General features: G+C 44.2%; 1 protein-coding gene across 3 annotated transcripts; it reads left to right on the plus strand.

Moving 5' to 3' along the window:
- The first annotated feature begins 5,871 nt into the window (after positions 1 to 5,871).
- On the plus strand, positions 5,872 to 58,087 carry LOC141089143 (Y+L amino acid transporter 2-like). 3 transcript variants are annotated; one of them, XM_073575465.1, is made up of 10 exons: positions 5,872 to 6,020; positions 13,551 to 14,094; positions 17,383 to 17,508; positions 27,744 to 27,888; positions 29,086 to 29,209; positions 29,462 to 29,565; positions 30,375 to 30,471; positions 48,273 to 48,422; positions 50,089 to 50,272; positions 57,507 to 58,087. In XM_073575465.1, the coding sequence occupies exons 2-10, from the start codon at positions 13,590 to 13,592 to the stop codon at positions 57,599 to 57,601; spliced, it is 1,530 nt and encodes a 509-aa protein (XP_073431566.1). In that variant the 5' UTR covers positions 5,872 to 6,020; positions 13,551 to 13,589; the 3' UTR covers positions 57,602 to 58,087. The 3 variants fall into 3 exon arrangements, with proteins under 3 accessions (XP_073431566.1, XP_073431567.1, XP_073431568.1); XM_073575466.1 differs by lacking the exon at positions 5,872 to 6,020 and adding an exon at positions 7,751 to 10,506; XM_073575467.1 differs by lacking the exon at positions 5,872 to 6,020 and adding an exon at positions 10,938 to 11,070.
- The last annotated feature ends 14,002 nt before the right edge of the window (positions 58,088 to 72,089 follow it).

The raw sequence follows: 72,089 nt of genomic DNA on the forward strand, positions 1-72,089 counted from the left end.
GCCCAGTAGACTGGTGGACAGGTACTCAAAAATGGTACATTTTCTTCTTCTGCTCCACAAATGTTCGATCTTCTGCATTCGCAGCCTTCTTCACTACGTTGGGGGTAATTTATTAATACTGTTGTGTCAGCATTATGCCTTGTGTTGCACATTAGCCTATCTTCTTTCCCAATAAGCCTCACCCTTTTCATCAATACCACAGTTTTCTTGCAGTCCAAGATCTAGAATGTGTTTCATACATAAGATAATTCTATTCTGGTGCAGGTCCTAAAAATTTTTTGGTAAAAATTAGAAAAATAATGTATTATTTATATAGCGCCAACATATCCATGCGCACGTCTGCGTTTCCATAGGATGTAATGTGTTATTTTGTCGCATTACGTGCGCACGCGTGCGCATGCGTTTTTTTGAGACAGGTCGGACGGACCAAAAATGAAACAGGTTGCGTCCGGCGTGCCTGGGCGCACACCACAAAAAAACGCATGTGCACGAAAACGCATATGAACACGTGCAAACGCTAGAGCATGCGCCCCCATGTTAAAGATAGGGGATCAGGACGCATGCGCATGTACGCGCACGATGCGCTGCGTTAAAAAACGCTAGTGTGAAACCAGCCTAAGTCTTTCAAAGTGGCAGCCATTACAGCAGCTCTGGCTAATAGATGATGGTCTGCGGCACTGACAAGGTGCATCTTTCAATCAGTCGGAGCACTATTATTTTCACTAGAGCTCCCAGCCGTTGATAATAGAGCAGGGTTCCTACTGGGGAGCGTAGGGATAATATTGGGGAGCGCAGGGTTCCTATTGGGGAGCGTAGGGATAATATTGGGGAGCGCAGGGTTCCTATTGGGGAGCGCAGGGATAATATTGGAGAGCGCAGGGTTCCTATTGGGGAGCGTAGGGATAATATTGGGGAGCGCAGGGTTCCTATTGGGGAGCGTAGGGATAATATTGGGGAGCGCAGGGTTCCTATTGGGGAGCGCAGGGATAATATTGGGGAGCGCAGGGTTCCTATTGGGGAGCGTAGGGATAATATTGGGGAGCGCAGGGTTCCTATTGGGGAGCGCAGGGATAATATTGGAGAGCGCAGGGTTCCTATTGGGTCAGATAGGAAACATGGCGGGATAAAGACTTGGGTGAATCATGGGGGAAAGTAAATGACAACTTGCTCATACTAGTGGAGGACAGGCTGCACACAATACAGGACATTCAGTCCAGGCCAACAATGTAAAGCTCCTCTCCGTCTTCCTGTGGTTGCTAGGACAGCCCTGTTTACTCAGCACACCATTATTAATTCATTGACCATCCCACAAACAATGCCTTTCTACCCGGCAGAAGTCCCTTTTTCTTCGTTACATCCTCCCTATGATGAGAAACTTCTTGTTTTTCGTTCTATATGAGGAACAGGACTTCCCACTTCTGACTTGTAAATATGACGACAGCTCCCAAAGAGGAATGTAGAAGCTGAGAACAGGTAGGGTCGGTCATCCCTGTGTGCCGTGCAATGTGAGAACAGACCTATTATTCCTGTGCTCCATTTACCACTTATTCTGAGACTGTCTAGGGTACATGGCGCATTGCAAATAATGGCAGTGGTGTCGCACTGCGGTTTGGGTCGCATAATAATAATAATAATAAATTTTATTTCTATAGCGCCGACATATTCCGCAGCACTTTACATTTCAGAGGGGATTTGTACAGACAATAGACATTACAGCATAACAATAATCACATAGATTATAACAGATACCAAGAGGAGTGAGGGCCCTGCTCGCAAGCTTACAATCTATGAGGAAAAATGTAGACACGAAAGGTGGGTGGTAACAATTGCCCTGATTGTTTGGACCAGCCATAATGTTAAGTGTGTAACAGTACAGACACAGAGGGCTAATGGATGCATAAAGCATGTGGGAACATGATGTGGGGAACCTGGTTATGGTAAAACTTTTGGCTGTGCCACACAGGGATAGAATAGGTTAATGTGTTGAGGCGGTAGGCCATTCTGAATAAATGCGTTTTCATGGCACGCTTAAAATTGTTGGGATTGGGAACTAATCGTATTGACCTGGGAAGTGCATTACATAGAATTGGCGCAGCACGTGTGCAGTCTTGGAGACGGGAGTGGGAGGTTCTGATTATTGAGGATGCTAACCTCAGGTCATCAGCAGAACGGAGGGCGTGGGTAGGGTGGTATACTGAAACAAGGGAGGAGATGTAGGGTGGTGCTGAGCCATGGAGGGCTTTGTGGGTGAGGGTAATAAGTTTGTACAGGATTCTAGCGTGGATGGGTAGCCAGTGTAATGACTGGCACAAGGTAAAGGCATTGGTGTAACGATTGGTGAGGAATATGATCCTGGCTGCAGCATTCAAGACAGATTGGAGGGGGGAGAGTTTGGTAAGAGGGAGACAGATTAAAAGAGAGTTACAATAGTCCAGACGAGAATGAATAAGAAAAACAGTAAGAGTTTTTGCGGAATCAAAAGTAAGAAAAGGCAGAATTCTAGAAATGTTTTTGAGGTGCAGATAACAAGAGCGAGCCAGTGATCGGATGTGGGGAGCAAAGGAAAGCTCGGAATCAAGTATGACCCCAAGACAGCGGGCATGTTGCTGGGGAGTAATAGTGGAACCACACACAGAAATGGCAATGTCGGGTATAGTTACATTAGTAGAGGGAGGAAACACAAGGTGTTCAGTCTTTGACAGGTTTAGTTTCACAGTTTCAGATATAGTGATGATGTTAGACACAGTGTTTAGACAATCGCTGGTGTTTTCTAACAAGGCAGGCGTGATATCAGGAGAAGAAGTGTATAATTGGGTGTCATCAGCATAGAGATGGTACTGGAAACCAAATCTACTGATTGTTTGACCAATAGGGGCAGTATACAAAGAGAAGAGAAGGGGGCCTAGGACTGATCCTTGAGGAACCCCAACAGTAAGGGGAAGGTGAGAGGAGGAGGAACCAGCAAAAGATACAGTAAAGGGCCAGTCACACTAAGCGAGATCGGTAGCGATATCGCTTAAGCGTCACCGATTTTGTGACGCAGCAGCGATATTTCTAGCGATATCGCTATGTGTGATACTTACCTCTGACCGGCTCCCCCGCTGGCTATCGCTGATCGCGCGAGAATGTCCTGAGCCATTTCTCGTCGGCCGCTTCCTGCTGGCGCCAACGAGCGACACGTGGACGCGGGCGGGAGGACGTCTTCATCGCCGCGACTGACAGGTAAGTAACGACCGCCGACCGCTGCTGCATCGCTGGTGAGATCTGCCTGTTTGGCAGCTAACTAGTGACCATTTAACGATGCACCAGCGATCCTGACCGGGTCGTATCGTTGTCGGGATCGCTGGTGCATCGCTAAATGTGACGGTACCCTAAAGGAGCGGTCAGAGAGATAGGAGGAGAACCAGGAGAGAATGGTGTCCTTGAGGCCAATGGAGTGGAGCATAGTGAGGAGGAGCTGATGATCCACATGCTGCAGAGAGATCCAAGAGAATTAGCATGGAGTAATGACCATTTGATTTAGCTGTTAGTAGATCATTAGAGACTTTAGTGAGGGCAGTTTCAGTAGATTGTAAAGAGCGGAAACCGGATTGGAGAGGGTCGAGAAGAGAGTTATCATGCGGCTTTGCCACCATAGACTTTAATGTGAGTCACTTGCAACCATTCTGTGATTTGGCTGTTCCTTTCCACACAAATCGAAGCTCTGTCACAGTCATACAATTGTCTGCACAACTTCACACTTGTGTGACACATATCAGCGTGTTCCCGTGTAGTCTTTGGACTATGAACCGTCCTTGTTTTAATCCATAAAGGGGCACTAAAGTCGCCCGTACATGTCAGACAGAAATGATGGTGCATATAGATGTGCCAATTTCAACCATCAATGCACCTTAACAAGGTCTCATCGACCATACACAAGCTGATTGGCGCTAGTTTACTGATCTGCTTATCTGGGAAGATGAACAATAATGGAGACAGAATGATAATCAGTACGACTGTTCTGTCCCCATAAAATATCATGTTTCCAGCAGCATGTTTCTTTTGCTAGCATAAACCGATCTGATCACCAGACAAATGAGCGTGGATGACATTGGCGGCTCTTCTGATGTTATAGGATAAGTGCAACTTTCATCACATTTATAGTCATAAAGTCCCATTTACAGATCGATCGTCAATGAGCACCCACAGGTTGTAATATGGGTAAGGGTGCAATCACCTTGCGTTCTTGCTCAGTGGTCCCATCAAAACTTGCGTCCGAACCCCCAGAGAAACAGGATTCAGGCATATGCGCCGATGGGGCCATAGACTATGGTCCGACAGAGTCAGTTTCTGCTCTGATGTGCATTATTTTCAGGAGGCTTATGCGCCCAAATTTTGCTGGGTGTTTGGACGCAAGCCCTGACGGAACCACTGAACGTGGACAAGGCCGCAGTGTGAACCTGGCTTAACCACCTAGTGACCACCAATACGTCTTTTTACTGACCTCACATATCAGACAATAGTAACCCCGACTGGTGAAAATGCAGCAGCTGTGACGGTACACTATAGCTGCACCTTCCAATATCAGCCTTTATTGGTTTTTGTCACCAACCATAGATTTTAAACCCCTTAGATGCTGCTGTCACTATGGTTAACAAAGTGTGGAGGCTCCCTCTGTAACCCTATCGGCACCCGGAGGTCATGATTGTGTGGTCCTGATGTTTGTCATGGCAATTCACGGCCAAATAAAGGCCTTGGGGTCTGCCGGCTGTAGTAGCCTGTTCAGAAGCTAGCAACTTTTAGGTGATAGAAATAACATTTTTCCTTCCTGTCATGTGACTTTGTATTAATTCCTGAACAGCATATGAATTTTTAATAAACTACCTGACAGCAGTTTTGAATACGTTGAAGGGGTTGAATAGGTCTCTAAAAAGTACTTTTTGGAAATTTCATTGAAAAAAAATCAATAATTGCTGCTACAATTTTAAACCTTCTAACATCCTAACAAAATAAAGGGATGTTGTAAAAATGGTGCTGATGTAAAGCCGACATGAGGGAAATGTTATTTAATGACTATTTTATGTGGTAGGAATCTCTGGATTGAAGGTATAATTATTCAAAGTTTGAAAATCGCTATTTTTTTAGGATTTTTTGACAAATTTCTGATATTTTTTTTATAAATAAATGCATAAAATATTGATAAATCAACCACTAATATAAAGTACAATGTGACACGAGAAAACATTCTCAAAACCAATGCGATCTGTGGAAGTGTTCTAGAATTATGACCACATAAAGTGACACTGGTCAGGTTGGAAGAATTTGGCCCGGTCACTAAGGGGTTGAGACCTGTAGACAGAGGCTGGAAACAATAGACAATGCAATCACCCATTGTGTACACACTTTACTGTAGGGTTTCCACAGAACCATTGCATGCTCTCCCCGTGTTTGTGGGGGGAGACATACTGACAGGGAACATAGCTTGTGAGTCCCAATGGGGACAGTGATGTCAGTAAGGAATATACATGTATATATAGTGCCAGCCTCCTGGGCCCCGGGACAAGGGCAGGGTAATGGCCAGAATGTGTGTGGCAGCGTTACTCTCCATCCAGGAGGCTATGGAGCCGCATTCTCCGGGAGATTTACCAGTAATACAGACTCCCGAGATAAGCGGCTTTCCCAGGCTGGGAGGGGGCAGCCCACTAGCGGGAAACCCTCCGCCCCGGTCACTCTGCAGGGTGCGGGGCTCCCGGGGGTCGTTCTGAAGCAGCTCCCCCCAGCACGGCCACTTTCCTCCTCACCTTCCTCTCCTGAGTGCTCCCTGCCCCCCCGCTGCCTCCATCCTCCTCCCCCCGCTGATAAGAAATGCTTTCTCCACAACTCTCAGAATTCGCTGAGTGATCTTGTCTTCTTTCGAAATCCTGTTGTTTCTGTACCTTGCACCCTCCTCCCGGCCCTCAGCTAAACGGGCAGTGCTCCTGTGCGCTGCCTCTTCAGTGTCAGCAGCGGCAGCCGAGGGCAGCAGAAGGCTTCCAGGAGCAGTGAGTGTGAGCCGACCCCGTCAGGACTAGCCGTACACCTCAGGGTAGACATACACCCACTAGTGTACCCACTATATCCCCCCACACACCTTACATCACAGACCTATCCCTCAGCTAACACCTACACCCACTAGTGTACCAACTATATCCCCCTCAGGTTAGACATACACCCACTAGTGTACCCACTATATCCCCCCACACACCTTACATCACAGACCTATCCCTCAGGTTACACCTACACCCACTAGTGTACCAACTATATCCCCCTCAGGTTAGACATACACCCACTAGTGTACCCACTATATCCCCCCACACACCTTACATCACAGACCTATCACTCAGGTTACACTTACACCCACTAGTGTACCCACTATATCCCCCCACACACCTTACATCACAGACCTATCCCTCAGGTTACACCTACACCCACTAGTGTACCAACTATATCCCCCTCAGGTTAGACATACACCCACTAGTGTACCCACTATATCCCCCCACACACCTTACATCACAGACCTATCCCTCAGGTTACACTTACACCCACTAGTGTACCCACTATATCCCCCCACACACCTTACATCACAGACCTATCCCTCAGCTAACACCTACACCCACTAGTGTACCCACTATATCCCCCCACACACCTTACATCACAGACCTATCCCTCAGGTTACACATACACCCACTAGTGTACCCACTATATCCCCCCACACACCTTACATCACAGACCTATCCCTCAGGTTACACATACACCCACTAGTGTACCCACTATATCCCCCCACACACCTTACATCACAGACCTATCCCTCAGCTAACACATACACCCACTAGTGTACCAACTATATCCCCCTCAGGTTAGACATACACCCACTAGTGTACCCACTATATCCCCCCACACACCTTACATCACAGGTTACACATACACCCACTAGTGTACCCACTATATCCCCCCACACACCTTACATCACAGGTTACACATACACCCACTAGTGTACCCACTATATCCCCCACACACCTTACATCACAGACCTATCCCTCAACTAACACCTACACCCACTAGTGTACCCACTATATCCCCCCACACACCTTACATCACAGACCTATCCCTCAGCTAACACATACACCCACTAGTGTACCAACTATATCCCCCTCAGGTTAGACATACACCCACTAGTGTACCCACTATATCCCCCCACACACCTTACATCACAGGTTACACATACACCCACTAGTGTACCCACTATATCCCCCCACACACCTTACATCACAGGTTACACATACACCCACTAGTGTACCCACTATATCCCCCCACACACCTTACATCACAGACCTATCCCTCAGCTAACACCTACACCCACTAGTGTACCCACTATATCCCCCCACACACCTTACATCACAGACCTATCCCTCAGCTAACACATACACCCACTAGTGTACCAACTATATCCCCCTCAGGTTAGACATACACCCACTAGTGTACCCACTATATCCCCCCACACACCTTACATCACAGGTTACACATACACCCACTAGTGTACCCACTATATCCCCCCACACACCTTACATCACAGGTTACACATACACCCACTAGTGTACCCACTATATCCCCCCACACACCTTACATCACAGACCTATCCCTCAGCTAACACCTACACCCACTAGTGTACCCACCATATCCCCCTCAGGTTAGACATACACCCACTAGTGTACCCACTATATCCCCCCACACATCTTACATCACAGACCTATCCCTCAGGTTACACCTACACCCACTAGTGTACCAACTATATCCCCCTCAGGTTAGACATACACCCACTAGTGTACCCACTATATCCCCCACACACCTTACATCACAGACCTATCCCTCAGGTTACACCTACACCCACTAGTGTACCCACTATGTCCCCCCACATCTTACATCTCTAGACCTATCCCTGAGGTTACATCTACACCCACTAGTGTACCCACAATATCCCCCACACCTTACATCACTATACCTATCCCTCAGGTTACACATACACCCACTAGTGTACCCACTATATCCCCCCACACACCTTACATCACAGACCTATCCCTCAGCTAACACCTACACCCACTAGTGTACCCACCATATCCCCCTCAGGTTAGACATACACCCACTAGTGTACCCACTATATCCCCCCACACACCTTACATCACAGACCTATCCCTCAGCTAACACCTACACCCACTAGTGTACCCACCATATCCCCCTCAGGTTAGACATACATCCAACTAGTGTACCCACTATATCCCCCCACACACCTTACATCACTACACCAATCCCTCAGGTTACACCTACACCCACTAGTGTACCCACCATATCCCCCCACACCTTACATCACAAGACCTATCCCTCAGGTTACACCTACACCCACTAGTGTACCCACCATATCCCCCCACACCTTACATCACAAGAGCTATCCCTCAGGTTACACCTACACCCACTAGTGTACCCACTATATCCCCCCACACCTTACATCACAAGAGCTATCCCTCAGGTTACACCTACACCCACTAGTGTACCCACTATATCCCCCCACACCTTACATCACTAGACCTATCCCTCAGGTTACACATACACCCACTAGTGTACCAACCATATCCCCCCACACCTTACATCACTACACCAATCCCTCAGGTTACACCTACACCCACTAGTGTACCCACCATATCCCCCCACACCTTACATCACTACACCAATCCCTCAGGTTACACCTACACCCACTAGTGTACCCACCATATCCCCCCACACCTTACATCACCAGAGCTATCCCTCAGGTTACACCTACACCCACTAGTGTACCCACTATATCCCCCCACACCTTACATCACTAGACCTATCCCTCAGGTTACACATACACCCACTAGTGTACCCACCATATCCCCCCACACCTTACATCACTAGACCTATCTCTCAGGTTACACCTACACCCACTAGTGTACCCACCATATCCCCCCACATCTTACATCACTAGACCTATCCCTCAGGTTACACCTACACCCACTAGTGTACCCACCATATCCCCCCACATCTTACATCACTAGACCTATCCCTCAGATTACACCTACACCCACTAGTGTACCCACCATATCCCCCCACACCTTACATCACTAGACCTATCCCTCAGGTTACATCTACACCCATTAGTGTACCCACCATATCCCCCCACACCTTACATCACAAGACCTATCCCTCAGGTTACACCTACACCCACTAGTGTACCCACCATATCCCCCCACACCTTACATCACTACACCAATCCCTCAGGTTACACCTACACCCACTAGTGTACCCACCATATCCCCCCACACCTTACATCACTACACCAATCCCTCAGGTTACACATACACCCACTAGTGTACCCACCATATCCCCCCACACCTTACATCACTACACCAATCCCTCAGGTTACACCTACACCCACTAGTGTACCCACCATATCCCCCCACACCTTACATCACAAGAGCTATCCCTCAGGTTACACCTACACCCACTAGTGTACCCACTATATCCCCCCACACCTTACATCACTAGACCTATCCCTCAGGTTACACATACACCCACTAGTGTACCCACCATATCCCCCCACACCTTACATCACTAGACCTATCTCTCAGGTTACACCTACACCCACTAGTGTACCCACCATATCCCCCCACATCTTACATCACTAGACCTATCCCTCAGGTTACACCTACACCCACTAGTGTACCCACCATATCCCCCCACATCTTACATCACTAGACCTATCCCTCAGATTACACCTACACCCACTAGTGTACCCACCATATCCCCCCACACCTTACATCACTAGACCTATCCCTCAGGTTACATCTACACCCATTAGTGTACCCACCATATCCCCCCACACCTTACATCACAAGACCTATCCCTCAGGTTACACATACACCCACTAGTGTACCCACCATTTCCCCCCACACCTTACATCACTACACCTATCTCTCAGGTTACACCTACACCCACTAGTGTACCCACCTTATCACCCCACACCTTATATCACAGTCCTAGCCCACAGGTTACACATACACCCACTAGTGTACCCACCATATCCCCCCACACCTTACATCACTACACCTACCCATCTGCACCCACATCACATAACTGTGCATTTGCCCCTCAGGTTTCACCTATACCCACTACTGTCCCCACCATACCCCTCCACCATCACTACATAGTCACTGTGCTCCTGTCACACATATATTGGTCAGTGTACCCACCACCATCTCCACTCACCCTGTTGTCACGGCTTACAGTCTGGTCCCCACAGACCCTCAACCTTCTGCTGATGACTGGACCTATCCCACTGGCCGTGTCACCTCAGCGTTACCAAGACCACTCAGTAGCCCCCGATTATTGCCACGACTCTGAAGACGTTCACACCATGCTGTTTTTACTGTTGCGGTTCCTGTTCTCGGAGCGTGCTGAATATTCCCCAGCTGGTCGGTCAGTATACACCAGAGATGGCAGGTTTGCTCCAGAATAGCAGCATGTGTAGCTCATGGTTACTGGGTCTCTGGGACCCCATCACTATGGTGGGAGCTGTGAGTGCAGGTTAGATCAGGACCCTCCATTATGGAGATGGTAGAATTGTGGCTGTAATCTCAAGCGACTCGTGGAGTCTCCATGATCATTAATAAGGCTTTTATTGAGCTCAAGACTTTAGATCGAGGATGTGGTGATTGGTGGATGCCGAGCGCCCCCAGAATGGCAGGGTGTGTGGCAATTGGCCGTGATCAGTGCCGGGGTCACAGCTGGCTGCGGTTGTTTATACCTCTGGGAACACTTTTCAGGACTTTGCTCCCATAGGCCGGGCATTAATAACTAACTTCCTAGAATAAGTAAACTTGTCACTTACTTAAAGGTGAAGCTGATGCCTCAGGCTTATTTTCTCAGGCATGCACAAAACACATGAGACTGACAACGTGAAAGCTCTGGCACTTTCATGTGGATATTATGGAATGGTTGACAGCTGCCATGGCAACGATGACCATCAGAGCCAACTATAAGGTGACTGACGGTGACGGGACTGGCTTCTTCACCCAAGCGGTTCTTGTCACTCTTCCCATTTTGTGGTGTTTTTGTGGTGCTTGTTTTAGCTCTTGTAAGGCTCATATACAAGGCTCAGACAAATGCAGCTTGTTTCAAGAGTGGAAAATAATCAGGGTGTAAAAGAGTGAGAGAAGGGGATCTGACGGGCATAGCAAAGACCAGGCTGCCTGGGCATGTGCCTTGGGTGCTAGGTGCCAGAGGAAGATGCTGAGAAGTCACTCTGCCTTGACCAAAGATTTCATTTGCAGCATTGACTTTTGTCAGCGAGAATAATCTTTGCTCCAGATAAGGAAAGCCTAGCTTTCCTCTAGGTTCCAGAAGCTTAAATGGATATTCCCATCTCCAATATCTTATCCCAATATGTAGGAGCTGTAATAATATTAATCTTAGCAAATATCTTCAATTAGAAATGTAGTATAGTTCTTCTGATAAGCTATGTTGCTTACTATTTTGCAGTAGCTTAGTTATCCATGGTTACAACCACTAACAACCTGTCACTATATGAGTGGTTGTAACCATGGATACCTAAGCTACTACAACATAGTAAGCAACATAGCTTATCAGAAGAACTATACTACATTTCTAATTGGAGGTATTTGCTAACATTAATATTATTACACCTCCTACATATTAGGATAGGATCTTGGAGATTATTATTTATTTATTATGTTTGCTTCTATAGCACCATCATGTCCCTCAGCACTTTACATAAATTATCATTACTGTCTCCATTGGGGCTCATTATCTAGATTCCCTATCAGTATGTCTTTGGAGTGTAGGAGGAAACCCACTCACACACAGGGAGAGAATACAAACTCCTTGCAGATCTTGCCCTTGGTGGGATTTGAACCCAGGATCCAAGCACTGACAGAGCAACAGTGCTAACCACTGAGCCACCGTGCAGATGGGAATACCCCTTAAAGCTCCCACCAATGCCAAGAACAAGGGGCTTCGGATCAGTACACAGCCATTCTTGAGTGTAGAGGTCCCTATTCACATACTATTCACATACTATTCTTATTTCAAGACCTATTGATTAAAATGAACTTTGTTTGTGGGGGAAACTCCATTAACTTGTCAGATGATCTCATACCTTAGGTGGATGCCACTTGTAGGTCCTGTTTGGCTAATACCTGTAAAAACTATTTAAAATTACCAGAAATGTTAAAATACATACAGCTAATATAACTGATCTCTTATTTTTTGTTATTATATCATACAGGTCAGGTATGGGTCCTTGGCTTTCTGGGCATTGCAGATAACAGTCTGCCGTTGGTCTGCCCTGGGTGGACAGGAATAATACCTATACATGTAGCAAGTCCTGGAATTTGGGTCTTTGGGCAATTATAAAATGTGCAGACACATGTTGGCATAAAGTGGCATACCTCACCCGTTAGCTCCAATTTGTAAATGAAGATATACAATATATACTCCATGGTATAAGACTTTTTTAATAATCCACTGTACAAGAATGCCACAATAAAAAATGATATACAGAAGTATACCACTCGGCAGATGCTAAGAAGGGTCTCTCTTGTGCTTTGTGGGGGGAAGGAGCCCTGTGCTATGCATGTATTAGACTTTCTGCTGGGGACTTTTCTCACTGCATATGCCATACTTCGGGCTGAGACATGGTCATCACAGAGTCTTAGGTGACTGCACTCCGTGGAAGCTGAATGCAGGAGTACCCTTAATTGCATTTTAACCCCAAAGTAATACATAGTGTATAATAAAGGTACATATAGAAATACTGCAGGAATGGAGAAAGGTGGAACTTGATGATCCTAGGTCTTTTTTCAACCTATGTAAATATGCTTGTAGGCTAGAAAAAGTATGTTTAAAAATTGGATCCCATCAGCCTGACTCCAAAGGTCTAAGAAACGTAAACTTCCCTTTTCTTTTTATGTCATTAGACAGTGTTTGGTTTACTAGCTCAAAAATATATTCCACCATGTTTTTTGTTGACCGTTTTTATCACTTTTTGCTATTTTGTATTATGTCAACGGACTACCTGTAATGACAAACACAGCATTGTTATAAAAATACATCATGGCCAGGTGCTCAGTAATGTGATATAAAAGGAACAAGAATATTGTGTACATTGCTACTATGATGATTTTATCTACAATAGGTTTTATTTGGCCAGATTTGGTATTTTCGGGTACTCTTCCGATGTAACTAAGTCTTCGGCTTTGGACTTCTTTGGTGCTGCATGGGTTCTGCGTCTTGAAAACTGAAAGATTCGGGAACAATTACTAACCCTATCTAATGTATAAATAGCCTAAACTAGAGAATCATCTGAAAACGACCGAATCCCTGAGTGTACCTGACTGCTTGTTTTCCGAGTTTACAACATGTAGCAGTGGTCAGTCCTCCGCTGTAACGTTTTGATGTGTATGGCTTTTTAGCTCACCCTCTGACCTCTCCTATTCTCCTAGCTGGACATGCTGTTGTGCTGCTGACTCTTTCATTCCACCATGGGTATCTCCACTAAATACACATCAGCTGCCACCGAGGAGCCAACTCCGAACGGAAAAAATGGAACTGCAACCAACTCCAGCTCTCAGGAATCCATGAAACTCAAGAAGGAGATCTCATTGATAAATGGGGTTTGTCTAATTGTGGGCAATATGATTGGCTCTGGGATTTTTGTGTCGCCAAAGGGGGTCTTGATTTATAGCGCTTCATATGGTCTTTCACTTGTGATCTGGGCGGTTGGAGGAGTGTTTTCGATATTTGGTGCGTTATGTTATGCAGAATTAGGCACCACTATTACCAAGTCAGGAGCGAGCTATGCCTACATCCTGGAGGCCTTTGGTGGCTTTATAGCCTTTATTAGGCTATGGACTTCTCTGCTAATCATTGAGCCTACGAGCCAAGCTGTTATTGCCATTACCTTCGCCAACTACATGGTGCAACCCATCTTCCCATCCTGTGAGTCTCCCTACTCTGCAAACAGACTCATAGCAGCGACGTGCATAGGTAAGAAGACAATGACGTCACGTTTTGGACATGATGCGATATTAACATGTATTTGGCTCACAGAATGTCTGTATGTACTGTGTATGTAGCTGGGTATAGAAATGAAATCCACATAAAGTGTGTAACTTGTGTAAATACATGGGATTACTTATCTTGTAATCCCAGAGCTGAATCCCAGAGCTGCATTCACAATTCTGCATGTTGCTATTGGATACGGACCCGTAGACGATCTACACTTACGAGAATACTACGAAGGGCTGCTGTATGACTGCAGCTCAGAAACCATCAGGAATGCAAATGAACTATTATTCCAGATCAGAACATGACCATAAGAGCAGAGTCAGACGGCCGTATAATTCGTGGGAGAATCGCATCGCAGTGCATGGACTGGCCCGGCACCTCTCCTGACCTGAGCAAGACAGCGTGATGGATTACTATGCGGCTGTCAAGCTCAGGTCAGGAGAGGTGCCGACAGCCAGTACAGGTTTTACGGTGCGATTCTCGCAGGAGAAATACGGCAGTGTGTCTCTGCCCTAAAAGATAATGTCCCACTTTGTCATGATAAAGGTGGACTTCCGCTTACTCTTTGTTGTACGGTCCCGCATTCTCACTGCATCAAACAGTTCCAGCAAAGTGGATGGGATTTATAGAGCTCTCCTGCCCACGGTGCTTCTTTTTTCACTCAGTGTAAATCCGCAACATGTCAATTTCTCTTGCGGGTACGCGGAGTCTTATGTGCAGATTTTTCCTATTGATTTTCATTAGATGCAGAAAATCCACAGCTAAAAAAAGCACACACGTGTTTTTACTGCTTTTCATAGCCAAATACCAGAAGTATAAAAAAAAACAAATCAGCTTTATTTAAAACATGATATACAAAAAGAGACAAAATAAACAGCGTCAAAAACGCGTCAAAAACACACTCAAAAATGCAATGAAAAAAATGCAATACCAAAAAGTTGTCAAACATTCCCATGAAGAGCGTTTGGTGAGTTTTTGATGTTGACAATTTTCTGCAGCGTTTCTTTGGTTGCTTGCGTTTCTTTTTTTTGCGTTTTGGAGTATGTTTTTTTTTTTTACATTGTGTTTTGATGCTGTGGTTTTTCCTCTATTTTTGGTGTGTCATGTTTTAAATTAAGTGGCATTGCGTTTGATACTTCTTGTTATTTGTCTTTCATGCAGTTAGGTATATGCGTTTTTTTTGTGGATTTTCCGCATCTAGTGTAATTCTGTGGGTAAAATCTGCACATAACACTCGGCGTACCCGCAAGAGAAATTGTCATGTTGTCGTCGATGTGAAACACGCACTGCAGGTCAGTTTACACTGAGTGAATAAAAAGCACAGTGGGCGAGAGATTCCTATAAATCCCGTTCACTTTACTAGAACTAGAAGGCTTTATGTTTTGGTGCAGCGAAAATGCGCAGCTTCAAAAACTCAGGATAAACTCATTGCAGGAACTCAAGGGGTGTTCCCATCTCCAAAATAACATCCCAATATGTAGTAGGTGGAATAATAATAATAGCAAATACCTCCAGTTAGAAATGTAGTATAGTTCTCCTGATTTGCTATGTCGCTTACCCCATGTGCAGGGCATTGCAGTAACTTAGTTATCCATGGTTACAACTACTAACAGCTGTCTTACTGGCACTGTATTACTGCTTGTAACCATGGATACCTAAGCTACTGCAATGCCCTGCACATGGGGTAAGCGGAGTAGCTTACCAGAAGAACTATTCTACATTTCTAATTGTAGGTATTTGCTAATATTATTATTATTACACCTACTACATATTGGGATAGGATCCTGGAGATGGGAACACCCCTTTAACCTAAGAGAACCATCATGTCGTGTGTTAAAGTCATGTGCCGGACCCATATGGAAGTGAAACTCTGATTGCTGAGTGATGATATTCGGAAATGGGAAGGCGCGTTCTGCGTGTCTGCCTGATGTGCAGTGCTGAGTATTTGCTTAGCAGTCCTTCTCTCATTTCAGTGTTCCCATCTGCTGGGCTTCCCTTATTTTTGTCTTTTGAAATGCGAGGTCCCTGGTCTGTGTGTAACAGGATGTGGGTGGAAAGTGGTACACAAGGAAGTGCGGCAGTGGGTCTTTTGCTGACAGCAGCAGGACGGTCTCATGACTGCCGGGGACAATACATCCCCACTGATGTCACAAAAGCGGCCAAATCTCTGTCTACAAAGAGAAGTTCAGGCGGCCCATGACTAATGTGCGCTATCGCTGCCTGGCGGGGGAGAAATAGACCAGATTGCAGGGCTGGGCTCTGGAATTGTTCTCCCGGACCTGTACTTACATGACATGTCGAATCCCAATATGTTTTACCTGAGGAGCGGCTTGAGCCCACTCAGCCTCCTCTGTGAAGGAGTCATGTTCAGGGTTGCTATCCTGAGTTTTGTTTTTTTCTGGACAGCTTATCCAAAAATCACAGCCAGCTAATATTATACAAACTCATTGGAAAACGCAATGAATCATACCAATTATTAACGATATATGTGTGAAATCACTGGAAATTCCTGTGAATGTTTCACACTTTCCGGCCTGTGCACAGATGGGAATACTCGGCCCGGCCAGTGACCCCACCGACTGCGACATCAGCCCGAGAAATCAATCACAGTAACCATCCGTTTTTGGTGATAGTCTCTGATTTTTTCATGGATTTTTCAGGCATTTATGGACAGTTGGTAGCCCAGATATTGTAATTTACTTTCTATGTACACATCCCTCTCTAGTAACTTGTATTACTAGTGCTAGTGCCTAGCTTTCAGTCAACGTAGTAACATAGGGCAGCACTGGCACTGCAAAACATATGGGGCCTATATACCCATGTCTCCCAAAAGCAGAATTGAATTTTTCGAGTTATGTTCCCTGCTATGTATTGTTGAATATTGTATCTCAATCATGTCCAGCTATTACTATAGATATATTAGCTGTCATATTAATACGCCTTTGACTGAAAGGGCACAAAAAGGTCTCCATTGGAATATCAAACATCCATGAATGTTACCATTGGACATCAGTGTACACCAATTACATCAAATGAAAGTTCCAGCACGACCATGTCTGTCTGTAGAGCTGAAGGACAATCCCTTTAACTGTCAATGGAGGCTCTACAGCATTTGATCATTTTGGGTTCCGGGATCTTACTACTAACTTGTTGAATGTTAAATGTCATCTGGATGACCTACCATGAATTAGTTAGAAGTATTACAGTATACATTTTAGTTCATTGCTCCATATGAAAACATAACTCACTTTTTTTGCCTCCTCCTAGCGCTCCTCACCTTTGTGAACTGTGCTTATGTAAAATGGGGTACACGCGTCCAGGATGTCTTCACTTATGCCAAAGTAGTGGCCCTCATCGCTGTCATCATTGCTGGAATTGTGAAAATCTGCAAAGGTAAGTTATAGGGGAAATGACTATGCACCTTGGTTGCACATCTCTACAATTAGCGTTATGAATTAAAGGTACTCTGTCGCCAATAGAGATGAGTGGATCGATTCATAGGATTCCAGTCCAGGATCCAGGTCAATAGTACCTGGCAGCTAGACAGGATGCCTACGAATCTCTTACCGTACGGCGCCCCCGACGCGCCATTTGATTTTTCAGGGCTGGTGAGACACCATCTGTGCAACAAGACAATGTGTACAGGAAGCTGCCAATCAGTGGTGTGGGTAGTATTATAAAGGGCTTAGCATTCATAGTACTGATCTATGTACAGCAGAGAAAACAAGGAGACTAGCAAAACTGCATAAAGCAATCCAGTAAGTGATACATCACTGGAATCAGGGTCTCTGCCCCTATATCATACTTCTCTCAGATTACAAAGCAAAAATCTGCTGGCAGATACCCTTTAAGCTGGCCATACATTTTAGAGGTACACTTCTTTGGCTTGTAGTTTTTCCTCCTAATATACGCCCGATTCAGCCAAACGTGCCTATGTTGTGAGTCGGGAAAGGAAATTAGAAGCCGCCAGGCACCTCTAAAGATTATCTTTCTTGAGAACAAAATAATTGGGTGTATTAAATCCTCTATATCTGACCCTGCTTTTACCCACCATCTGCCATCGGGCACCACCATATACATTAGATGGCCGAATAAGGTGGGCTAGGCCATCATTCATCTAATGTCTATGGACACTTATATTGAAATGGATTGTTATCAACATACACAGGAAGGAAGGCCATTATCTCGCAATGTGTGCTATCATCTTCCATTAGGGTACTTTTGTGCAAATTGCCTATCTTCTCATGGTCGAACTTGACTCACACAGTTTGAAGGTCGTAAGATTATATAGCAATAACAACTGTATAACATAAGTGAGATACGGTCAGAATGTCCCTGAATATGGACGTCACATTACATTAATTACACAGCCACTGAATACTGTTTGGCACTGTGAACTAATACCCAATATGATAGAACTAAAGTCAGCAGTTATATAGTTCACATAAACTGCATAGTGCTGGTTACAGATCAGCGTTGCTTCTGCCCCATATATACATCCACACTAGTCTGAAACCAGAAAATTAACTGGTAGCAGGTAGTTGCTAATTATCTGCCTGTTCTGCACAGGAACGATCTCACCCGGCAATTCCTCTGCTTCATTTCTCCTGTTGTCATCAGAGCAGCTCTTCCTCTTCTAGTCTGCTCTGTCAACAGAGCATCACTGCAGATGTAATGCTGATTGACAGCTTGATCCCTGCAGTTCGGCAGCGGGGAGCAGGAATTCAATCAGCATGACATCAGCAGAGATACCCATTCAACTGAGCAGAGCATAAGAGAAGACACTGCTCTTTCAATGTGACCTCATCGAAAGCTGGGGAATCGCCAGCAGGAGCGTTACTTGAGCAGTGTGAGCCGGCAGTGATCAGCATTGGGCAAAACAGGCCAGTAGCTATCAACTACCTGCCTGATGGTTCTTGGCCCCATATCAAAAATAATAAGAGTCCCCAATAACTTCCTTAACCCCTTCACGACCTATGACGTATAGGTACGTCATAGATCGTATCCGCGGACTCCACGCGGGCTTAGTGCTGGAGCCCACATGTTCTCCGGAACATGTCAGCTGATTTTGCAGTTTGACATGTGCCCCTAACAGCCATGATCGGATTGATCTCTGACAGCGGCATTTAACATGCTCGAGCCGGAAGCGCATCACAAACTCCGCCCATTGGCGCCTGTGTCACATAACTGTGGGTCGCCAATGGGTTGGCATGACAACTCGGGGTCTGCCGGAGACCCATGTGATTGTCATCGCCTGATTGCTGTGAGCGCCGCCCTGTGGCCGGCGCTCATAGCAGATGAGCATTTTAGCTACACATAGCAAGGCTATGTAGCACAGCAGACTATTGAAGCTAGTGAAAAGTAAAAAAAAATGGGTTAAAAAATAATAAAAGTTCAAATTACACAACCCATTAAAAAAAAAAACATTAAAAAAAGATTAAAAATGCACATATTTGGTTTCGCCTGATCTATTAAAATATAAAAAGAATTAATCTGATCAGTAAATGGTGTAATGAGAAAAAAAATCAAAACGCCAGAATTATGTTTTTTTGGTCACTGCAGCATTGCAATGACAAGCGATGAAAACATCGTATCTACCCCAAAATGGTATCAATAAAAACGTCAGCTCGACGCGCAAAAAATAAGCCTTCAACCAGCCCCAGATTCCGAAAAATGGAGACGCTTTCGGTCTCGAAGGATGGCACCATTTTTTTTTTGCAAACTTTGGATTTTTTTTCACCACTCAAATAAAAAATAACCTATACATGTTTGGTGTCTATGAACTTGTAATGACCTGGAGAACCTTAATGGCAGGTCAATTTCAGCATTTAGTGAATATGGTAAAAAAAAAAAAATTGTAGAATTGTACTTTTTTGCAATTTCACTGCACTTTGAATTTTCTTTTACCGTTTTCCAGTACACGATATGGTAAACCAATTGTGTAGTAGTTCAAAAGTACAACTCGTCATACAAAAAACAAGCCCTCACATGGCTGGAAAACCCCAAGGTCATGAAGTGGTTAATGTATGTAGCTAAGGGCTGCGATACAATTTTCTACACTGTGTATATGTAGTTAATCAGACCAGCAAAGTCCATGTCTTAAGAAATTACATGTCCGGATACCTAGGTTAATTCCATAAGTCACCAAATTTCCTTTGGTCTGAATGTGATCTGACTGCGGCAGGAGCAGCAAAAATGAGTAGAGCACTTGGAACCATAACTTTTGTATTTTTTTGTCAAAATGATCATGTGAGGTACACTTCAGTTGTGAGAGACAGACTCTTAAAAAAATATCCAGAAAATCACATTGTATGATTTTTACATAATTAATTAACATTTTATAGCATGAAATACTGGTAAGTATTTGATACAATAGAAAAACAGAACTTAATATTTAGTACAGAAACTTTTGTTTGCAATTACTGAGGTCAGATGTTTCCTGTAATTCTTGACCAAGTTTGCACATACTGCAGCAGGGATTTTCACCCTCTCCTCCATACAGATCTTCTCCAGAACTTTCAGGTTCGGGGCTGTCGCTGGACAACATTGAGTTTCAGCTCCCTCCAAAGATTTTCTATTGGATTTAGGTCTGGAGACTGGCTAGGTGATTCCAGGAACTTGAAATGCTTCTTATGGAGCTACTCCTTAGTTATCCTGGCTGTGTGTTTCTGGTCATTGTCACCCCCTTCTCCATGCGAGTGGCGGTGGTGTATCGTCCTCCCGGCCCCTCCCATCAGTTCCTGGATCATTTTGCCACTTGGCTTCCACATTTTCTCTCCTGTGACATCCCTACCCTCATCATGGGAGATTTCAACATCCCCATTGCTCTTCCCCTCTCCCCATCTGCTACTCACCTTTTATCTCTAACCTCCTCATTTGGCCTTTCGCAGCTTACTAATTCTCCAACGCATGAAGACGGAAACTCCCTCGACTTGGTCTTCTCTCGGCTTTGTGCAGTGGATGATTTTGCAAACTCCCCTCTCCCGCTCTCTGACCACAATCTTCTTTCATTCTCTATAAAGAACTGCCAGGCTGCTCAGGTCACCCCCACTGTCCAGACTTATAGAAACATACAGGCCATTAACACCCAGAAACTTCTGAAGAACTTGCAGTCTTCATTGGCCCCTATCTCCTCCCTCTCATGTCCTGATTCTGCATTGAAGCATTACAATGAAACACTTCAAACTGCCCTGGATGAATTTGCACCCCCTATTAATAGAACACCACAACGCAGACGGCGACAACCCTGGCACACGGTGCAAACACGTTTCCTGCAGCGGTGCTCCAGGTGCGCCGAACGTCTGTGGAGAAAATCCAATCTACACGAAGATTTCATCCATTTTAAGTTTATGCTTAGAACATACAACACTGCCCTTCACCTCTCCAAACAAACCTATTTCAACACCCTCATCACCTCACTGTCCAATAACCCGAAACGTCTCTTTGACACTTTTCATTCCCTACTCAATCCAAGAGTACAGGCCCCAACCACGGAGCTCCGAGCTGACGATCTAGCCACTTACTTCAAAGAAAAAATTGACCAGATCCGACAGGAAATTATCTCCAAATCCCCTCATACCATGCACTGTCCTCCCTCCCCCACTGCATCTAACTCACTCTCTGATTTTGAACCAGTCACAGAAGAAGAAGTAAGCAGGCTCCTTGCATCTTCTCGCCCAACTACTTGCACCAGTGACCCATTTCCGTCACATCTCCTCCAGTCCCTTTCCCCTGCTGTCACCCCTCACCTAACTAAAATATTTAACCTCTCTCTCTCTTCTGGTATTTTTCCCTCATTTAAGCATGCCATCATACATCCACTACTTAAAAAACCATCCCTCGACCAAAACTGTGCCGCTAACTATAGACCTGTCTCTAATCTTCCCTTCATCTCTAAACTCCTGGAACGCCTGGTCCACTCCCGTCTTATCCGCTATCTCTCAGAAAACTCTGTTCTCGACCCTCTCCAATCCGGTTTCCGCTCTTTACACTCCACTGAAACTGCCCTCACTAAAGTCTCTAATGATCTGCTAACAGCTAAAACAAATGGTCATTACTCCATGCTAATTCTCTTGGATCTCTCTGCAGCATTCGACACTGTGGATCATCAGCTCCTCCTCACTATGCTCCATTCCATTGGCCTCAAGGACACCGTTCTCTCCTGGTTCTCCTCCTATCTCTCCGACCGCTCCTTTACTGTTTCTTTTGCCGGTTCCTCCTCCTCTCACCTTCCCCTTACTGTTGGGGTTCCTCAAGGATCGGTTCTAGGCCCCCTCCTCTTCTCCTTGTACACTGCCCCTATTGGTCAAACAATCAGTAGATTTGGTTTCCATTACCATCTCTATGCTGATGACACCCAATTATACGCTTCTTCTCCTGACATCACGCCAGCCTTTCTAGAAAACACTGGCGATTGTCTAAACGCTGTGTCTAATATCATGTCCTCACTATATCTGAAACTGAACCTGTCAAAGACTGAACTCCTTGTGTTTCCTCCCGCTACTAATGTACCTACACCCGACATTGCCATTTCCGTCTGTGGTTCCACTATTACTCCCCAGCAACATGCCCGCTGTCTTGGGGTCATACTTGATTCCGAGCTTTCCTTTGCCCCCCACATTCGATCACTGGCTCGCTCTTGTCATCTGCACCTCAAAAACATTTCTAGAATTCGACCTTTTCTTACTTTTGACTCTGCAAAAACTCTTACTGTTTCTCTTATTCATTCTCGTCTCGACTATTGTAACTCTCTTCTAATCGGTCTCCCTCTTACAAAACTCTCCCCTCTCCAATCTGTCTTGAATGCTGCAGCCAGGATCATATTCCTCACCAATCGTTACACCGATGCCTCTACCTTGTGCCAGTCATTACACTGGCTACCCATCCACTCCAGAATTCAGTATAAACTTATTACCCTCACCCACAAAGCCCTCCATGGCTCAGCACCACCCTACATCTCCTCCCTTGTTTCAGTATACCACCCTACCCGCGCCCTCCGTTCTGCTGATGACCTGAGGTTAGTATCCTCAATAGTCAGAACCTCCCACTCCCGTCTCCAAGACTTTACACGTGCCGCGCCAATTCTTTGGAATGCACTTCCCAGGTCAATACGATTAGTCCCCAATCCCCACAATTTTAAGCGTGTCCTGAAAACGCATTTATTCAGACTGGCCTATCGCCTCAACACATTAACCTAACCTATCCCTGTGTGGCAGAGCCAAAAGTTTTACCATAACCAGGTTCTCAGCATCATGTTCCCACATGCTTTATGCATCCATTAGCCCTTTGTGTCTGTACTGTTACACACTTAACATTATGGCTGGTCCATACAATCAGGGCAACTGTTACCACCCACCTTTCGTGTCTACCTCTTTCCTCATAGACTGTAAGCTTGCGAGCAGGGCCCTCATTCCTCTTGGTATTTGTTATAATCTACTGTATGTGATTATTGTTATGCTGTAATGTCTATTGTCTGTACAAATCCCCTCTGAAATGTAAAGTGCTGCGGAATATGTCGGCGCTATAAAAATAAAATTTATTATTATTATTATTATATGCTTGTAAGACCCAGTCACGACCCATCTTCAACACTGTTACTGAGGGAAGGAGTTTGTTAGTCAAAATCTTGCCATTCGTGACCCCATCCATACTACCTTCGTCCTGTCCCTTTGCTGAAAAGCTCCACCAAAGTATGATGTTTCCCCAATCATGCTTAATGGTTGTGATGGTGTTCTTAGGGATGTTGGAGTGTTCTTGGAGTCCTTCTTCCTCCTCCAAAATCTGTGAGTGGAGTTGATATCAAAAAGTTCTATTTTGGTCTCATCTGACCACATGACCTTCTCCTATGCCTACTCTGGTTCTTCGAGATGGTCATTGGTGAACTTCAAATGGGCCTGGAAATGTGCTGGCATGAGCAGGGGGACCTTGAGTGTCCTGCAAGATGTTAATCCATGATGGCATAGTGTTACTTACGGTAATGTTTAAGACTGTGGTTCCAGCTCTCTTCAGGTCAATGGATCAGGTTCTCCTGTGAAGTTCTTGGTTGATTCTTGATCTTTCTCAGAAACATCTTTACCCCACAAGGCGAGATCTTGCATGCAGCCCCAGACCGAGTAAGGTTGACAGTCAAATTATTTCTTCTTTGTTCTAATAATTGTTGACTTCTCACAAAGCAGCTTACCTATTGTCCTGTAGCCCATCCCAGACTTGTGCAGGTCTACAATTTTGTCCCTGGTGTCCTTAGACAGCTCTTTGGTCTTGGCCACGGTGGAAAAGGTTAGAGTGTGATTGATTGAGGGTGTGGAGAGGTGTTATACAGATAACAAGTTCAAACAGGTGCAATAAATACAGGTAATGAGTGCAGAGTAGGAGGGTTTCTTAAGGAAAAACTAACAGGTCTGTGAGAGCCAAAATTCTTGCCGGTTGATAGGCGATCTAATACTTATTTCATGCAATAAAATTAAATTTAATTATTTACAAATCATACAGTGTGATTTTCTGTATTTTATTTTTAGATTCTGTCTCTCATAATTGAAGTGTTCCTACGATAAAAAATAAAAGACGCCTCCAGTCTTTGTAGGTGGGAAAACTTTGAAAATTGGCAGTGTATCAAATACTTATTTCCCCCCCTGTATATATACACAAGACCTTTTACAATTACACAGATCTGATATCTGATACCAATAGCATACTGTTTTTATAGAGATGATCAAGTTGTTGTAATTAAACAAATAGTCTTTAATTACTCATTTTTTAGCAAGTATATATACTACTCACAAAAGGATATTTGGCTTGCGGGTAAAATTTATGGAAGACTAAAAAAGTTCACGCTACAGTGATATTTTAACATGAAAATAGGTAATTTAAGTAGAAGCATGCAATGGTGATTTTCCCATCTCAAAACAATTTATTGAAACAAAAGCCAACAACAGTGGTGGGTATACCCCAACAAATAATGTCAGTGTCTCAATAATTTGTCATTTGGCCTTGAGCATCAATTACAGCTTGACGACATCTCATGCTGTTCACAAGCCGAGTTGTTTCTTGATGGTCAGCCCTCAGTTCATTGAGGTTCTGGGTCTCTACACGGCGATGCTGCTGATCCCATAAGTTTTCTATGACATTCATGTCTGGAGAAAGTGCAGGCCACTCCATGTGAGGTACCCCAGTCTCCAGCAGCCATTCCCTAATAATGTGACTTCGATGAGGTGGCGCAAAGTTGTCCATGAAGATGAAATTAAGCCTGTGTTGCTCATACAGAGGCACAATGACTCGATTAATGATGTTATTCAAGTAGTAGGGGCTTGTCACTACCATTCACAAAGAGTAGACCAGTTCTGTATTGACTTGACACACCTGCCAACACTGTAACATTACCACCAAAGGCTTGTCTGATGACAACAGAATCCCTTGATAGTCTTGAGATTTCATTGTATCCTGCACAGATTCTAGAAACCCTGTGCCAGATGCAGCAAAGCAGCCCCAGAACATAACAGAGCCTCCTCCATATTTCACAGTAGGGACAGTGTTCTATTCTTGATATGCTTCATTTTTCCGTCTGTGAACATAGAGTTGATGTTCCATGCCAAAAAGTTCCATTTTTGTCTCATCTGTCTATAGGACTTTCTCCCAGAAGCTTTGTGGCTTGTCAACATGTAGTTTGCAAATTCCTGTCTGGCTTTTATATGATTTTTTTTCAACAATGGTGTCCTCCTTGGCCGTCTCCCATGAAGTCCACTTTGGCTCATACAACAACAGATGGTGCGATCTGACACTGATATTCCTTGAGCTTGAAGTTCACTTTTAATCTGTTTTGAAGTTTTTCTGGGCTCTTTTGTTACCATTCATATTATCCATCTCTCTGATTTGTCATCAATTTTGCTCCTGCGGCCACATCCAAGGAAGTTGGCACCAGTCCCATGGAGCTTACATTTCTGAATAATATGGCAAGTGTAGTCACAGGAACATTAAGCTGCTTGGAGATGGCCTTATAACTTTTACCTTTAACATGTTTGTCTATAATTTTCTTTCTAATCTCCTGAAACAACTCTCCTTCGCTTCCTCTGCTCCATGTTGAGTGTGATGCACACCAGGTCACCAAACAGCACATTGAGTATCTGTAGCCCTCTATACAGGCCCACTCACTGATTCCAAGATTGTAGACACCTGTGATGCTAATTAGTGGACACACCGCGATTTAACATGTCCCTTTTGTCACATTGTTTTCAAGGGTGCCATAATTTCTGACCAGGCCTATTTCATGAGTTTTATTTTTTTTTTTAAATTTATGGAAGCATGGTTGAAAAGCAATGTGTGACTTTCATTTGCTTGTTTTGATAGATTTTTGATTTATTATTACTTTTGTCAGATTCAAGTTATTTATGTCACCATTGTGGGTTTTTCTGTCATTAAACGAGGAGTACCAACAATTTTGACCGTGTATATATATATATATATATATATATATTATATATATATATCCAATTGGTACACTTGTTTCCTGCTAATTGTAAAGTGTAAACAGGCTATAGATTACCCAGTGGAAAAGCAAAATACTTGTTCGTTGGGTGAAATGATGGTTCATCATTGTCGACAGGGCATAGTCCAGTGCAAACAGGACATGTGCTACTGAGAACTATGACAGTCCATGAGCACTGACCGATCTATTACTGATCATTCTGTGTGCATATTAAATATGGTGCATCTGTAATCAGGCTATTAAACAAATTGTGGTCAGCAAACACATAGGTGATTGAGGGTCGTTTCGAGCCACATCTGGTTTGTGTTGTTTCGTCTATTGTTATTCATGATCATCTGCTAATCTGAGTGATAACAGATGACAGAGGAGAGGATGCAGCAGGAATAGGGTCAGATGAACACTTTTACCTTCATTTACATGATAAAACAATAGCACAGCTGTGGTATTGTCCTACGCTGGCATTGTTTTAGGGTGAAAACACTTTCCTTGCCCTTTTTCTGCTGTTTATCCATCTGTGATAAGGATGAATGCTGACCCGAAATTGTTTATAGACCTGCCGTATCTGTACCCATTGATATCATCCTGCAAATACCATTGTTGTGATCATCAGGGAATAAGATAAATGTGGAACATTGGGGACAGAATTGGGCTATTTATTAGAGAGCATATGTGGCAAAGTTTAATGAAGGAGGGGACACAATGCTATAGGCTCACTTTACACTCAGAATTATTATTGTAGCATGAAAAGTCCCCACATCTGTGCATACAGTGACTCAATAGGAATGAGGCTTCATGTTATCAGCGTGCCATAGTCACATCATAACACATGCTGTCTGCTGTGAGATTGCTATGGCTTCGGTGCTGCTTTTTCGTCACCATAGTTAGTCTCCGAGACACAGATGTTTCCCTGAACTGACGAATGGACTCTATTTCCTCAAGCTGAATGTTTACTGCAGAGAAAGATCAGCACAATGCATTGGTGTAGGAAATCTCTGCTATTGTTTTCTTTATACATACTGTGGTTGGCAGTGGTTGAGGAAATCCTTGTTTTATTCTTTATAAACTATTGTAATCAACAGCGATATAGGAAATATTTGCCTTTTTATACATTACTATGGCTCCATTAACCTGTAATTTATGCCTCTATTAGGTCACACGGAAAATTTTGACGATGCTTTTGCTGGTTCGTCCTATGACGTAGGGAACATTGCTCTCGCTTTGTATTCTGCGCTTTTTTCCTACTCTGGATGGGATACTCTCAACTTTGTGACAGAGGAAATTAAGAACCCAGAAAGGTAAGGTTTATAACAATCCAAGGATATGTAGAAACCAAGTAGCTTTATGTAGAAGTAAAGATGAAGAATAAAAGGAAGAAATCATTACTTTGGGATTGTGGAAGAAAAGGTAAAGATGCTATGAAGTGCACAATCTAGAACCAGTGTCTTAGATATACCGTATTTTTCGGACTATAAGACGCATCGGACCATAAGACGCTCCCAAAATTTTGGGGTGGAAAATAGCAGAAAAAGATTTTTATAAGATGGGAGTCCATCTTTTTGTCTGAATTTAAGGTATCTTACCTGAGGGCCGGCGGTGGTAGAGCGGGGTCACAAGAGGCATTGTCCCTTCCTTAGGAAGTCGGCGGCGGCAGAAGTGGGACAATGCTGCAGTCCCGGGGTGCGATGCTGCGGGTCCGGTGTCGGCGGTGAGGCAGAGAATGGAGAAGGGTCCCTTCCTCAGAATGTCGGCGGCAGAAATGTGGCGACGCCGCGGCCCGGTGTCCACGGCGAGCAGAGCTGAGTGCATCACCGATTTCTCGGCGGCCATCTTCCTGAGGCCATGCGTGTGCAGATTGAGATCTCGGCTTCAGGAAAATGTCCAAAGAGATCTCAGTCTGCGCACGCACTGCCTCGGCTTCAGGAAGATGGGAAACCGGTGATGCACTCAGCTCTGCTCGCCGTGGACACCGGGCCGCGGCGTCGCCACATTTCTGCCAACGGCATCCTGAGGAGGGGACCCTGCTCAGGGGCATTACTCACTGCCAACCTCCGACTCTGAGCCTCAGAGTAAGCCTGCGTTCAGACTATAAGACACACTCACATTTTCCTCCCAATTTTTTTGGGGAAAAAGTGCGTCTTATATCCAAAAAATATGGTACCTGACTGTCCACATAATCGCATATACAGAATCTACATACATAATAACACATTTATGGGAATATTATGGAGCATTTAGGACAACTCATTGCACCGCTGCATAATTTAGGTTTCATGTGTGGTTGGGTAAAGTGTGAAACCCCATAGAGCTGGATGACAATTGCATTGACTACATTTTCCAATGACTATAGCTGTAGCAAAGATAGGTCGTAGTTAAAGTCCTGATGGCGTTTCATCAGACACTACGCAAATGATGAAGGTAATGCAAAATAATATTTTCTGTTATATCGTGACAGGTGACTCCTTTTCTCATCATCTTACGTATGTTTTCCACAGAAACCTTCCCCTTGCCATTGGGATCTCCATGCCAATTGTAACAGTCATTTACATACTGACTAACGTGGCATATTACACAGTTCTGGACATGCGATCCATACTGGGAAGTGATGCCGTAGCAGTGGTAAATACACACTATATACCATGTATGATGTCATGTAAATGTTCAGACCAAGTTAGCCTCAAGGAAAACGATTATTTGAGTTCTCCATCTTTTGATATATTAAATGTTATAATTTATATAATAGAATGATGAGGAAATAAGAATAGAAAGTGGAGTAAATGAGCAATCTCATCTTCCTTTAGAGCGTTAGATCCTCAGGTTCACTGTCTTTGTACATGCATCTAAAGCGACCCTTGATTCCTCTTTCCTCAGACCTTTGCGGATCAGATATTTGGAATATTTAACTGGACAATCCCCCTGGCTGTAGCACTTTCATGCTTTGGAGGTCTAAATGCTTCCATTCTCGCTGCATCAAGGTATTTTTTCAGAAACCATCTTTCAGGCTATCTGCAAATACAAAAGCATTGTCAGCATTATCCATTGTGAAACATGGGATGGTGAATAATGTTAAATGACATATACATATAGTAGATGTCTAATATTATGCTTCTGCATACTTCTCTGGTACTGGTTTAATTTGGTTTTCCCTTATGTCTTGTGGTGAAGGTATGGTGTCATCTGTTCACACAACCACTGTAGATGGTGGTATTGGTATAAAGCAAAATGTCAGGATCATAGTCAAATATTCTGTTGTTGATGTTTTATGAAAAGTGACCCTTGGACTGGAGGACACCTTTAAGGAGCTCCACTCTTAAGCTTGCCATACACAATAGATGGCCGACGGCCTAATGATAGCCATCATAGCCGACTCCTATACACAGGAGCTCTCGTTTGGCCGAGCGTTCTTGTGTTCTCTATGAGAGGTGGCTTATCTCCAATGCGATCAGTAGTCTGAAATTGGACACGTGCCATCTACATCTCTCCCGTCGGTCAGTCGGTCAGCCTTCCCATACACATTAGATTGTCAGCCAAACCCGTCGATATTGATGAGTTCAGCTGAAATTAGTCTAATGTGTATAGAGGCCTTATTGAAAATATTGAATTAGCTATTTAATTTTGGATATTCATTTTGGAGCTAAAAATCGAGCTAACAGTTCTGTAATAATAATAATAATATTACAAAATTAGTAACTTGAACAGAAAAATATATCATAAATGTATGTTTCTCTTGTCTTGGCACTGCAGTTCTTTCATTCGCTTAGTCAAGTTGCTGTCTCGATTTCAGGCTTTTCTTTGTTGGGTCTCGAGAAGGACACCTTCCTGATGCTCTCAGTATGATCCATATGGAGAGATTCACCCCAATACCAGCCCTGCTGTTTAATGTAAGTGTGTCAGGCAAAATATGAAATGTTCTTTAGTACTTTTGGGAACTTTTTAAAACATGAATTTTCAGAGACCTCAGTGGCTGAAAACTAAGGAGGATGACAATATTAAGCTTTTGAAACTAGTTAGGTCTCTTTATCAAGCATGGATTGACCCAAGATCTAAAATGCTTGATGAGGAGACCTTTGTTCTTGGCTAAAGCATCACATCGCACTGAATAAGGGAAACAGAAAGCAGTCCTTCAGCTATAATACCTATATTATTTCTCAATCCGACCATTATATCCATTACAGTCCTTGTACAGTACATCAAAACCAATTTAATCACCCACCAATGTTATAGTCTAATATATACTTGGAAAACATTACGTTGTGGCATCTTTAAAGATTAGAAAGCGCAGTTTCTCTAAAATAAGAAGGGCACAACATCATGAAATATCTGTCAATCTAAAAATACAATCTGCAATATACAAAGATTTAAAATACCTTATGATACATGGTGCATAAGGTGGCATTATAGGAGAGAAGGGCATCAAATTCCTAATATGTATTGTCGTGCAGCGGGGTTGGTTTAGTGTGATAGACAGGCAGTGACCACAGTTAAGTTCCAAAACAAAAGTCTCTTTAATGTTCAAAACTCACATAAACACAGCACACAATCCTCTGGATTGCAGTCGATAAACACGCCATTCCACTTCCGGATCGCAGCCGGCCACAGGACCGTCTACCTCCGGATCACAGCTGGGCACAGGACAGTCTACCTCCAAGACTTGTTGTCGTGGACGACTGCACCGCTTAGTACGCTTTGTGTGCCAGGCCTTTCAGCTCCGCTTGCCTGTGTTGCCTCACAAAGATGGAGCTTTGCAGAGCCTTCTGCTCTGCACACTTGCAAAACCAAACTGACACACCCAAACACTTTACTGCAGGGTTTTAAGCAGGAATCTGTGGCCATGGGCCCCATGGAAAACCCAGGCCAGGGATGAAGAAACAGACTGCGCCAATACTATCCTGTAGTCCGTTTCAAAATACAAAAGCCCAGAGCAGGTTTTCCCAAATCTGCCCTGGACAACTAGCATATCCAAGACCTATACTCACTTTTATTCTGTATTGCAATCACAGCTACGCCTGAGACTGCAATGCACTACCATGGCCTCAATACACCTCTGTGCGCACCCTGGGGGGAACACACAGCGGAGATGAAATTTCATCTCCCTAGATCTTGATGCCGAGATCTCCATCTGCGCATGCGCTGCCCGCCAGCGGCCATTTTCCCGAAGTCCACCACACAGGAAACTACAGAACTGCGGGGCTCCGACCTTTCAAGAAAAGTTGGCAGAGCCCCCTCCCACAGCGGCGGACATCCCGGGCAGCACCGCCGGGCATCCCCTCATCCCAGCCTGCAGCAACGGTACCGGTAAGGCATATACGCATTATAAGACACCCCCCCATTTCCACCCCAAATTTGGGGGAAAAAAAGTGCATATTATAATGTGTAAAATACGGTACATGTTCATTCTCTACATTTTTTTGTGATCATAAATGACCACTAAAATCTATTCTATTATTTTGAAACAGTTTTTCGGTGATCACTTTGTATCTCCGTTCATACTGCACCCACACATAAATGATACATCATTTGAAAGGTAAACTTGCCCCCTTCAGCAAGAAAATAGCCAAACAAATCACACATCCACGATTTGATCACAAAATACAGTTTAAGCATTAATTTTCATAAACCTGCAGTAAGGAAAAATGACCTGCAGGTGGCACCACAGTACCCCAAAGCACACTACCACAAAGCTGCTTACAGACATCACAAACAAATCCAAACATTTGCCTTGGTGGCTTTCCAGCTTGTGGAACTGCTTGACCAGCCTATTTTAGCCAAATTGGAGGATTACACACTTCACTGCATGTGAGTCACATTTGCAAACACATTTGTATACATGCAATGCTTTTTCGGTAATTAATTCACCCCACACACAATACACCATTTGACGGGTAAGCTTGCTCCCTTCAGCAAGAAAAGAGCCAAACAAACCACACATTCACGATTTTATCACTAAATACAGTTTAACCCCTTCACGACCAATGACGCCACATAGGCGTCATGAAACCTGGTTCAAATCTGACCAGTGACGCCTATGTGGCGTCATGACTTCAAAGCCCCCCTGCGGGTCGGGTGACCGGGGTCACTGAAAGGTCACCCGACCCGCAGATACAGGGGGCTTTGTAATTCACCACAGGGGGTGTGCCTTCGCCCCCACGTGGCTACGATCGCTCTGATTGGCTGTTAAAAGTGAAACAGCCAATCAGAGCGATAGTAATATTTCATCAATGAAAATTGATGAAATATTACAATCCAGCCATGTCCGATGCTGCTGTAGCATCGGACATGGCTGGAGACACCGATTCCACCCCCCCCACCGGCGATCGCCCCCCTGCAACTGAATGACAGCGGCGATCTGCCGCCGCTGTCATCATCTGCCCCCTCCCATTCCCTCTGCTCCCCGCCAGCCTCCGATCCCCCCCTCACCCCCCCCCGGTACCTCCGGTGTCCCCCCATCCCTCCCGGTGTCCCTCGGGTCCGGATGATGGGCGCCGCCATCTTTGAAAATGGCGGGCGCATGCGCAGTGCGCCCGCCCGAATCTGCCGGCTGCAGATTCCATTCTTTCATTTTGATCACTCTCACAGTGATCAAAATGAAAGAAAAAGTAAATAAACCCCCCGATTATCACCCCCATAGGTAGGCAGAACTAATAAAATAAAGATAATATTTTTTTTTTTTTTTTTCCATTAGGGTTAGGGTTAGGGTTGAAAAGAGGGTTAGGGTTAGGGTTAGGGTTGAAAAGAGGGTTAGGGTTAGGGTTGAAAAGAGGGTTAGGGTTGAAAAGAGGGTTAGGGTTAGGGTTGGAAAGAGGGTTAGGGTTGGAAAGAGGGTTAGGGTTAGGATTGGAAAGAGGGTTAGGGTTGGAAAGAGGGTTAGGGTTGGAAAGGGTTAGGGTTGGAAAGGGGGTTAGGGTTGGAAAGGGTTAGGGTTGGAAAGGGGGTTAGGGTTGGAAAGAGGGTTAGGGTTGGAAAGAGGGTTAGGGTTGGAATTAGGGTTAGGGTTGGAATTAGGGTTAGGGTTGGAATTAGGGTTAGGCTTGTGGTTAGGGTTATGGCTAGGGTTGGGATTAGGGTTCGGGGTCTGTTGGGGTTAGGGTTATGGTTAGGGTTGGAATTAGGGTTAGGGATGTGTTGGGGTTAGGGCTGTGGTTAGGGGTGTGTTGGGGTTAGGGCTGGAGTTAGAATTGAGGGGTTTCCACTGTTTAGGCACATCAGGGGGTCACCAAACGCGACATGGTGCAACCATTGATTCCAGCCAATTTTGCGTTCAAAAAGTTAAACGGTGCTTCCTCCCTTCCAAGCCCCGACGTGTGCCCAAACAGTGGTTTACCCCAACATATGGGGTATCAGCGTACTCAGGAAAAATTGCACAACAACTTTGGGGGTCTAATTTCTCCTGGTACCCTTGGGAAAATAAAAATTTGGGGGCTAAAAAAATATTTTTGTGGAAAAATTTTTTTTTATAATTTTCACGTCTCTGCGTTATAAACTTCTGTGAAGCACTTGGGGGTCCAAAGTGCTCACCAGGCATCTAGATAAGTTACTTGGGAGGTCTAGTTTCCAAAATGGGGTCACTTGTGGGGGGTTTCTATTGTTTAGGCACATCAGGGGCTCTGCAAACGTAATGACGACCGCAGACCATTCCATCAAAGTCTGCATTTCAAAACGCCACTACTTCCATTCCGAGCCCTTACGTGTGCCCAAACAATAGTTCCCCCCCATATATGGGGCACCAGCGTACTCAGGACAAACTGTACAACAACTTTTGGGGTCCAATTTATCCTGCTACCCTTGTGAAAAAAAAAATTGCTGGCTAAAAATCATTTTTTTTGAGGAAAAAAAAATATTTTTTATTTTCACGTCTCTGCGTTCTAAACTTCTGTGAAGCACTTGGGGGTTCAAGGTGCTTACCACACATCTAGATAAGTTCCTTAGGGGGTCTAGTTTCCAAAATGGGGTCACTTGTGGGGGGGTTCCACAGTTTAGGTACATCAGGGGTTCTGCAAATGTAACATGATGCCCGCAGACCATTCCATCAAAGTCAGCATTTCATAATGTTACTACTTCCCTTCCGAGCCCCGACGTGTACCCAAACAGTGGTCATCCCCCACATATGGGGTATCAGCGTACTCAGGACAAACTGGACAACAACTTTTGGGGTCCAATTTATCCTGCTACCCTTGTGAAAAAAAAAATTGCTAGCTAAAAATAATTTTTTTTGAGGAAAAAAAAATATTTTTTATTTTCACTGCTCTGCGTTATAAACTTCTGTGAAGCACTTGGGGGTTCAAGGTGCTCACCACACATCTAGATAAGTTCCTTGGGGGGTCTAGTTTCCAAAATGGGGTCACTTGTGGGGGGTTCCACAGTTTAGGTACATCAGGGGTTCTGCAAATGTAACATGATGCCCGCAGACCATTCCATCAAAGTCAGCATTTCATAATGTCACTACTTCCCTTCCGAGCCCCGACGTGTACCCAAACAGTGGTCCCCACCCACATATGAGGTATCAGCGTACTCAGAACAAACTGGACAACAACTTTTGGGGCCAATTTATCTTGCTACCCTTGTGAAAAAAAAATTGCTGGCTAAAAATCATTTTTTTTTTGTGGAAAAAAAAATATTTTTTATTTTCACGGCTCTGCGTTATAAACTTCTGTGAAGCGCTTGGGGGTTCAAGGTGCTCACCACACATCTAGATAAGTTCCTTGGGGGGTCTAGTCTCCAAAATTGGGTCACTTGTGGGGGGTTCCACAGTTTAGGTACATCAGGGGCTCTGCAAATGTAACATGACACCCGCAGACCATTCCATCAAAGTCAGCATTTCAAAATGTCACTACTTCCCTTCCGAGCCCCAACGTGTGCCCAAACAGTGGTTCCCCCCACATGTGGGGTACCAGCGTACTCAGGACAAACTGGACAACAAATTTTGGGGTCTAATTTATCCTGGTACCCTTGTGAAAATAAAAAATTGCGCACTAAAAAATAATTTTTTGAGGGAAAAATTTTTTTTTTTATTTTCACGGCTCTGCGTCATAAACTTTTGTGAAGCACTTGAGGGTTCAAGGTGCTCACTACACATCTAGATAAGTTCCTTAGGGGGTCTAGTTTCCAAAATGGGGTCATTTGTGGGGGAGCTCCAATGTTTAGGCACACAGTGGCTCTCCAAACACAACATGGTGTCCGCTAACGATTGGAAGTAATTTGCATTTTAAAAAGTCAAATGGCGCTCCTTCCCTTCTGAGCCCTGCCGTGTGCCCAAACAGTGGTTCCCCCCCACATATGGGGTACCAGCGTACTCAGGACAAACTGGACAACAAGATTTGTGGTCCAATTTCTCCTGTTAGCCTTGTGAAAATTAAAAATAGTGTGCTAAAAATCATTTTTGAGGAAAAAAAATTATTTTTTATTTTCACTGCTCTGTGTTATAAACTTTTGTGAAGCACTTGGGGGTTCAAAGTGCTCCCTACACATCTAGATAAGTTCCTTAGGGGGTCTAGTTTCCAAAATGGGGTCACTTGTGGGGGAGCTCCAATGTTTAGGTGCACAGGGGCTCTCCAAATGCGACATGGTGTCCGATAACGATTGGAGCTAATTTTCCATTCAAAAAGTCAAATGGTGCTCCTTGCCTTCCGGGCCATGCTGTGCACCAAAACAGTGGTTTATGACCACATATGAGGTATCTGTGCACTCAGGAGAAATTGCTCAACAAATTTTAGGATCCATTTTATCCTGTTGCCCATGTGAAAATGAAAAAACTGAGGCTAAAAGAAAATTTTTGTGAAAAAAAAGTGTTTTGTTTTTTTTTACAGATCAATTTGTGAAGTACCTGGGGGTTCAAAGTGATCACTATGCATCTAGATAAGTTCCTTGGGGGGTCTAGTTTCCAAAATGGGGTCACTTGTGGAGGAGCTCCAATGTTTATGCACACAGGGGCTCTCCAAACACGACATGGCAACCGCTAAATATTCCAGCATATTTTCCATTCAAAAAGTCAAATGGCACTCCTTCCCTTCTGAGCCGTGCCGTGCACCCAAACAGTGGTTTATGACTACATATGAGGTATCGTTGTACTCCGGAGAAATTGCCCAACAAATTTTAGCATCCATTTTATCCTGTTTCCCATGTGAAAATGAAAAAATTGATGCTAAAAGAAAATTTTTGTTGGAAAAATTAAAATGTCCATTTTTTCTTTCCACATTGCTTTAGTTCCTGTGAAACACCTGAAGGGTTAATAATCTTCTTGAATGTAGTTTTGAGTAGCTTGAGGGGTGCAGTTTTTAGAATGGTGTAACTTTTGGGTATTTTCTGCCATATAGACCCCTCAAAGTGACTTCAAATGTGAGGTGGTCCCTAAAAAAATGGTTTTGTAAATTTTATTGTAAAAATGAGAAATCGCTGGTCAACTTTTAACCCTTATAACTTCCTAACAAAAAAATATTTTGTTTCCAAAATTGTGCTGATGTAAAGTAGACATATGGGAAATGTTATTTATTAACTATTTTGTGTCACATAACTCTCTGGTTTAACAGAATAAAAATTCAAAATTTGAAAATAGCAAAATTTTCTAAATTTTCACCAAATTTCTGATTTTTTGACAAATAAACGCAAAAATTATCAACCTAAATTTACCACTAACATGAAGCCCAATATGTCACGAAAAAACAATCTCAGAATCGCTAGGATCCATTGAAGCGTTCCTGAGTTATTACCTCATAAAGGGACACTGGTCAGAATTGCAAAAAATGGCCTGGTCATTAAGGTCAAAATAGGCTTGGTCATGAAGGGGTTAAACATTCATTTTCATAAACCTACAGAAAGACACAATGATCTGCAAGTAGCACCTCAACCGAAAGACATTTTTTGGCCTCTACTTATCAAACCAATTTATTGTATTACCAAGCTACGTATATAAATATCTGGCTGCGTTCATCAGCTCATAAAATATATTTACATTTGACCAGCTTGTTTTTTCTGAAATTGCCTGCGCCCCCGACTACCAATGTGCAAAAATTTTGCACGGGCCAAGCTAGTATAATTTAAATTGTGTTTCTCTTTCCTTTGTAATTAGATTTTGGTTGAAAGATTCATGAACTATCATCATCTATTTATATAATTGCCTTGTAATGTTTTCATTTCCTGTTCTGTCCAGATGTCACCGTATCCCAGAATTCCAAGCGGAGGAAGTTCACCGACCGCCATATTGGGACACCCATATGATGGGTGTCTCAATATGGAAACTGTTTCTGGTACCAACCTATTGCGCAGTATCACCAGCGGAATACTGTCGCACCACACACACACACACACACTCTATACGCCCTACGCAACACACACAAACACGCACATTTCACTAACACATTCATACTCTCACAGTCACACTCACACTCACATTCAGACTCACACTCTCACATTAACACTCTCACACTCACATTCACACTCTCACACTCCCAGTCACACTCACAGTCAAACACTCAGACTCACACTCTCACACATTCACACTCACTCTCACACTCATGCAGCCTCTTGCTGATCCCGGTGGCAGATGCGTGACTTGTCTACAGGCAGAGGAAGCCGGTCACATTAAAGGGGTTTTTCCATGAACAAAAGTTCATTTTAAAAATTGTCTGTGTCTGACCGTGTACGGTGCATACCACATCTCCTGGGCAGGGGAGGAAGCAAAAGACAATACTGACAATACAGCATGGGATCACAGAGGATTCATGTTGTGAGGTAAAATATTTCACTGACTGTTTTTAAACAATATTTTACCTTACAAAATGAATCCTCTGCGATCTCCTGCTGTAATGTTAGTATTGTCTTTTGCTTCCTCCCCTGCCCAGGAGCTGTGGTATGTTCTGTACACGGTCAGACACAGGGGTGAGAGAGACAGAGCACAGGGGGGAGACAGCTCAAACGGGAAAGCACATGAGGGGAGAACACAGCACAGGATGGAGAGAGACAGCAGACAAGGAGGATAGCACATGGGGTAGACAGGTCAAAGAAGAGAGCACAGACAGGAGAAGTCAGCACATGGGGAAAGAGAGAGTGGATAGGTGGGTGAGCACATGGGGGGAGAGATTCTTAACGCTGAAAAGCCTGCCCTCATCGTGACATTACCGCCTCCATCTAGTATACAATAAGTAACTTTGTGTGCATCAAAGTTTATGACCTGGATTCACTATGACGAAAACCAAAAAATCCCATCATTGCAGATATTTTGCGGGGTGTGATTGCCAACCGAATGTGAAGTTTATTCCCAGATTATTTTCTTCATGAAATCTATTGTGAAATAGGTTGCGATAGTAAAGGTCAATTTCAAGGCAGAAGTGGTAATGATGCACAAGAAAGTAATAAACGCAGAAGCGGCACAAATGTTTAGTGGATGGAGTTTTTACTTAAGGGGGTTTTACACTAAGCGATATCGCTAGCAATATCGCTAAAACGTCACTGGTTTTGTGACGTTATAGCGATATTGCTAGCGATATCGCTATGTGTGATACTTACCAACGACCGGCTCCCCTGCTGTCCATCGCTGATCGCGCGAGAATGTCTGGCTCCATTTCTCGTCGGGCGCTTCCTGCTGAGACTTCCTGCTGTGACGACGAGCGACGCTGGACGCGGGCGGGAGGACGCAGGATCGCTGTGTGTGAATGGTAAGTATCGTGCGCTGCGTCGCTGCTGCATCGCTGTGAGATCTTTCTGTGTGAAAGCTCACTAGCGATCATTTAGCGATGCACCAGCGATCCTGACCGGGTGGGATCGCTGGTCGGATCGCTGGTGCATCGCTAAATGTAAAAGGGCCTTTAGTATTGCTTTGATATGGATGTTTTTTTATAAGGTTTAAAATGCAATACCTGATGATTGTAGGGTAATGACAATAAATGTCTTTATACTGTAAGACTATTGTCAGCATCCCTGCATGGTTTCCCTTCCCCCTCCAAGCAGGAACGCTGGCATACTCACTACTCTAGCCCCTCTGCCTGGTCCCCATCTGCTGGAATTTCTCCTGCTTGTGCACCCCGCACTTCCTCGTGGCATACCTATTGCGAGTGTTCCCTGTTGTTAAAGGGTCAGCAAGTGCACGTAGTAAAATGCCCACAGCCAATTGCTGGGAGGCATTTAGTATCAGAGTACACCTGCAAGATGACTCCCAGCTAATAGCTGGAAGGCATTTTGTATAAAAGACTCCCTTCCTCTTAGGGAGTTGTCGAAACAACAATATTCACTAGTGTGTAGTTTCTCCTACTAGTGACTTGTGAGGTCCCCTGGTCCATGTGTGGCCAAGCCCTGAACCTGCTCCCCTGGTCTGTGTGCGGCCAGTGCCTGAACCTGCTCCCCTGATCCATGTGCGGCCAGTGCCTGAAACCTTGTCCCTTGGTCCATTTCTATCCAGCCTGCTAGAACCAGTCTCCGAAACAGCCCAGTTTGAGCATAGCCCGAATCCATGTCAGTAACCATTCTGCAGACGAGCCCGAACGTATTAGTCTGAATAGAGCCCTAGTCCTTAAAGAGTCTCAGCTAACCTGATCCCTGGGGTCAGCAGCTACAGTACTGGGTTCTGCCTAGGAGTGGTACCTGTCGGCTATCTGCAGCACAGCCTGTCTCCACCATCAGGAGCTCCAGTGAACACCAGGTAGCCACTTAGCTAAGCCCCTTCCTACACAGGCTTGGCCCTGTGGCATATTTTCAAGTAATTAAATTTATTAACATTTTATTCAGTTAGAATACTAAATAACTTCTTCAATATGATTTCCATCATTTGTGATGCAAAGGTTGATACGCTTTCCAAAATTCACGTGAACTCAATGTAATAAATTCATATTGCTGTCGATTTTAGCACCTTCATTCTTTATGTGTTCAATCAAGTATGTGAGATCTGTGATTTTTATTGAGTACATCTTCACCATTAGCATACCCCAGAAAAAGAAGTCAAGGGGGCTAAGGCCAGGTGAACGATGAGACCACGTTACATGACCGCATCGTCCAGTCCAGTTAGGGAAATTGTAATTTACCACCGTGGTGAAACGGGCATGGGCGCCATCCTGTTGGAATAAACTCTCAGCATGGCCCACCACTTACATGTTCATCGAAAAAGAATGGTCCCAAGACAAGAGCTTTCCACAAGCCACACAACACCATAATTTTTTGAGCTCTTTGCTGTTTTGCATATTCAACAAAATGTGAATTGCTTTGCTACCAATATCGAACATCCTGTCTGTTAACGTCACCATTCACATAAATCAAAGCTTCATCGCTGAACAGCACAGAGTCTTCAGTGTAATGAATGTTTTCATCCAGTTTATTGGAAAACCATTCACGCATCTCTCAAGCTGTCTATCAGGGTCATCCTAATGATTTGTAACTTGTATGGATGACATTTTTAGTTTCTTTTTAAGATACGACTGATGGTTATTTTGGTAACACCAAGATCCTTGAATGTCCTACAGAGTGAGTTTTTGGGGCTAGTATTAATTTTAGCCATGACAAATTCTTCTGTTTTGGCTGACACATTTGGCCATCAGAGCGGGGTTTGTCCATGATAGTGCCGTTTCTTTGCACTTTCTAGCCACCTTCACCACCATGCAAAAACCAAGTGGTATCCTCCTTGGATGATGTGCATTAAATTCATCTGCTGTTTTTTGATATGACCATCCTTCACGTCCGCTAAGAAGGACCAGTACAATTCTTTCTTCTTTGGACAAAGCCATATTTACCGTAATCTGTGCTGGGAAAAAAAACATAATTAATGAGAAATCTTATGTGTCCAGACTTCAGGGACACTCGTTATAGAAGAATGCGATAGGATTGAGGACACACAGATCTTTCGTATAGGGAATTTGTTTATTCACACATAAATATAAATGGAAAAGTTAAATAGAGAATCCGTAATGCATATATAAGCTCTGTGAGGTACCATATTAACCTTAGGCTAGATTCACACGTCTGTGTCACTGTCTGAGCATGGACCGCAGCGTTCGGAGTGGCCATGAGTCTCTTCCCCCAAACTCAGCAGCCTCATATGTACCTATAAGGCTTGTCAGGAGACACGTGGTAAATCTGTACATGGTGATCTGTGGACCATGACACACAGCTTTGTGAGTGTAGCCTAAGTCTCATGCCATTCTCCATATGAATCCAGGAGACGTCTACAGCAAACAGTTGGTGCTGAATTATGGTTCCATACAGCATAGATCTGTAATATGCTCATTGTTATGGTCAATAATAATCCAGAGAATTCAGGTGCAAAAAATCAGAATGTTAAAGGGGTTGTCCAGGCATATAATATTTCAACCTATCACATGGATAGGTCATCAATATCAGATTGGTGGGGGTCCAACACACAGCAATCCCACCAATAAACTGCTAGTTAAAGAGGACTTGTCATCGGGTCAAGAGTGGACAGATCATTGTTGTGAGTTCATTTTCCCCTTCACCGTCGATGTCTGAAGAACTCCCTCTTCTGGTGAAGGAAGGTAGTGAGGCTGATTACCAAACACCTGATCTGGTAGATGATGACTGGGTAACAGGAAATTCTGACTGGATATAAGGCAGCCGACGCACTTCTGAGTCGCTGGTGATTTCTCTGCTGGATTCTTGGAGACCAGTCTGATTCCTGCTTCCCAAAGATAAGTTTTTGCTCTGCTATTGAACTTATTAGTTTTGTTTTGTTTACCTTGTTTTTTGGAGTTCAGCCATCCCCGGTCGGGGGTGTGCTGAGTTCCATTTTTGTCTCTGATCAGTTTGTCTCTTTGCTCTGTCTTCAGAATTTACCTGAGTGCTGATATAGTCTTTTTGAAGTCCTAGCGACTTCAGGGCCTGTTTTTCCTATCAGACGGTTGGGACATTTTTTGGTAGGGTTTTTTACGGATTGCAGACAGCAGCTTTTCTATCCTGTCCTTTTTAGTTAGCTTGGGCCCCACCGTTTGCGCAACCTATCTTTCTATCTGTGTTAGTGTTTTCATCTTGCTTCACCATCATTATATATTGGGGGCTGCCTATTGCTTTGGGGTCTGCTCTGGGGCAGTTTAGATTTCCCCTTTCTTTCTTTAGGCCTATTTAGTTCTCCGGCTGTGATCGAGGGGTCTAGGGCATCGTAGGAACCCCCCACGGCTACTGTTAGTTGTTGTGGATAGGATCAGGGGTCTGCAATCCGATAGCTACCAACCTCTCCGGTTTTCTGGACTTAGCTTGTATTTTTGTTTTTTCCTCCTTCGGTGACTCATTCATAACAGATCATGCTGTTATTTTATGACTACTACTCTCCTGAGAATTCTTCTTCTTTTTTTTTTAAATCCACCATACAGTTGTAGAGATAAGGGCCTTTTACTTTAAGAAATAAATATTTAACCCCTTCATGACCGGGACAATTTTTTAAATTCTGACCTATGTCACTTTATGTGGTCATAACTCTGGATGCTTCAACAAATCCCAGTGATTTTGAGATTGTTTTTTCGTGGCACATTATAATTTATGATAGTGGTAAATTTAGTTTGATATATTTTGTGTTTATTTATAAAAATATCAGAAACTTGACAAAAATGTAAAAAAAAATGCAATTTTCAAACTTTGAATGATTATCCCTTTAATCCAGATAGTCATACCACAGAAAAACATTAATAAATAACATTTCCCTCATGCCTGCTTTACATCAGCACCATTTTTAAAATGCTAATTTATTTTGTTAGCCTTTTAGGAGGTTTAAAAACGTAGCAGTAATTTTTCATTTTTTCAAGGAAATTAACAAAATTTATTTTTTTGAGGCACCTATCCAGGTTTGAAGTGACTTTAGGGGTGCTATATATTAGAAAACCCCAAGCATGATACTATTTAAAAAAAAAAACTGCACCCCCTGACATATTAAAAACTGCTGACAGGTAGTTTATTAACCCTTCAGGTGATTTTCAGGAATTAATGCAAAGTGGAATGAAAAAGTGTTTGTTTACCACCCATGAACTGCTATGGAAAACATCAGGACCACACAATCATGAAGTGGAATGAAAAAGTGTTTGTTTGCCACCCATGAACTGCTATGGCAAACATCAGGACCACACAATCATGATCTCGGTGTGTCAATTAGATTAAAGTGCAAGCCCCCACAATCTATTAACCATTTATTTGACGTAGTCACTTTCTACAGCAGCAACTAAGGGGTTAAACAGATATGGATGGTGCTAACACTGATCATTTGTGATACAGCAAGTTGTCAGATATAGTGGACAGCCGACAGCTGCTGGATTGTCACTTGTATGGGGATGATATTCCCTTATATCTCAGGTCAGTAAATATGCGTATTGGCTGTCATGAAGGGGTTAAACTACTGATGGTAAAAAATAACTGGGAGGGAATAAAGTACATGTACATACAATACATAATGTACATGTGATGCTCTCTACAGGTATAAAACTATAATATTAACCCCTTTACTCCCAAGGGTGGTTTGCACGTTAATGCCCAGGCCAATTTTTACAATTCTGACCACTGTCCCTTTATGAGGTAATAACTCTGGAACACTTCCATGGATCCCGGTGATTCTGACATTGTTTTCTCGTGACATATCGTACTTCATGATAATGGTAAAATTTCATTGATATACCATGCGTTTATTTGTGAAAAAACGGAAATTTGGCGAAAATTTTGCAATTTACCAACTTTGAATTTTTATGCCCTCAAATCACGGCGACACGGCACACAAAAAACTTAATAAATAACATTTCCCACATGTTTACTTTACATCAGCACAATTTTGGTACCAAAATTCAGCGATTTCTCCTTTTTACAACACCATTTTATTTTTACAGACCACATCACATTTGAAGTCAATTTGAGGGGTCTATATGATAGAAAATACCCAAAAGTGACACCATTCTAAAAACTGCACCTCTTCAGGTGCTCAAAACCACATTCAAGAAGTTTATTAACCCTTCAGGTGCTTCACAGGAATTTTTTGAATATTTTAAAAAAAATTTAACTTTTTTCACAAAAAAAATTACTTCAGGTCCAATATTTTTTTATTTTACCAAGGGTAAGAGGAGAAATTGGACTGCAAAAGTTATTGTGCAATTTGTCCTGAGTACGCTGATACCTGATATGTGGGGGGAACCACTGTTTCTGCACATGGCAGAGCTCGGAAGGGAAGGAGCGCCGTTTGACTTTTTCAACGCAAAATTGGCTGGAATTGAGATCGGGCCCATGTCACGTTTGGAGAGCCCCTGATATGCTTAAACAGTGGAAACCCCCCACAAGTGACCCCATTTTGGAACTAGACCCCCCAAGGAACTTATCTAGATGTGTGGTGAGAACTTTGAACCCCCAGGGGCTTCACAGTTTATTATGTACAGCCGTACAATTAAAAAATCATATTTTTTTCCACAAAAATGATCCTTTCACCTCCAATTTTTATTTTCCCAAGGGAAACCGGACCCCAAAAGTTATTGTGCAATTTGTCCTGAGTACGCTGATACCCCATATGTGGAGGTAAACCACTATTTGGGCGCATGGCAGAGCTCGGAAGGGAAGCAGCGCCATTTGACTTTTTTGGCTGGAATTGAGATCAAACGCCATGTTGCGTTTGGAAAGCCCCTGATGTGCCAAAATAGTAGAAACCCCAAATTCTAACTCCAACCCTAACCCCAACACAGCCCTAACCCTAGCCCTAACGGGAAAATGGAAATAAATACATTTTTTAAATTTTATTATTTTTCCCTAACTAAGGGGGTGATAAAGGGGGGTTTGATTTACTATTTATGGCGGGTTTTTATGTTTGGCAGCTGTCACATGCTAAAAGACGCAAGTTTTTGCATCACCACATTTTGAGAGCTATAATTTTTCCGTATTTTGACCCAAAGAGTCAAGTGAGGTCTTATTTTTTGCGGGACGAGTTGACGTTTTTATTGGTACTATTTTCAGGCACGTGACATTTTTTGATCACTTTTTATTCCGATTTTTGGGACGCAGAATGAACAAAAACCAGCGTTTCATGAATTTCTTTTGGGGGGTGCGTTTACACCGTTCCGCGTGCGGTAAAATTGATAAAGCGTTTTTATTCTTTGGGTCAGTATGATTACAGCGATAACTCATTTGTCTTTTTTTAAGTTTTGTCGCTTTTATGCAATAAAAACAATTTTATATAAAAAATAATTATTTTTGCATCGCTTTATTCTGCGAGTTATAATTTTTTTATTTTTTCGCTGATGATGCTGTATGGCTCTCGTTTTTTGCGGGACAAGATAACGTTTTCAGCGGTAACATGGATATTTATATCCGTCTTTTTGATCGTGCGTTATTGCACTTTTTGTTCAGCGGTATGATAATAAAGCATTGTTTTTTGCTTTTTTTATTAAGGGGTTCACTAAAGGGGTTAACTAGTGGGATAGTTTTATAGAGCGGGTCGTTACGGATGCGGCGATACTAAATATGTGTACTTTTATTGTTTTTGTTTTATTTAGAAAAAAAGAATTTATTAGGGAATATTTTTTTTTAAAATTTATTTTGTTATTTTTTTAAATTTTTACACATTTTTTTTTTTTTTCAGTTTATTACATTGTCTCGGGGGGAACATCACTGTCTTTTGTCAGATCGTGGATCTGATACTTAGAACAGCACTGTGTCAGATCGGCGATCTGACAGGCGCTGCTGCAGGCTTCCTCCTGCCTGCTCTCAGCAGGGAGGAGGACTCTCGGAGCGACGCAGCACATCGCGTCGCTTCGGGGGTCGCAGGGAAGCACGGAGGGAGCCCCCTCCCTGCGCGCTTCTCTCCTATGCCCCCGGTACACTGCGATCATGTTTGATCGCAGTGTGCCAGGGGTAAATGTGCTGGGGGCGGTCCGTGACCGCCCCGACACATAGTGCCGGGTGTCAGCTGTGATAATTAGCTGACACCTGATAGCGATCAGCTGCGCTGCCCCCATGAGCGCTGCTGATCGTCTGTGACGTAATATTCCGTCCTTGGGACTTAGGTCCCAGGTCACATGGACGGAATATTACGTCCAATGTAGGAAAGGGGTTAAAAGAGAAATTGCATAGTAGAAATGGCATCGACAGTGAAGTTAAAAATAGTTTGGCTTAGGCCATGTTCACACATTTAGTATCTGGTCAGTATTTTACCTCTGTATTTGTAAGCCAAAACCAGGAGTGGGACAATCAGAGTTAAAGTATAATAGAAACACGTCACCACTATGGAGGTAAAACACTGACCGGAAACTGAATGTGTGAATATTGCCTACATTGGAGAAAGGTTTACACTATAGTGTTTTGGAGAGTAGGTAGTACATCTAGGTACCATGTGCTGCAGGTGATGCCTGAGGAGTACATGTCCTCAAAGACCTACTGTTAGGAACGGCAGAACGCACTAAATAAAAATAACTAATAAAGTGCATTCGCCGCTCGGGGTCCACGATGCAGTAGGTGTTACAACCGCTGCTGAGTAATGGCAGATGAGCAATATGGCGATATAATGCGCACGCGTTCAACTTCCCCCAAAGTGCGCAGAGCGGGCTCTGTTCACACACAGAGGCGCCGCAACAAAAACATACAAAAGGCTGAGCCGGTTAGTCACAGGCCTCAGGTAAATGCACACACGGTAGAAGGTTACAGGAGCTGGAACTAAGACAGAGGGGCTGCGTCCGTCTAGACCGACCGTGTGTGCGGCGTCGCTACTGCAAACGCCAAGAAGGGCTGCAATTGCAGCGCGGCGCAGGACACTGCCTCTGGACGACACGGCTACAAAGCAGGCGCTATATCGGACGCTAGCGCAGAGGTGCGGTGTGCACAGTGGCCTAAGACTTGCCACAGACTGGCGCAGACTACTGAACTAATTCCCTAACCACATGCGTAATATCAGAGGGAAGGGGTTTCATAATAAGTCAGTCACCAGAATCATACATCGGTCACCATTCACACACAGCAGTATAGTCTATACTAGCGCATGGTGGAATGGCCATACACGCTTTTTATAGCAGCTGGGACCTTCCGGAAGCTTCCAGATCTCCGAGATGGACCAATGAGATCTGGAGCAGGACCTGAGCACATGACTCCCGATCTCCAATGGGAAACCGTCTCATGAGCATGCTCAGTAGGAGGACAGAGGGACTTAGCCCCTGGAGAGATTTGCTGCAAGGCAATATCCTCTGCGGTAGATAAAGAGCAAGAGACCGCAGAATGTAAGGGTCTGGATTCCTGCAGAGCAGACGCAGGAACCTGACTCCTAACACCTACAGTCATGCCTGAGGAGTACGTGTCCTCATAGACCTGCAGTAATGCCTGAGGAGTACATGCCCTCATAGACCTGCAGTAATGCCTGAGGAGTACATGTCCTCATAGACCTGCAGTGAAGCCTGAGGAGTACATGTCATCATAGACCTGCAGTGATGCCTGAGGAGTACATGCCCTCATAGACCTGCAGTAATGCCTGAGGAGTACATGTCATGTCCTCATAGACCTACAGTGATGCCTGAGGAGTACATGTCCTCATAGACCTACAGTGATGCCTGAGGAGTACATGCTCTCATAGACCTGCAGTGATGAAGAAGGAGTACATGCCCTCATAGACCTGCGGTGATGACGGAGGAGTACCTGTCCTCATAGACCTACAGTGATGCCTGATGAGTACATGCCCTCATAGACCTGCAGTGATGCCTGAAGAGTACATGTCCTCATAAACCTACAGTGATGCTGTGCTGTCTCATTACAGGGTGCTATGGCTCTGGTGTACCTCTGTGTAGAAGACATCTTCCAGCTCATTAATTACTACAGCTTCAGTTATTGGTTGTTTGTGGGCCTGTCTATTGCTGGTCAACTTTATTTGCGCTGGAAGGAGCCAGACAGACCACGACCCCTCAAGGTTAGTCTTGTCTAGATTTAGTATCTGCGTTAGTGTTTTTATGTCTTGTCCTTTGACCTCTCTTCAGTGACACAATCTTTTTGTTGTTGTATATTCTCATACCAACCTATGTTCACCTCATCACTGGTTTCAGATTTAATTTAGCCTAGGAGGCTCTTAAGGGGCAGCATAAAGGGGTTGTTCCTTGTCAAATAATGTTCGACCACAGCTGCAGTTTGTTAAAAAAAAAAACCTTGCATGACTCACGCTACCTGGGCGCTGAGTCCCCACCCCTTCTCGCGATGTCTGGCATTGATTTCGGCACTGATGTCATGTCTTCAGTGAGGCAGCCAGTGAGCTCAGCGGCTCTGAAGGTATTGTTCCGCCTACACTGACAGAGCTGGTGAGATCACTGATTGGCTGTCGCACTGACTGCGTGATGTTAGTGCCGCAGCCAATGGCTGATATCGGGAGAAGGGGTGGAGACTAAGCAATGGACCTGGGGAAGGTGAGTACAGCTTATTTTGTTATTTTTAACATACAGAAGCCGAGGCCGAACATTATCTGAAAACTAACAACCCCTTTAAGTTTTTTTTTTAACAGCTCGAGCCTCAAGATACCTAGACACAGCGGAACATTGGTCATATCTGCCCATTTCAGAAGAATCAGGAAACTACCCAATATGTAATGTGTCCCAACACCTCTCCAATGTCAGATGTCATGGAGATAAAAAAGTCAGGCATGTTGAATTTCAACATTACCGATCCTCTGTTTTTATCGGTAATGCCGCTTATTCCATTGAGAACACAGGCATGCTCAGCTGAGCCAAGCGTGCATGTTTTTGGGGTGGTCAGGTGAAATAGCTGCCAGCTATTTATAGCTAAAATAACAAACAGAGCAGGTACTCACCTTCCCTAGTCCAGTGCCGGCTCCCTGCCGCTACTCGGGTCTCGATATTTTGGCTGCTACGGTAATGTCACGTTGGCAGTGCGTATCAGCACAGTAGCCAATCAGTGCACTCAACAACTTGTGCCGTCTAACTTGGCCCATCTGCTGAGCTCAGTGGTTGGCTATAGCTGTAATATGCTCTTTAGACATGTCATCACCGCTGCAGCCAAAATACCGAGCAGCGATAGGGAGCCGGCACTGGACTTGGGAGGGTGGGTATCTGCTCTGTTTGTTATATTAGAGCATTAAGGAGCCACTTTCCTGAAAGTGGAAAAACCCTTTAAGGTGTATGGCATACTTAAAGGAGTATTCCCATCTCCAAGATCCTATCCCAATATGTAGTAGGTGTGATAATAATATTTGCAAATACCTCCAATTAGAAATGTACTATAGTTTTTTTGATTCTCTGTTTCTTGCCTCATGTGCAGGCATTACAGGACCTTGGGTATCCATGGTTATGACCACTGATATAGTGCCATGGATACCTAAGGTCCTTCAATGCATGCACGTGAGGAAAGAGACAGAAAATCATAAAAACAGTACTACATTTCTAATTGGAGGCATTTGCTAATATTGTTATTACACCTACTACATATTGGGATAGTATCTTGGAGATGGGAACACCCCTTTAAGGCTATATTGAGATTTTAATCAGGTGCCCTCTCTCTCATATAAATCTCTCTCTATGTTCTTGCAGTGCTGCGACTGTCAGTGACCTCTCTTTTCTCATCATTTACAGCTCAGCCTGATTTTTCCAATAATATTTTGTCTATGCACTGTGTTCCTGGTGGCCGTTCCACTCTACAGCGACTTGATCAACTCTCTGATTGGTATAGCCATAGCGCTGTCCGGAGTTCCGGTCTATTTCATTTTTGTGTATATCTCAGAGGATAAGAAACCAGAATGGCTACGTCTTTTTGCAGGTATGAATTCTCACATTTTCGGATTCCAGATCTTATAAACAGCAGTGCAGACCTTTGAAACACAAGATGTGGTAGCCACGTAGGTGCTTGGCTTGTTAGTAGGCACAGCAGGCTGCAATGGAACTGCACAGGTGTATAGATCGGCTCAAAGAACTTTCCTGGGAGTCTGCATTCCACATCCCTGCATTGTATAAACTAGCTTATTGACCAGCCAACAACCAGGCAAGCGTGTGTGTATCATTCATTGCATATATACACAGGCAGACAACAATTTAATTTTATTTGTTAATAACACATTCCCTCATGTATATGTAACAAGGGCGACTGGGGAGGGGGGTTCGTTTTGGCGAGTTATTTAAAGGCACAGTACTCCGACAGAGTCCACTGAGCACACGTTCAGCGAGCACCCCTGATCCCTTGCAAATAGACAGACGGGACCAACACAGTTCTTTCCCCACAGATTACCTTCTCCTCTGGTCACAGCGGTCCAGACGAATAAGGGTCCGGAAGGCGGTTGTTATCCAAAAGGGAAAATAACTTTTTATTAAACAGTGATGAGGAAGTAAGGCACAAGTACAACATTGGTTTTCCTACTCTCTCCCTGTCATGCTTTCCAACCGCACCTACAGCAGTTGCAGCAGCCAAGGATTAGTGGAATTCCACACGCCGGGGATAACCCCTTCAGAAGCGGTGACCCTTTCAAATTCCTGGGGCCCGTGTTTCAGTCCTTAGCCTTGTAGTCTTCGGGACCCCTCGAGTCACTGAACTCCTTATAGTCCGGGGCAACAGACCTCTCCCGTCCGGGGGGTCTGGCAGTGCCCCGTCTGTGAAATTCTCCTGCCCTAACGTACATTCCTGGGCAGTTCTGAGGAGGCAGCAGCTTCCACTCTTTCTTTGTGGCTGCAAGTCCAGCCCCCTTACTGCTGCTGGCCCAGCCTTTATTTTAACCAATTCTGTCCCCGACTCTATACATAGTCATTAAAGGGGAATATACACAATACAAGGTATAACAATGATAGCTCATACATTGCATTACATATAAAACATACAGGTGCTTAACATATGTACATAAAGTGCTTGGGGGGGTCACACGGAAGGAGGAGAGGGCGCAACTGAGGGGACCGGCCACCTCCTTACATATACAGGGGGAGTCCTACCGACAATAATGCAAGCTCTATGGTGATATATGATTAATTGTCACTCGTACCGATTTCACATTCACCATAATTGCCATATTTACTGTATATAGAAATTCAGTGAGCACCAATTAGTTTGCTATATTTCCAGTGGTCATTACCTGCAGATTCTCCTTGTGTAAATGGGATCGAACGCATTGTGCATCCTAAACCAGGACAAATATGTAGCCACATATACAATTAGATTTCGAAATATTTGGACAGTGTCTGAAACTTCATGGTTTGGGCTCTGCGTGCCACTGTTTATTTAAAATGAAACAACTGAGATCAATTGAAGTGTATTCTTTCAGGTTTAGTGAAAGGGGCTGAACAAAAATATCCTGTGAAAAATGGTAGGAATTGCAATAATTTTTCTACAAAGTCTCCTCATTTCAGGGGCTCAGAAGTAATTGTACAAATTAACCTTACCATCAAAAAATGTTAATTTTTAATACTCTGTGGAACCTTTTTTTGCCGGCAATGACTGCCTGAAGTCTGGTAGCCATGTACATCAGAAAACGCTGGGTTTTGTCCTTTGTGATGCCTTGCCAGGCCTTTTTCTGTAACTGACTTCAGTTGTTGCTTGTGTGTGGCCCTTTCTGCATTTAGTTTTGTCTTAAATATTGTAGAGTTTACCGCTTCTTTGTCTTTAAAAACTCCTGGGTTGCTTTTGCTGTATGTTTTGGGTCATTGTCCATCTGTGCTGTGAAGTGCTGTCCAATCAACCTTGCTGTATTTGGTTGTATCTGAGCAGAAAGTATAGCCCTCTACACTTCAGAATTCATCCGGCTGCTTCTGTCTTCAGTCATATCAACAGTAAACACTGGTGACCCAGTTCCATTGGAAGCCATGCATGCCCATGCCGTCACACGGCCTCCACCTTTTTTTACACAGGATGTGGTGTGCTTTGGGTAATGAGCTGTTCCATATCTTCTCCATACTTTCTTCTTGCCATCATTATAGTATAGGTCTATCTTAGTTTCAATCTGTCCAAAGAAAGCTTTTCCAGAACTGGGTTGGCTTCTTTAGATGTTTTTTGGTAAGTCTAAACTGGACTTTCTATTGTTAAGACTGATTAATTGTTTCGACCTTGTGGTGAACCCTCTGTGTTTGCTGTTACGAAGTCTTCTTATTATGGTAGACTTAGATACAGAAACACCTACTTCCTGAAGAGTGTTCGTCGCTTAGGTGGTTGTTTTGAGGGGTTTTTTCTTCATCATGGAAAAGATTCTGTGATCAGGCATATCTGTTGTCGTCCATGGACGTCCAGGCCTTTTCAAATTCCCAAACTCATCAGTGCACTCTTTGTTTTGCAGAATGCACCAAACTGTTGATTTGGCCACTCTTAACATTTCTGCTATCTCTCCTATGGACTTCTTTTTTTTCAGCCTATTGATTGTCTGTTTTGTTTCATTGAGAACAACTGAAATGGAATGAAAGGGTTAATTCTGCACCACCAGTAGATCTACTGGTGGTGCAGAAAAAAACCCTTTCATTACATTGAAGATGTTTTCACTTGTGGGGGTGCAGCAGCCCTGAGCCTTTTTAGTAGTTGTGGTCACACAACCACACAAGATGAGTACCATTGCCTCTGGTCTCCCAGCTTAAACCCTACCTGAATAAAACCCTATTGCGCTTATTGTAATTCCGGATTCTTCACCTCTCTTCCATTGAGAGCTCCTTTGACTCCTTTGATCACATGTTGTGGGTTCACAGCAACAGCTTTCGAATGCAAATGCCACGCCAGAAACCAGCTCCAAACTTTGTACCTGCTTTTTTTCCATTAAAATTGTATTATTCACGCCACTTCTTCCATAAAAGGAGGGCTATTTGTCAATAGATTTCATAGTTTGTGTGATGCTAGTCACTTCTCAGGGCCACTTCTCACTTCTCACGAGTCAGAGTGGTCAAAGAGTCCAAGGTCAAAAGCCAGGAGGGTACGTCATAAACAGAAGGAAGAGATAAAAGCGTAGTCATGTAACGTTCCGAGGTCAGAGTACCGGGAGGATAATGGATCAGAGCTGAAGGCGTTAAACAGGCGGATAGTCAAAACGAAGTACAAAAGGTAAAGTAATACATCAAGCATGCAGAACTCTAGGCACAGGAAAGCACAAACCTCACAAGATGAATGTATATCTGGCTTTGTTCCAGGAAATTCAGCCAGCTCAGTTAAGAACCATGGCCATTAATTGGAATAAATAACACATGAGACAGCCGACACCTCCCAGTCACAGATTGGCTAGTCAAGCTGTCAATAAACACACTAACAGCTCAGCACGCCCCTGAACCAGACTGGATGGCCATGCTGTCAATCAAAGTGCTGACAGCTTCAGCACGCCCCTGTACCGGATTGGACGGCCGAGCTGTCAGTAACTGCATCCCAGACACCGTGAGGGGTGGAGCCGTGACAGTTTGAAAGAGTATTTTAGCAATGGCTTGCTGCATCTGCAAAGATCCTCCAAAGAGAATGACCTAAGACATAAAATCTCCCAATCTTCAAAGCCCAGAGGTATGGCGCTTATTTTATGTAAAAAAAACAATTTCTTTCAATTCAAGTGTCTACGATTTAAGACCCTATCGCTCTCATTTCCTGAAGGATCTGATGCTCATGTGTATCCATTCATCTGATGGCATTCTTTGGATTCTCAAACAATGTAGTAGTTTGCAAGGGAACCACTCTCAGCTTGCCCATCAGTGAATCCAGCTTGGAGTTACTTTTGGTAACTGCATTAAAGACATCTAACAGGGATATTCCACTAGGATTATTGTCCTTTCCCTTAGGAGAATTTCCTGCTTTAGAAGACTCCAGAAAATAATGGTCCAACACAGGAGGACTATCATCCACCTCTTACTCCACAGCTAGGGACGAGTACCGGGATCCTGTTGGGGATGTACTCTGTGTACCCTGTAGATATGCCCCAGACCCCTATTGCCCAGAGATACCAGAAGGAGCATTATGGGCATACTCTCCCAGCCTTGCTGCAATATTGCCAGAGCCAACTCTTTGTTTCTTCCCACTAGACACTCTAGCGTCATCATATTGGGATCCAGCATGCTGTCCACCATCTTTCTAGCCCATTGTTTTACTGCGGATGATCTCAGCACCTTACACAACTATCCAAAGGTTCCCTCCCCTATGTTGGAGCACCTTTCAGACAAACACCAACCACAGTACCTGATTGCCAGAGGTTTTAGGACCCAGGGGAGTTCTCAGCATGTCATTTCAACGAGCCACCCACAAGCCAACAATGAGCCACACACAGGCAGGGACTCTTGTCAACTCTACACCGGTGTGTGTGTTTCTGCGCCTTACTTCTTTTTGCCTCTACGTCTCTCCTCAAAGCGTTGGGACAAGGCACCTAAAATGGCTGCCCTCTCCTCACAACACGCCACAAGACGGACCCTACGGCAGCAGCACAGCAAAGCCAGGCCCCACTTGCCTCATGCAGCATCGGAACCGATTCTGTTCCTCCACCACCGGCAGGGAACTGTTTTGGTAAAGAGAGACAGGTTTCTAACTAGGATTTCTGACCAGGATACTGGGAGTTCTTTTTACATGTGTTCACTCAGTGCCAGAGCATGGGCGCGCCTTCACCTTTTACCTCTGTGATTGATGACTGATTAAAGGGAATAGCCCATGAAGCCTATTAAAATACTTTTGAGATAATTGTCCAATACTTTTGGTCCCTTTAAAAAAGTCAGTTATATTTTAAAGAGTTGTAATTCCTAATCCTTACTCCAATTAGGATGTGAATACCCTCAGATTAATTATGGTCAGAAGGCTGTAGTTTCTCTCATCTGACAAAATTGGACCAGTTATGCAAATTACACTCTGATCAAACTCTCACCAGACTTTGATCCAAGTATCAGCATAGTGTGATCCGATTCTTTCAGATGAGAGAATCGTAGCACACTTTGAGAAGAAGATGAAGGACAAAATTTCTCCACCCTCTCCATTTTGTGAGTCCCCGGAAATTGAACTGCACATGGATGTCATCTGAGTGCAGTCCAATGTGTTCCACACATACCATAGACTTGAATGAATGACTGGCCATTAGCGCTGCCTCATTGAATAATATTGGTCAGCATGCTAGCTGATAAAAAAATTAGATACCACTCGTTTGTTGTATACAGTGGTGTGAGTGAGCGCTAAAGCTGAGAGTCTGCACTTTAGGCCCATATTGATTATATAACTTTATCTTGAATATGTTTTGGTAAACAATTAAAATGCCAAATTGTATCAGTGTCCAAATATTTCTGGACCTAACTGTATGTATAATGGACTGTGCCTATTCCGTGCACGGGTAGTGCAGGCAAAATAGGAATAAACTAGTAGCAAAGCCACAAAAGAGAACTGAAAATCCTCAAAAAATGCAGGAGAAAAAGGGGTAGCACCGCTTTCCTGCCCAAGTCTCTGAACAAATGCATTACAGGATGCAGCCAGCCCATATAGCAAAGATGTTGGCAACACAGATTGTTGTGAACACTTTTGACCTGACTTCTGAGTTTGGGCTCCCTCTGGTGGTTGCTGCAGGTAATGGAGCTTGTCGGGTTGACAGAAGTCAATCACATGAAGAGGATGATTGGAGGTCTGGTGTTACAGAAGATTTAAGTGAGCAAGCTTCCCTCAGTTGTTGCTGGTGATTTGGTTTTCTTCCTGTGCATTTTGAACTCCGCTTGCCCCCTGCTTGGTCCTACATCGTTCAGATAAGTTATTTGTTTGCTGGAATCTTTTTGCATTTGATCCAGTTTTTGCCTTTCTCTGCTTTCTGCTTTGCTGTGTGGGTTCAGCATTGTTCCCTGCTGGGACCTGTGCTGGACCCCGTTCCATATGCCACAGCTCATGTCAGTCTGTTCAGTATTGCTAATCCCGTTATATCAGTATCTTTTTTTTGTGCTTCCAGTTCACACCAGAATTCTGATCTAGTGGGGGAGAGGTCGTGTGGCCTCAGTATTTTTGCATATCAGACGTGTTGGATTCTTCTTAGGGTTTTTTGCGCGATTGAAGACAGTATCTTTCCTGTCCTGTTCTATCTAGACAGTTTGGGCCTCATCAATTGCTTACTCTCTTTTCTGCCTGTGTTTGTGCCTCATCTTGTTTCACCAGCATTATATGTTTGGGGGCTATCTATTCCTTTGGGGTCCTGCTCCGGGGCAGTTTAGCTTTTCCCTTTCTTGCTTTAGGCTTAGTTAATTATTTGGCTGTGCCGAGGCGTCTAGGGCATTGTAGGTACGTCCCACGGCTAATTCTAGTTGTGTTGTTAGTTTTAGGGGTCTGCAATCTAAGTTACTAACCTTTCTGGTTATCTGGTTGCCTAGTCTGTTCCCCTGCTATCCTCCTCGGTGACCTAATCATGACAACAGATTCAAAATACTAATTTAGTATAAGGTAAGCGGTGCTGCCCCTTTTTCTGCTGTATTTTTGAATTTTTGGAGGATTTCCAGTCCTCTTTTGTGGCTTTGCTCCTAGTTTAGTGATAGGACTCGCAAGCGTGTTGGGTTGCAAGCTTGCATACAGTATCTTGGCCAAAATATCGACCAATTCCTCACATATTTATATGTATTTTGTGCACTTTATTTTTCAGGGTGCAGCCAAGCCCAGCACGTTGGGTCTTGTAAACAGGGGTGTTCACATGGGATGCATTTAGAGAGTGCTGGCCAGCCTGCCTAATCGAATAGTAGGGGCGTGACTAATAGGCTGTGAACCAGACACTATGCATTACCTGCATGTGAACAGTGCCCTATACAGGTCTCTATTGTGCAAACATATACTAAGCAGTCACCCTCTCCATTAGTTGGTAGGTGGTGAGTGGCTGTCTATTTAGTATTTTGCACCTGTGTTGCCATCTTTGCTATATGGGCTGGCTTCATCCTGTATTGCATTTGTTCAGAGATCCGGGCAGGTAAGTGGTGCTGCCCCTTTTTCTGCTGTATTTTCAAAATAGGAATAACCATTACCGTTTTCTACCTGCAGGAGCTGGAGGAGGTTAAATAAAATATCTGCCCAGGACATCATTGTCATAGAGCAGATCCTAACAGATGTTTGTCTTTTCCCGTAGCCATGATTACTCGATATGCCCAGATCATATGCTATTCTGTCATCACTGAGATGGATTTAGAAGAGGAAGAAAAACTAACAGCAAAGTCTGACTGAGAGACGTGATCACATCTGGAAGATGCTGGGTCTCCGGAAACCTCATTCATCACATAATTTATTTCTTACACTGGATGGACATCTTTTGTTGTCATCAGAGTCTTCAATGCCAGGTGGCTGCAGGGCAGTGCTCTGACATGAAGTTCGCTGAACAAGTTCTCTCTGGCAGGGGCAGCGGTAACTTTTATTTCTTCCTCCCATCATAAAATATATTTTGCCCTGAAATGGGATGGTAACTGTTAAGTCCCTGGATGGGGGCAGCAATCTGGATATGGACTATGAAATAAGAGGTATAATATGTATTTTTGTGTTAGCATCAGCACTCCATGGACCAACCATCAAACTCCAAGCAATGGGCCACGTGCCTTAAATGACAGAGGAATTCTCTGCACCTTTTGCACTGAATGAAAAATATAAAAAAAAATTGTCTCTTTGCACAAAATTGATGGGAAAATATTGGAATAAAAACCTAAGAACAAATCTTAATTTTTGGTGTTGCTTTATCTCATTGAACGGAAAACTGCTCTGCCTGGAGATCAGTAACCTGGTATTGTAATGGACACAAGTGTACTGTAACTATAAAAATATAATGTGTCTGTCACTTTCCCAAGACAAATTTTTATCCTCTAGATTGAAGTAACTCATTTTATCTTGTTTTTATTTCTCCAGTGTTAGTAAGTGTAAAAGTGTAAAACATGTTAAAAAGGGTGTAGGGCTTAATGGCTTTGTCTGGGGGAATAACCTCTCCCAAGGATAGGCGATAACCTGTTGATGGGTAGAAGTCCAACCACCAGAACCAATTTTCAGAACAGGGAACCTTTATCCACATTAGAATGGAGCAGTGCACTTTCTCATTCTGCGCTCCATTCATTCTCTGCGGCGCTGTTGAGTGCTGTTCTCGAGTTTTTCTGGCAGACTGGTCAAGCAACTGATCAGCTGTGCCATTTTGTAACAGGGATAACATTTCCCATTTCGGGATAAAAATTCCTGTTCTGGCAAATTGGTGTAGGTCCCAGTGGTCAGACCCCCACTGATGATCAAATTATAACCCTTCCTGTGGATAGGTGATATCTTGTATTCACTGGGAAACCCCTCTAAGGCGGCCATTTACCTTAGATAACTGTTGGCTGAACAAGTTATTTTTCATGACTTTCCCATACAAATGAATGCTTGGTTGCTTGGTATTCTCAACGGCAGAGAAGAGTTACACTATGATATTTCAGAAATCTCATGCACATTGTTTTTTTTTCCTGGCTGAATTGGAAAACTGATGCATTTTTGAAAACTGCAGCATGTCACTTATTTCAGTGTTTTTTCTGATCACCCATAGAAAGCAATGAGAAAGTGAAAAAAATGCAGGCATCAGGTTTTGCTACTTTTTTGGTGCAGAAAATTGAGGAACAACAGGCACTAAACTGTATCGGCATGAAAAAACGCAGCGAAACAACAGCAGCAAAACCTGCTTTTTTAAGTACCTTCTTTACTGCCAAGGGAGCAGGTTTAGCCTGCAGAAAAAAAACGCAGCAAAAACGCAATTTGTGAACATAGCTTTAGACGCTGTCAAACACCTTTGCCAGGAACTTATTTAGCTGCAGGAATAAAGGATCTGGAGCTTAAATTTAATTTCCTGAACCTTCTCTGCCCATACATCGTCTGGGAGTCTGGGGTCCTCGTATTCATGATTAGACGATAGTCAGGTTTGGCTAACGTTATTCTAATGTGTATGGGGGCCTTTAGGCACAAACAACGTTCCCTTTCTGCCCGTTATCTGCATTGTAAATGAGGCAAGCTTAACACACCCCCTATTCAAGAAAGAAAGAATTTAAGAATGACAATTAAAGGGGTTGTCCACTACTAGGACAAACCCTTATCAATCTGAATGTTTGACACCGATAAAATTAAAACACTTATACTCCCCTCTCGTGCCGTGTTCCAGCGGTGTCAGCACTCGTGTTCCCGGGGTGTCCCTCGTGCGATTGATCTGACACATGAGCCCTGCACCCAATCAGCGCTGGCGTCAGAGAGCAGCCGCAGCCCTGGCGTCCTGTTGGACAGTGATGTCAACGCTGATTGGGTGGCGGGCTCATGTGGCATAACAACCTTACATGAGCACCGGGAACGCAAGTAGGTGTTTTTATTTTATTGTGACAACAATTCAGATCAAGTTGTAGTGGACAACCCCTTCAAAGGGGTTTTGTAGATTTTTTATTAGCAAGCATAAAAAGAAAAAAGGAAAAAGAACAATTCTAAGTGGGTTGAAATTGTGAAAAAATTGCAATTCTATCATTATCTTTTAAGTTTTATTTTACATAGATTATTACATGGTAAAAGTGACCTGGCATTATGAATATTCAGGTCAGATCATCTGATGGATCCAGTTATATTATCGATTACTATAGGGCTAGGCTGATCCACTTGACTATCCATAATGAGATGTTCAGAGAGTCACAGCTGTACCCATACCACCCCACCCCAGAATAAGCAGTAGTCCCTGCCGGCAGTGGCTGACTACATTCTTCAGTCACGATGATGGCGATACCAAACTTGTATAGTTTTTTAATATTATAATAGTTAAAATTATTTCTATTTTTCCTACAATGGAGCCGCGTTGTGTTTTACGCAGCGAGATGACTTTTTTTTATCAGCAATTTGGGTTACATATTGTCTTTTTAGTGCTTTTATTGCATTTTTTTAAAGAAAAGTGAAGTGGCCAAAAAATGGAATTTCTGGCTTTCTGCTTTTTTATTCTTTTCAGCGTTTACTGTATGGATTAATTACTTTTATATTTTGTTAGATCAGACATTTAGTGTTACTTTATACTTGGTATACAGTATATATATATATATATTTTTTTTTGTTGAGTATTTGGTGTATTTTTAACTTTGGGCATTTTTGTTGGCAAAAAAAATGCAGCAGCAAAATAGAGGGGATATATAGATATCTGATGCCCACTGTGGGTTATTTTCAAATAGTATAAACTGACCTACCATGCGATTGTGAAATCCGCAATTTGTTCATTTGTGGTAATTACTAGTGATGAGCGAATGTGCTTGCCACTACTCAGTACTCGCTCGAGTATCACTGCACTCGGCGAGCACCGAGCATTTCTGGGATTACTTGGTGGGAACTTGGGTCTCCACCCAGTATTTTTGGCAGACTTTAGAGACCCAATTATGCTGCAGGGATTGTCCACCAGGCTTTGAAACGCCGTAGCCATCTTAGTTGTGGTCGTGCAGAGATTGGCTGGCCGCACAGCATCATCAGGGGTATAAGAGACCAGACGCGCCACCCTGCTCAGCGCAAACAGCTCCGGATTGAGAGAGTGGCTGCCTTGATAGGGTCAGAATTGGGGATTTCTTAGTGTGGGATCTACCATCCTAAAAACTCACATCCAGCTAAATCAACAGTGCTTCTAAGGACTAACTCCGGAGTATATAGGTTCCAGTGTTAGGCAGGGGAGTGTACGTCGCTGTATACAGATCACTGCAAGGCCTGCAGGCACTGTATGTGTGTATATAGAGCCTTGCATACATCAAGAGAGCCCATTCCCTTCCTGTGTTCTGGTGCAGCTGCTGCTACCTGTGGGATATACTAGCCATATATAGCTAGCCCTAGGTGTAATTGGAATACAGGCCACACATTTTTTGGTGTGGTATCTCCGTGCCAGCTCATATCTGTGCGTGCTCAAAGTTTAGCCAGTTTACGGCTTTTTTCTCTTTATTGCCTGGCTGTCAGTTCTGGTTAAATACAGCCGTATTTAGGCAAAAAAACATATAGGCCACACATTTTTCAGTGTGGTATCTCCATGCCAGCTCATAGCTGTGCGTGCTGCAAGTTTGGCCAGTTTACGGCTTTTTTCTCTTTTTTGCCTGGCTGTCGGTTTTGGTTAAATACAGCAGTATTTAGGCAAAAAAAAAACCATATGTAAGAGGGTCAGGGCCTAGCCCTGTAAATGTTTATACTACTGTTTGCTGGAACATGTTTGCCATATTTGCATGTCTTGAATTTATGTATTTGTGGCTGTATATATATGTTTCTTGCCATAGTAGTATATGTAAGTAAGGGATGGTGTAGTTAGTAAGAAAGGACACAAGATGGGGGCACTGAGCACACTCAAGAATAGGGCACAATTGTAGTTCATTTCAGGGTTAAAGGTAGGAGTGTTACACAAAAAGAAATCCGGCACTCCCACATGCAGAACAAAATAGTTTAGTTTTATTCACAGCTTAATAATCCACATTGTGTATATTCTATTTGTTACGTTTCGGTCACTATCATGGACCTTCTTCAGACATGTGGAGCTGTGAGGAGAGCAGGAGGAGGAACAAAGCGCTGACAGAGATATGCTGTATCGCTATGGTCGAAGTGCCGTTTTCACTGGGCTCCTCGTTCCGCTGTCACTTTGTGGTCCATTCTGGTGTAGCTGAAGAAGCAAAGTGTTGCTGTAGAAGACGCCTTCCTGGTACCATGTCAAGTGTGCAAATGGTGTAATGGAAGTTCTGTGTCCGGAAGATATTAAAGCTGAACTGTTTGAAATTATTCTGGGCTCTGCCTCCCATCCTTTGATTCCTAAAGAAGAAGCAGCTGCCAGCACAGTAAGTACCGAATGTGCTGAGGAGTCCACCCCCTGGCTATGGTTTTACACATACAGGCCACACATTTTTTGGTGTGGTATCTCCATTATAGCTCATATCTGTGCGTGCTCAAAGTTTGGCCAGTTTATGGCTTTTTTCTCTTTTTTGCCTGGCTATCAGTGTTGGTTAAATACAGCAGTATTTAGGCAAAATAAAAAAACATACAGGCCACACATTTTTTGATGTGGTATCTCCGTGTCAGCTCATATCTGTGCATGCTCAAAATTTGCCTGGCTGTCACTGTCGGTATATCCAGCAGTCTTTTGTATTCAAAAACTATAAAAAAATTTATACAGTTTGTTATCTCAGGCTGAGACCTGGTTTTTCTGTGGTGTAAAAATCTTTGTTTCGCAGGTATACGTTGGATAGTTCTGTCTGCTAGCTTTATTTAATGTTTTCCAACAATAACACAAGCCCCCCCCCCAAAAAAAAATTCTACAGTCTGTTATCTCAGTCTGTAAAAATAGGCTCTGTGACTTTAAGAGTCCCTCCTTCATAAATGAAACAAGATGTGTCTGCTTATGTGTCGCACACCACATGGCCAGCTAGGGTTGGTAAATGTTACAATGACAGTTCCCAGTGAATGCATTTGTTTTGGTTGAAAGCAATGTTAAAGTTGAAAAACGCTTCAAAAACGCAGTGTCTGAACATAGCCCAAATGGGGGAGGAACATTTTTGTCTGGGGTTATTAATTTTGCCTTATATACAAGTCATTAACCTGCAAAGGATGTTCCTTAACATATTTCCCAGCAAAATCCATTTTGGTTTCGCTTTGGTATGTTTTTTGGTGCACCAGTAAAAATGGCATGAAACTCTGACAACATTGTTTAAAGCTGTGAACTAAAGGCCCTTTTACATTTAGCGATGCACCAGCGATCCGACCCGGTCAGGATCGCTGGTGCATCGCTAAATGATCGCTAGTGAGCTTTCATACAGAAAGATCTCACAGCGATGCAGCAGCGACGCAGCGCACGATACTTACCATTCACACACAGCCATCCTGATGTCCTCCCGCCCGCCTCCACGCGTCGCTGGACGTCACAGCAGGAAGCCCCAGCAGGAAGCGCCCGACGAGAAATGGAGCCGGACATTCTCGCGCGATCAGCGATGGACAGCGGGGGAGCCGGTCGCTGGTAAGTATCACACATAGCGATATCGCTAGCAATATCACTATAACGTCACAAAACCAGTGACGTTTTAGCGATATTGCTAGCGATATTGCTTAGTGTAAAACCCCCTTAAGAGTTAGGAATGCTTCCAGGGGCCGTCCCCATGATGTCCTCGTGTCAGTTGAGCATTGTTTCCATCATTTTCAGACGTTTTTAGACCTTAGGCCGGGGTCACACTGGCGAGGAATACGGCCGAGTGAGAGGCGGTAAAAGCACACATTACACACGGACCAATGATTCTCTATGGGGTCCCTCGCACCAGCCGTATATTTCTCATCCGTATTCTACGGTCCGTGCCAATCGCAGCATGCTGCGATTGTCAGCGTACTACGGCCGTAGTACGCCAATGCAAGTCTATGGGTGCGCAAAAAATACGGATTACACACGGACCACACATGTGACTTGCGAGAAATACGCACCCGATGTCTTTTAGCAAAGCCGGCAATTCAGTGCGCTATACAGTAAACTCACACTGACAGTTTTAATAAAGAAACGAAAAAATAGATATAGACACATATATATATATATATATATATATATATATATATATATATATATATATATATATATATATGTATTCTATGTGTCTATATCTATTCTTTGGTTTCTGTTAGAAACCCTGGCATAGGGCTCCATTATATGTCCATTTTGCAAGCCTGCGAGAAAATCTCGCCATACGGATTACATACGGACGCTGACATGCGCAAAATACGCGACCACACCTTGATTACGGATGACATGTGGAGCACTGTTTAGGGGTCATTCATCCGTATTACACATGTAAAATACTGACCGTATTTTGCGTCGGTTAGTGTGACCCCGGCCTTAAAAGGAACCCCGGGGGGATCGCGGTAAAAATGCTCGGGTCTCCCATAGACTTACATTGGGCTCGTTGTTCTGTCCGAGTACCAGGGTATTTCAGTTTGCTCGACCCGAACAACGAGCACCCGAGCATTTTAGTGCTCGCCCATCACTAGTAATTACGCTTTTTTTCTCCCATAGACTTGAATGAGATGAGGAAAACCCACAGAAAGTCATATGCATGTAATCTGCACAAGATTTTATCAATAAATGTTTTATCAGACCTCAGTAACCAGAAGTTTCCAAAACAAAGCATTTTTAAAAACCTGATAAAAATGCATGTGAAAAGACATGGCAGTGCACGCGGACATTGGCCATCGCTCCATGTACATACCAGTGTCAGTGACTGATAGTGGCATCATGGTTGAACAGCTGCAATCGGAGCCATCTCAAATTCTAAAAAAACAAAAAACATACACGTCTATAGTATTAAATTAACGGGGTTGTCCACTATTCGGACAGCCCCTTCTTAAATACTATATTCCCCATTGTACACATATGCTGTGGTCAATATACGAACATATATACATACACTTTGCATCAGCACACTGCAATTAAAGAATACATTTGATTCCACTATTGGTACACATGAAAAAAACATGATGCATTTAGTATAAACCATCCACCAGTGACTTCATAGGATGGACCTTAACCCCTTCATAAAATGGCGATTTTCCGTTATTTCGTTTTCCTTTTTTTACTCCCCTTTTTCCAAGAATCATAACTTTTTAATTTTTCCATGCACATAGTCGTATGAGGGCTTGTATTTTCTGCAGGACAAGTTGTTCTTTTGAAACACACCATTCATTATACCACTTAGTATACTGGAAAACAGGAAAAAAATCCAAAGTGTGTTGCAATTGCAAAACAAAAGTGCACAATTCCACAATTGTTTTTTGTATTTTTTCTTTACCATGTTTCCTATATGGTAAAATTGATCTGCCATTATGATTCCCCAGATCAGTATGATTACGCAGATACCAAACATGTATAGGTTCTTTGTTACTTATGAGGTGAAAATAAATTCATAAATGTAAAAAAAAAATTTTTGCCTTTGTCGCCATTTTCTGAGACCCGTAACATTCTCATTTTTCGTGATCTGGGACTGAGGGCTTATTTTTTTGCGACTTGAGCTATCGTTTTTACTGATACCATTTTAGGGTAGATACAATGTTTTGATCTCCTCATTGCATTTTATTGCGGTGGCAAATAAAAAAATAATTCTATCTTTTGATTTTTCTTCTTGTTACACTGTTTACTAATTGGATTAATTTATTTTATAGTTTGATAGATCATATATATACAAATGCAGCAATACCAAATATACAGTGGTGAAAATGAGTATTTGATACACAGCCAATTTTGCAAGTTTTCCCACCTACAGAGAATGGAGATTTCTGTAAATTTCAATTGTGAGAGGCAAAATCTAAAAATAAAAAGCAGAAAATCAATTTGCATTTTATTGCATGATATACCATAAGTAATTGATACAATAAAAAAACTTAATATTTGGTACAGAAACCTTTGTTTGCAATTACAGAGGTCAGACATTTCCTGTAGTTCTTGACCAAGTTTGCACACACTGCAGCAGGGATTTTGGCCCACTCTTCCATACAGATCTTCTCCAGATCTTTCTGGTTTCGCAGCTGTTGCTCGACAACATTGAGTTTCAGCTCGCTCCAAAAATTTTCTATTGGGTTCAGGTCAGTAAACTAGGTAGGTCACTCCAGGGCCTTGAAATGCTTCTTACGGAGCGACTCCTTAGTTGCCCTGGCTGTGTGTTTCAGGTCATTGTCATGCTGGAAGACCCAGTCATGACCCATCTTCAATGCTCTTACTGAGGGAAGGAGGTTGTTGGTCAAATTTTTGCGATACTTGACCCCATCCACCCTCCCTTCAATGCGTTGCAGTCATCCTGTCCCCTTTGCAGAAAAGCACCCCCAAAGTATGATGTTTCCGCACCATGTGTCACAGATGGGACAGTGTTCTTGGGGTTGTAATAAGCTATTTTCTTCCTCCAAACACGGCAAGTGGAGTTGATGCCAAAAAGTTCTATTTTGGTCTCATCTGACCACATGATCTTCTCGCATGCCTCCTCTGGATCATCCAGATGTCAATGGAGAACTTCAAACAGGTCTGGAAATGTACTGGTGTGCCCTACATGTACTGCAGGATTTTAATCCATGACAGCGTAGTGTTATACTAACAGAAATGTTTGAGATTGTGGTCCCAGTGTAAGAAGGTGGCAGGACCCCTCTGTCACACCGTCTCCCCCTCCCGTGTGACCCCCCCGTGCACTTCATGTACATATATGATGACACACAGATCTACATCTCTGGACCAGATATCACCTCCCTACTAACCAGAATCCCTCAATGTCTGTCCACTATTTCATCCTTCTCCACTAGATTTCTGAAACTTAACATGGACAAAACAGAATTCATCATCTTTTCCCCCATCTCACGTGACCCTCCCCCAATGAACCTATCCATTACAGTAAATGGCTGCCCACTCTCCCCAGTCCCACAAGCTCACTGCCTCGGGGTAATCCTTGACGCTGATCTCTCCTTCAAACCACATATCCAAGCCCTTTCCACTTCCTGCCGATTTCAACTCAAAAATATTTCACGAATCCGTTCATTCCTCAACCAAAAATCTGCAAAAACCCTAGTCCATGCCCTCATCATCTCTCGCCTTGACTACTGCAACCTCCTGCTCTGTGGCCTCCCCTCGAACACTCTCGCACCCCTCCAATCAATTCTAAACTCTGCTGCCCGACTAATCCACCTGTCCCCCCGCTATTCCCCAGCTTCTCCCCTCTGTCAATCCCTTCACTGGCTCCCCATTGCCCAGGGACTCCAGTACAAAACCCTAAGGCCGGGGTCACACTGGCGAGGAATACGGCCGAGTGAGAGGCGCTAAAAGCACGCATTAGACACGGACAAATGATTCTCTATGGCAGGGGTCCCCATCCGCCGGTCCGCGGCCCAGCACCGGGCCGCTGCAGTGCCCTTGCCGGTCCGCGGACACAAGGGGAGCCAGGGGCGGTCAGTGGCATAGCGGGGGATGGGGCGGCGCGCAGCAGTTCTTAGCGGCGGGCAGGGAGCGATCCAAGCAGCTCCGCTGCCTGCAAGAGGTAATAGCAGGAGCGGAGCTGCAAGGACATGTCCAGCTTCCTGCCCGCCGCCCGCGCTTCCTGTCTCTGACTGACACAGAGAGGAGAGCGTGGCCGCTGCTGTGTCAGAGCGAGGAAGCGCGGGCGGCGGGCAGGTGAGAGGAGAGAGGTTGTGTGTGTGTGTGTGTGTGTGTGTGTGTGTGTGTGTGTGTGTGTGTGTGTGTGTGTGTGTGTACATGTATGTGTGTGTGTTGGTCTGTGTTTGTGTAGCCTGGCCCTGGAGGAGATGGGGACATGAGGAGAAGGCCATGAGGGGAGTGATGGAGAGACGGCAGTGATGGGGTGAAGGCAATGATGGGGAGAGGGGAGTGATGGGCTGAAGGCAATGATGGGGAGAAGGGAGTGATGGGGTGAAGGCAATGATGGGGAGAGGGGAGTGATGGGGTGAAGGCAATGATGAAGAGATGGCAGTGATGGGGTGAAGGCAATGATGGGGAGAGGGGAGTGATGGGGTGAAGGCAATGATGGGGAGAGGGGAGTGATGGGGTGAAGGCAATGATGGGGAGAGGGGAGTGATGGGGTGAAGGCAATGATGGGGAGACGGGAGTGATGGGGTGAAGGCAATGATGGGGAGACAGCAGTGATGGGGTGAAGGCAGTGATGGGGAGAAGGGAGTGAAGGGGTGAAGGCAATGATGGGGAGAAGGGGGTGATGGAGCACTTATTCAAAACCTATGGTGAGTTGAGTCACATTATAAATGTTATTTAATTATAAGTATGCACTGCTACACTACAACCGTGTCCATAGCCCCGCCCCCTTATGACCAAAGCCCCGCCCCTGCCACACCTCCATCCCGCCCTGCCGGGCCATGGAAGAATGGTCTTGCTTGAAACCGGTCCCTGGTGCAAAAAAGGTTGGGGACCACTGCTCTATGGGGTCACTCGCACCAGCCGTATATTTCTCATCTGTATTCTACGGTCCGTGCCAATCGCAGCATGCTGCGATTGTCAGCGTACTACGGCCGTAGTACGCCAATGCAAGTCTATGGGTGCGCAAAAAATACGGATTACACATGGACCACACATGTGACTTGCGAGAAATATGCACCCGGTGTCTTTTAGAAAAGCCGGCAATTCAGTGCGCTATACAGTAAACTCACACTGACAGTTTTAATAAAGAAACGAAAGAATAGATATAGACACATAGAATGCATGTATATATATATATATATATATATGCATTCTATGTGTCTATATCTATTCTTTGGTTTGTGTTATGAAACCTGTCATAGGGCTCCATTATATGTCCATTTTGCAAGCCTGCGAGAAAATCTCGCCATACGGATGCCATACGGATTACATACGGATGCTTACATGCGCAAAATACGCGACCACACCTTGATTACGGATGACATACGGAGCACTATTTAGGGGTCTGTCATCCGTATTACGCATGTAAAATACTGACCGTATTTGGGTCGGTTAGTGTGACCCCGGCCTAACCATGACATACAAAGCCATCCACAACCTTTCTCCTCCATACATCTGTGACCTCGTCTCCCGGTACATTCCTGCACACAACCTCCGATCCTCACAAGATCTCCTTCTCTACTCCCCTCTTATCTCCTCTTCCCACAATCGCATACAAGATTTCTCTCGCGCATCACCCCTACTCTGGAACTCTCTACCACAACATATCAGACTCTCACCTACCATCGAAACCTTCAAAAAGAGCCTGAAGACCCACCTCTTCCGACAAGCCTATAACCTGCAGTAACCACCGATCGACCAAACCGCTGCAAGACCAGCTCTACCCTCGCCTACTGTATTCTCACCCATCCCTTGTAGATTGTGAGCATTCGCGGGTAGGGTCCTCTCTCCTCCTGTACCAGTTATGACTTGTATTGTTTAACATTACTGTACTTGTTTTTATTATGTATACCCCTCCTTACATGTAAAGTGCCATGGAATAAATAGCGCTATAACAATAAATAATAATAATAATATATCTGTGGGAGGAAGGACCAGAACAATAGAGGCAACGTGTCACTGGGCCAGAACCATTGGGACTGCCACTAGTGTTGCAAGGGGACAGAGAACCTGACCGGGACAGACCTGTTACCCCCTGCTGCCAAGGGCAGGTCTATTATAAAAGGGCCTGGGCGCGGGAACCCGAGCCTTTTGGTGGGAAGACAGGAGCTACGGCAGGTGAAAGTTTGCTCCCTCCCTGTGGGCAATCCAACAGACGGCAGACTACGCTTGAGTGTGTACTACCCTGCACCCAGCAACAGCGCCAGTGACCGCTCACCGCTGCCGGACGCTGACAGTACACGACCGCAGGCAGGAAACGCTGACCGTACTGCACAAAGCTTGACCGCTGACAGCTTGGGGTGCACAGCCCCCATCGGAGACTCTAACTGCACAGCCGTGGCTGCGGTCTTGAGACCGGATCCATCCTCCTCATACGCTGAAACAACAGCCACTGGTACCCGGACATACAGCGGCCCACCAAAAGTTCCCAGACTCTTCGCCACCGCCAAGAGACAGTGCCTCCGGTACATCCAGGACCGCTTCCTTAACGTGACGTGCCGTCTGCGGCGCCATCGCGGGATCTTCCAACCACCTCCCTCCGGACGTGAGAGTCTGATAAGTTGAACCCTACGTTTTCCTTCCCCGCCGTTAGCTATTTTTTTTTGTTTACAGTTGTTGACAGCTGAAATCAGGCTGTCACCTCATTATACTGTACTTCCACATATCTGCCCGCACAATACTGCTGTGTAACTTGTACATATCAACTCCCTGCGTGGAGAAAGCCTTGTCATTCTTTTCCTCTTGTTATATAAAAAACACCCGTTAACACTTGCTCTGCCTCCTGCTCATCACTGCATCCTACGCACCTGCTAGTAACCTACTGTACATATCCAGCACCTGTATGTTCTATGTGTTGTTATGCTGTATCTGTATTATAATGTAATGTATTGTGTTGTTTACCCTTTAAATGTATTAGAGTTAGGGCAAGAAATGGTTAATGTGAGGGGTTGGGTCAGTAGCAGCAGAGAGATGAAGCTGCTGTTTCCCTCCAGTTCTTCCTGGCTCCTTGACAGGTACAGACGTGTCAGACAGATGGGGCACTGCCAGATCCCCAGATGGGAGAGGTCTGTTGCCCCGGACTAAAGAAGGCGATGGACTAAAGGGGACTTCCATACAGGCTCTCTGGACTATAGAGGGGTCTCCGCTGAAGGGGTCTCAGGCGCCCAGATACCAGCGGATTGGACGACTGGGATTTTCGACTCCTGCAGCCGTAGTGGGTGCGACTGCAGCTCATGTCAGGGAAAGAACAGGAAATCCAGTGTTTGGCATTGTCATTGATGTCCATTCTTCACTACCAGTTTTCAATAAAAGTTATGTTTTCTCTGTTGGAACACAGCTACATCTCTGGACTTTTAATCACCTGGACTGCTGTGACAAAAGGAAAGAAGGTAACTTTGTTTGGGGGGAAAAGCCTAATCCATCTCATATCACATGTACAAGGGGGTGGGGTATATAAACATTATGTTTAGTGGGTGTGCTCGGTCAGGACTACCACCCCGGTGCCCCTTGTATTACACTTGGCGTAGTGGCAACAGGATGGATAGCCGCAGGCTAAAGACCTATGAATCTGAAATGTGTGATCTACTGCCTGAACTGGAAGAAATGGAGCTGTCGTCTGACAGCAATTCTGAATTTTATGACTGTGAATTTGGGACTTGTGCTTTGCTGCCAACAGCTACAGCATTGCAGGCAGATGATAGAGACTTTGAGCAGTGAATTGCTGCAAAAGAAATAAAGATGGTGGATGTTGCTGAATTACAAATGGCGCCGACCGCTATGGAGAAGATGGCGGCTGTTGGCGCGAAAAATGGAGAAATTCCCGCCTTTTGGAGGTGGCATGTTGAGAATTTGGCGCCAGGAGAAAATAGGTCACACCCCGTTGTGATGAATGCCCGCACTAACTGGATGCAGGCGAAGACAGAGCTCTCGCCTCCACAGTTGAACTTAGAGAAATGGGTGGAGCCACAGGAAGTCACCCCATCCACAAATGGGAGGGACCCAGAAAAGACAGACTACCTGGCGTTGGATGTGGCGCCATTATCTGCTGACAGAGAGAGACACAACATGCCACACCGTGGCGGTATGGGCCGCCAAGAATGGAGGCAATCCAAGGTCCGGGTGGAGGCTGGCCTGCAGTACGAGGCGTGGAGGACAGAAGGCTTAGAGAAGCGGCACATATCCTGATGGCCGCCTATGCTACCCGCTGAGGCCGAGGACTATGAAGAGGAAGGGCAAGCAATACCCCAACAGAAGCCCGCAGGTGAACAGGAAATTTCTGGAGGAGGTCCTGGGAGCCGTGTCGGCTGTATCTGCTGGACCCAGCAGCTACGCCAGTTGGCTAACATCGGGAGCGGCGGTGAGTAAAAACTTACCATTGGACTGTTCTATCGTCTCATCGGCTGCTTACCTGCTGTTCGTTGCCCCGCCGTCCTCACCGCAGCTGTCCCGTGGGTCCTCGTCATCGGCAGCACAGGCCCCAGCGCTTCCTAAGGCCTCGCCCGCTCCGGCTGACATCCGTGGCAAAGGTGTGGAAGAACCCTGTGCAGCAGCGGAGGAGCCCTATGTGTCTATGGAAGCCGAGTGGAAACACAAAGTGATCCAGGAGAAAAAGCGGCAGGC

This window comes from Dendrobates tinctorius, unplaced genomic scaffold (assembly GCF_039654945.1).
Source record: "Dendrobates tinctorius isolate UK_male_01 unplaced genomic scaffold, ASM3965494v1 ptg000044l, whole genome shotgun sequence".
NCBI lineage: Eukaryota > Metazoa > Chordata > Amphibia > Anura > Dendrobatidae > Dendrobates > Dendrobates tinctorius.

Coding starts and splice junctions, on each gene's coding strand:
- LOC141089143 (XM_073575465.1), top strand. CDS start 13,590: ATGGGTATCTCCACTAAATACACATCAGCTGCCACCGAGGAGCCAACT. Junction 14,095..17,382: donor CATAGCAGCGACGTGCATAG/GTAAGAAGACAA, acceptor GCCTCCTCCTAG/CGCTCCTCACCTTTGTGAAC. Junction 50,273..57,506: donor ATGGCTACGTCTTTTTGCAG/GTATGAATTCTC, acceptor CTTTTCCCGTAG/CCATGATTACTCGATATGCC.